The sequence below is a fragment of the Vanessa atalanta genome, chromosome 9, assembly GCF_905147765.1.
Source record: "Vanessa atalanta chromosome 9, ilVanAtal1.2, whole genome shotgun sequence".
Classification (NCBI taxonomy): Eukaryota; Metazoa; Arthropoda; class Insecta; order Lepidoptera; family Nymphalidae; genus Vanessa; species Vanessa atalanta.
In genome coordinates, this window is record NC_061879.1 from 9,383,411 (window position 1) to 9,455,499 (window position 72,089).

The 72,089-nt window shown below is 31.1% G+C and overlaps 2 protein-coding genes across 2 annotated transcripts; both read left to right on the forward strand.

The window, feature by feature from the left end:
* The first annotated feature begins 24,804 nt into the window (after window positions 1-24,804).
* LOC125066470 (phenoloxidase-activating enzyme 1-like) lies at window positions 24,805-30,323 on the forward strand. The gene is made up of 7 exons (XM_047674548.1): window positions 24,805-25,002; window positions 27,389-27,597; window positions 28,088-28,268; window positions 28,607-28,718; window positions 29,055-29,242; window positions 29,331-29,423; window positions 29,862-30,323. Exons 1-7 carry the CDS (start codon window positions 24,951-24,953, stop codon window positions 30,173-30,175), a joined length of 1,149 nt encoding a protein of 382 aa, XP_047530504.1. The 5' UTR covers window positions 24,805-24,950; the 3' UTR covers window positions 30,176-30,323.
* A 2,620-nt stretch (window positions 30,324-32,943) lies between these two features.
* LOC125066508 lies at window positions 32,944-35,381 on the forward strand. The gene is made up of 4 exons (XM_047674606.1): window positions 32,944-33,069; window positions 33,777-33,953; window positions 34,375-34,524; window positions 35,144-35,381. The coding sequence occupies exons 1-4, from the start codon at window positions 32,992-32,994 to the stop codon at window positions 35,312-35,314; spliced, it is 576 nt and encodes a 191-aa protein (XP_047530562.1). The 5' UTR covers window positions 32,944-32,991; the 3' UTR covers window positions 35,315-35,381.
* The last annotated feature ends 36,708 nt before the right edge of the window (window positions 35,382-72,089 follow it).

The following is a 72,089-nucleotide window of genomic DNA, read 5'->3' on the forward strand; positions in this document are numbered from 1 at the left end:
GGACAATCTGTAGGACAACCTTTTTGTAATTTCATTTGTTTTGCGTTTTTCTATAATTTTTATTAGAGGTTTGAATTGGTTTGTATTGTTCTTATTTCCATTCTTTAATCTTTATATATACTTAAAATGACAATATATATAATAAAGTTTCTTAACAAAAAAATTCAAGGACCAAATTTCAATCGAAATTATGGAACGACTCGTTAAAAATATAAATCGGTCTACGTACGCGAGTATGCGAGTGAACATATAATGTCGAAATGTCATTTCTAAAAATTTAACTTGCGGCGTATTATAAATATAGAATGAGCGTTCCCTCAAGTAACTCGATTCCCATTGACGAATATAATAAGATTTACTTATGTTGAACTTAGCTGAAGAATGCAGGTGGAGTAACAATGAGGTCCCTCGGGTGTTCCCAGTGGACTATTTTAATAAGAAAAATGGGACTTTTTTTCACATTGCCTTTCACTGAATTACTTTGAAACGAATAAATAAATGAGCAGGAGGATCAGAGGATTGAATTAGAAAAGTATTCGTTTAATAAAGAAATCTGTCCATTGACAAAAGTTATGAGGGCTCAGCACAATGAGGAAGTCGGAGGTTCGTCTACGCGACAAAGAAGGCAGGTATCAAACCGGAAAAGGGATCAGTTTTCCTTTTGATGTAGCTTCAAAATGACATTTACATGATATTTTATTTATTCGAATACTAGTTCGTAAAAGCAATTTCATTTTATGTACATATACCTGTTTGTAATATCGGAAGCAATACGTTTTAAAAAAAATATTCAATTAAAACTCTTCCAATATAATTTAAACAGATTTTTTGTAATCCTTATATGTCCTCATGTGTTTGTAAATAAAATTTAGTATAGAAGATTGACTTGAGTGTCACCGGCACCAAAAGTTTGTGAAAAATATTTTGTGCCATCAGGTGGAACTGGTTTAATTGCAAGATTTGATCCACACAAACTACAATGAGGATATATAAAATATTGTGTATTGAAATATGTAGGTATGTGTCATCTTCTTTCGTCCATATTGTGACTTTAGATATTGCATTGTTTTAATAAATTACAAAACTATATTCTACAAATATTTTAGTGTCTCAGTTGATTCTTTCCGTTTCGATTAAAATATTTATTTTGATTAATAATATGGTTTTTATTTTGACTCGAAATTGAACTTATAATAAAAGTCGGAAAACCAGCCATTCGCTTGCTAAATACTGTGCAAGAAAGGTGTACTGGCAAATGAATAATTATAACATAAAATTAGTACTTTAATTGTAATTAAAAATATAACGTCGTATCCAAAGTGAAGTGTAATATTGAAAAATAAACTGTTGTGCAGTTTGTGTGACTAAGATAATAAGATAAGGCCGTAACAATATGATTTTGTACACAAAGATATAGATAATAGGTTAGTAAATATTCAATAAAATATATTCATAGTTTACTTATGAAACGAATCACGTTTGAAGTAATAAAATTAATTGTTAAGGAAGATGATGGTATCAAGAAACCCTTTAGTAGGTTGATGTCCTCTTTATCGGTAAATACAAGGACAGTATTGTTAATGTTTGGAATACAAAGACAAAATAAAAAATACGAACCGTCTTTGTTTTATTTTTATATATTTACCTTCATATGATGAGTACTAATACAATTGTTTCTTGTCACAAATAAGCTAAGGAACAGAGTTTATTAAAATTTCATGTCAAGATAGCTTGAGGCATGAATAAATATATTTTTGAAGTTTTGATTTTGTACGGCTTTTAGTACGGAATGCAAAACAAGTTACGCAGATAATTTCGCCGATGTTGGATATATAATTAATTATGTAGAACGATAATTTACACTAAGGATATTTTGTGTGAATGTATATACGAAAAAAATTAGAGTAAAATAATAAATATAATTTAAATAATCAAAAGGTACAAATTGATGTTTTGGAAAACGTTTCGATGAATATTTTCGAATAAATATTATTTCTTTAAGCAATTAAAATAGATTAAAGCAAAGTCTTATAACCGGTCTATTTCACAATAAATTTCAAATTGGACTCGTATTGTCATATTTTATGCTAAATTAACAAGAAATTTATACTTATATTTATGAAATTTTTACTATTCTAATAAATTATATCGGCCATTGGTTTTACGTTGCAAAGGAAAGATTTGTTTGAAACTCGTTAAAATAATATCTATTATGATAATGAAGACGTGTGGCAAGTTTTTAAGGCTGCAAATTCATGGACACAGTGTTTTAATCCCGGTAACAGTACAGAGTAACTCAGAGTTAGTAAGTTAAAAATCGCCTGAGATAAGAAAACTATTTAGGGGTTGGTCTTGTGCCTGAGCTTTCTAAAAAAGTTTCGTATTACTAACATTAGACGGTATATGAGAGTGACGATAAAGATAGTAGGTATACCTAGTTGGTTCTAGCATAAACTTAAAGTATGTCTTCTGTGCAGTTAGTTAGAAAATTTTCTTCCTTGCGAAATTATTACCCGTTTCTAATATATTTATCGAATTACTAAGTCTATCATTACAAAATAAATAAATATTTGGATTTCTTTATAAAATATATCTTAACTAAAATTTTATATTATTTTAATATTATATTTGCTACGTATTTCGTAAGTGAGGGTTTTTGTTTATTTTCACCTCTCTCATGTTAAATACGAAGTTTAGCAGTTTCTCTTAAAACCGTGTCTTATTTTTAAATAACTTATTTCGTCGAACAGCGCCACAAAATTCATATTTTCGCCTCGGCTCCCTTGTTTTACGATTTTTTCATTGCAGCCACTTTACGAGCTTGGTTGGGCGGCACTCTTCTTTTATATCCAAGTAACAGTATTCTTAAAGCCGAAGATCGCGTGTTTGATACTAATTAAGCGTCTTCACGGTTACAATAGTCCAATCAACGATTTGAATATATCAATATTGCCACGGTATTTTGGTCTTTATACTTTAGGTAACAAATGTCATGTCGATAGTCTTATGCTTCCCCGCGTACCTACGTAGTATGTCTGATCGTGTCTGGGTGTGGAGAGTAATTCGCTTCTTATGGCGTTTTTATAGCGGTGTTTCGTATCTTCTCTGCATTTACATGTGCTGATTGGAGTAAAATTGTTAAAATATTGGCTGTTTATTGTAAACATCGCTTATATGACTGCTATGTTAATGTTTGTCTCTTAGTAAAATTTTTCTTGGCGTCTATTTTTATGAACGAAAGTTTTTCCACGCTGTGTTGATGAATTGTATACTTAGAATTTTTTTTATGATATATAGACTGATGGTCTGGGGGTTAGGACATGTGTATCTTAACATAGGGTTGCTGGTCAAACATGTGTAAGAATCACTGAGTTTTCTTGTTCTTTATTTGTCTTAATAACTCATCTCATGTTCGGAGGTAAATAAAAACATCGTAAGGAAACCTGCATTAGCTGGATGAAATTCCACCACTAACCCGCATTAGAGTATCGTGGTCGATTTATCTACGAACCTTCTCTTCTAAGGAAGAAGTCTTAGCCCAGCAGTGGGTTATATACAAGCTGTTATTTTCTTTATGATATAAAAATTCTGGATTAATTAAAAAAACAGACGCTTATTTAATTTTTATTAAATAAGCGTAATAATAATTAAAAATAATACAACGTCATGTTAAATAGTATATTTATCATTATCTAACGAAACAGGTTTTAAAAAATAACTGTTTAGGAATATGATCAAAGAACCATTTAATAGATTGTCGTTCGAGTTCTATATATATGTATTTGGTTAACGATGCCTATAAAATAATTAATAAATAAAATCTACGATATTTAACTCTTCATTTATCCGACTTTTTAAAGATAACCTTCATTTATAAAAAGACAAACTGTCAATTCGTTTTTAATAAACAAAGCGTGATAAATATACAATATGGAGTGATGAATGTTCCGTATCATACCAGGCTATCATAAATATCGCGGTACTGCCAGATACACTTGTGCACGATTCGAGTGAGATTTACAAATATAGCTCCTTATGTCACCGAGATCTTTTTAAATTAACGCCGACTGTAAATCTTGTCCCGCATTACAAATGTCGTTGGTAAATTGGAAACACCTCGGATTCAAGCTCGGTGTCTCACGTTCTCAAGTACAATTGTATTGCATCTTGTTACTTTATATGCTGCGAAGGAAAATATAAATCCAGACTTGAGTGAACTTCTACGTAATAAATATTTGAAGGTGTCTCGATTTTCAACTAATCACATGAAAAGAAAGACAGCATAAAATTAGTACGAGGAATTATCATGGTCAAAGAGAATTTACCTAAATTTATAAAATGCCCTTTTTTTTAAAATTAAGGAAGGCATTCGAGCTCGCTACTTCATAATAAGTGGTCACAGTCTATAGACAATAGAAGTTTGGAAAGTACAAAATACTGTTTACACCGTAAATTCTACACAAAATATGCGATCTAAGAATGTTATATTCCTTGTGCCTGTATTCATCCTTCGAGACATTGACGTTTGGTAACGAATAAACCAACCCAAACAGACATTAAGAATTACTAAAGTTTAGTTGTTAGTAAGACTGTTTACGAACACAACACATTAAACAATGCAATAAAAGTTTAATGTATCAAATAAATTACAATGGTATGTAATTGGTATACAACCCAAAATAACTTTGTCATGTAAGGCTAAATGAATAAGAATAACTTATTTACGATTTTTTTAGGTCGATTAGATTAAATTCGAAACCGAATACAAAAATAAATCATCCGATGCGCCGTCGCCATTCTATTCCTGTTTCTGACATCGCCTGGAGCGACTTTGCCGAAGACACCAGCTTGTAATTACTTCCACTTATACCTTCCCGTCATCGTCACAATTAGTTCTCAAGCCGCCCTTATATGTCAGCTGTCGAATGAAACGAAAATAAACTCGTAACAAAATGCAATGCTTAACCTTGTACAGTTCTTCAAAAGGAAAACGTTGATTTTTTTTTTTAAATATTACTTATATATTTTTAAACATAGTAACATATAAATTGTCTCGATTATTTTTGACTCGGATTTAATAAGCAACAGGATCGGTATGCATTGTAATGCCTCTTTAAAAGTCTTTGTAATCGATTATTAGATATTACCTTAGAAATTTTGGATGAAAATTGAGTTAACGCATAGAATACGAACAATAGCAACTGTTCACTTATATATCTTTTAATGTAATATAATATAATACATAAAAGGATATTTCTCTCGATTTTATACTAACATTAGGAATCGAAATGACCCTGAAGAACACAAATCTTAAGGGAAAATTGAAGATTCAAACCCGGAATCGAACTTCTGTTTTTTTATAAGCTTTATTAGTGTATATAGTTTATATCCTGCTTGGGAGTAAAGAAAAACATCGCGAAGAAACTTGATTCCGGATGATATTTTTTCCAAGAGGACAGGAGGCCTTTGCTCTCACCTGTGGGATATGAACTGGCTGTTGTTATTACTAAATTTAAAATTTTGTAATCAACTAAAGAAAGTAATGCAAAGCAAATAATGGAAAGAGGATTTACGCAATCGTTTTATACGATATTAGCAGTTGTTGTGATTTCCAGTATATTTTAAGTAAAAGGTTTTTTTTTTATTTAGATTAGTTCTTTAAGCTGAAATTTTGAAAACACTTTTGGTGCTAAATATAATGTTTTGTTAAAAGTTCCCGCCACATAAACCTTGTTTGTAAAAGATTTTTTGAACTGCCAGTAGACGAGATAAATTAAAAGGTGCAAATATTATCGGATTTTAGCTGACATTGTGAATGTATGCTTTTAATTAAATATATATTGAACGCACTGCTGATTTTCAGGCTCCGAGCAGCTACTGCGAATTTCTCGATGGAAAAACTCAATAACTTTTGGGCGATCCGATCTGCGCCCTTATAAGTTAAACAATTACAGTTTAATTGAGGCCTAAAACAAAATGGCCCCAATTGAATCATATGTTTTTTTATACGAAAAGTGTTAATTTAAATGAGTATTCTATTCTACGGTAAATTATTTTAAGTAACAAATTTGACCTGAATTTTAACAAACGTTCATTGATAACATAGTGTCCTTAGTTCATTTTTATTTTATCATTTCCAGAAATCACTTAACGTTACCAAAAAAATATAAAACGTACGCATTTGATTGACGTGTCTTCATTAATAAAAATATCACTATAAACAAGCCATCCATGTTTTTATACCTTTTAACCGTTGGATTCTCGAGGGGCACTCGGTATATTTATCTCGTCCCTGTACAAACAAATGCAGCCGTGAATCCATTTCATCATTTAGCACATAGTCATCGGTTCGAGATGAGCTCTGACGTAACTACCATAAGGAACGAAGAATTAATATTTTCTCGGCTCAGATTTATACGTTACGCCTGTCAAAAAGGAAGATTTACATCGTATCTGTCAAGTTAGACAAAGGGGCCTTGTCGAAGAGCCCGCGAACATGATGTCATGCGTTCCGAAGTTGAACACGTCTTTTAATTAATAGACTAGCTTTTATGGTCCGCTAGGGTAATATTTTGGGATCAGTTTCAAAGAAAAATAAGAAATATTCGTGTCAGTCAGCAAGTTTATTGCCCGTTGTTTATTGTGAACGTTCGACCGAGAAGCGTTATTGCTGAGAAGTATTTCTTTGTTTCTTTAGTGTATTTAGGTACAAAGAGAAGGCTAAGTTGGAGCATATAAACAGTCTTTCATGCCTTTCTACTCGAGTTATTTTAAGAAAAAAAAACTTTAAATTTTCTCTCGATTGAACAAAAGCAAAAGAATTCGTTTTCTAAGTCCAACGTATTTCAAGAGTAAAATTCATTGTTGAGATATTCGGAGTTTCTAAAGATTATTTCACATTATTTCTTTCTTCTGCTCGTAAATTTTATATTTTATTATTTCTGAATCAATCATCAAATTTAAAATATTTTATTGTTTTCGCGGTATTTATATCGAAAGAGCAAAATGCAAAATTAGACAGTTTTGTGCAGAAATATTCGAATACTCCGTGTATTGGTACAATACACAGAGTATTTGGCACAATTAAAAGCTATTGAGATATATAAGAGAAAATTATTTTTATAGACCCTGTTTATACATTTAAGTAACATACAATGTTGTACAACATACCAACCGTTGAGTATATTATTTTAAAGACATTTATTTAAGATTTTTATTGCATATCTTTGGTTTTATATCTTAATAACTTTTACTTGTGTTTCTGTGGGTTGGAACTTTTCTACACAGAAATTAATTTATATTTAATAATATTATTTCATGATATACTAAACGAAACAAAATATTTTTTCATATTTTAATCATCAGGTTTTATAATCAAAAAATAAATTTCTAAATATTTGAATATATTTAACAAATTTAATACAAATAAATATTTGTCAAAACTAAACGTTGGAACGTAGTGATTATACTCTCTAAATATAATTAAATTTATTTCTTTTGTAAAAAAATAAACTTACCAAGAAAGTTAATTTTAGCCTTAGTTGCTTTGATGAAATATTTTTATTAATAAAACTATACTAATTCATATTACCATAATATATTAAATCCAGATGGAATACATTGCCTATATTGGAAACATTACATTTTTTACAAGTCAGTTCTTCAGTATAAATAAAATAAATATTTATTTTACGAAATCTTATTATTATAAAAATACATGGTTAAGAATAATAAATAATGATTTTTATTATTGTTGATATTCATAGTAATATTTAAGATGTTTATTTAATAATTAAATAGTTTTTTTGCACACAGTTAAAATAATACGACCTATATATTGATGTACGTAACAAATTTTATCACGAATCTGTAAGATGATATCGAGCAGGGAAATCTATCATATACTGTTACATATCAAGATTGTCGAGCGACGAATTCGTGCTTTGAGTATTAAAATTATATATCTCATATAATACGTACTATATTGCGAGAGAAGATTTAAATACAAAGTATAAAATGTCAGATTTTATCTCAATACGATCTCTATGCTTCTCATTTATTGCGCGTGACGCTGAGAACTTGTTTTATTATCATTTAAATAGTATTATTTTTTTAAATTATTATTGTCCTAAATTATTATTGCATGAAATTCGGGATAAAAAATATATATAATACTAGCTGCTCTGCATGTTAAGCTTTTACTGCTCCGTCTATAGCCTATTCCAATGGAAGTAGGAAAAAAGATAAACATACCTTAGATTTACGTATACGTATGTACGTATATCATGCGATTTGCTAATAACTTAGCTATATTGTGCACTAACTCTAAAACTAACTAACTCTTAACTCATTAAATCGCGTCAGATTGCTGTCAAATGTTGTTTATTTAACTTTTCTGTTACGTGTATCGTCGGGTGATATTCTATAACCTTTCTCTAACTCTACTCTATCTATTTTTTTATATGAATCGCTACAACACAGCATTTTTATATATATAGATCGAGTTATAATGTCTATCTTTGTTGTATAAAACAAGTTAAAAAAATGTAAGGCTTCATAAAAACAACAATTAATTTAACTCAATGAAACACCGCGTGCCAATTAAAGTAATTAGATTTTTTATTATCATTGATCGGTTTCCTTATATATTTTGGTTTTATTTCATTTTAATCATATTAATGGAATAATAAAATAACGTGTATTGACTTAAATTAAAGTTCCTGTCTATTTGAGGTCAGTCTTAGGTCATTGATTTTATGTAAGAACCACGATAGTATAATGAATAGAATACGTGGATCTTAACTGAACATCGTGGGTTGAAATTCAGGCAAACACCAAGCTTTCGTGTGTTCATAATTCATCTCGTGGTCAGTGGTTACTGATGAAAAATCTTAAGGAAATTGCAAGTATCGGCTGAAATTCTGCCCCAAAGGCCATCCATTAATTGTGGTGGAATAAGCTTCCATCTTTATTTTAGTGACCTTTGGGACAGTTGTACATCGAGGGTTTGTTAATTTATATATGTGTTTTTTTTTTTTTTAATTTAATTATAAATTGATTATAATGAATAACATAATTTAATACGAAGTTGTTGGAATTTTAAATAAGAATCGTATATACGTTTATTTATTTAAAACAGCCGTGTCTGATGGGATGTATAAGCAGAAGCCTAAATATCGATTTACATTTTCTTACAGCGTAAATGATAAATTCCCATACAAACTTTCATGCACCATTTAATCCCCTTAGGATGAATTTTGAAAAATCCTTTCTTAGTTCCTTTATAAGAAATGCTTGTGCAAAATTTCATTCTGTTAGATCAATCGGTTTAGGCTGTGCGTGTCGGAGAGTATTTTTTAAATTGTATAAAGTTGATTGTTCTTTAAACATTAATCACCGAATTACAAAAGGTTTGTTGAAGTACTTTAATGAAACTAAAAACAATTTAGTTGATATTTGAGTTGAGTAAATCTGCGACAATGTCGGTTCGTCGAACTCTAAAAGTTGGAACAGTCGAGCAAAGATGTAAATTAAATCGAGTGGCTGAAGGCCCCGGTCGGGATTCGCCCGGGACTCTCTTAACATCTTCCCAACGAGTTCTTTTTAGTTTTCTAACAAGTTTCTCGGAGTCTCAAGCGTTTGTCACTTGAAGTGGACGGCGAAATCTCCAGTTACTTACAAACTCTTCGTTGTGTGTTCGCGACATGTACGCATTAGTTGCTCGTTTTTTGTTTTTTTTTTATCTCATGGGTTCCTTATAATCGATAAATGAATGAAAATCTCATTCTTTATTTGAGTTCAACAAATAACGGCCAGTTATATACAAGTTACAATTTTATGTTTAAATACTTAAGTATATTAAAAAATATAATGAATAAAACATAAAAATATGTCAAGCAAAGAAGAAGAAGTGATAAGGAATTTCATGTGTTATATGTATATAATATATGCATGCATATGTGTGTGTGTTTGTGTGTGTGTGTACCGTTCATATGTATGTGTTTGTCATATTTATATAATTTTCTGTTTCTTTACATTTATACATGTATTTATATAATCTTATACTTTTTTGATTATGTATATCAGTTAGCATTTGTATTAATCAGTTTGTTCGTGTTTTTGCCCAAAATACTCATAAAAAATATGATATAAATGGTCAAGGTACTTAACCTTAGGTTCGCTATAATAGTGAATCAAGCAACAGATAATAAATAAAAAAGAACATCTTGCAATATGTCGAATGTCGTAATATTACGTCACATGCAGGCGATGAAAATTTAAAAAATTACTTTCGCCCTACCGAAGTCAGATGTACGATAAGCAAATAAATCATCATACTCAGCACGAAAGCTCTTTCACAACGGTGATGAGATCAGGGTCAATATTTACATAAGAATCCATATATTCCTGAGGTAACCGTTTTAAAGCCGAGAACTGAATTTTCGACGCAAACAAAGCGTTTGCATTTTTAAACGTGATGGAAATCTATTAGAAAAATTACCGGTCAAATGTTTGGTTGAAAGTATTAACGAGATTAGATCCTATTTGCTTTTCGTCCTCTCTTTCCGTCGGCTTGTTCATATTCTGTCAGGAAATAATAAAATTTTCAGTCGAAAAATAATAATGTTACTCGCGATGTCAAATATAACAATGACAGAAATATGAAACCTTTCGCTTCGTAATTTATGAGTACCGAAAAAGTGCAAGTCTTGTGTTAGATAAATAAATACTTATTTATGTAGTTACATTTATATTATTATTATATATTTAATAAAGTTATATTTTGTTATTTTATTCGATTTCATAAAAGTGTAATCGATTTCAGAACGTCATTCGTATGGCTTTAAAAAATGATACAAGATGTTTTCCCGCGCAAAACGATTATTAAAAAAACAAAAGAGAATCGCGCATGGAATGCGATTAGGAGATTTTTGTTAATTGGATTCTTATCTTCAGGACTATAATATTTATAAAATAAAACTAGTAATAAATAAATATTCTGTGTACTGGTGTATTTATTACTAGTTTTGCTAGCAGTAGCAGCCCCCAATTGAATAAAGTGCGAAAGAGATACAACTAACTAAGGCGTTGTAGACAGTGTGTCGCAATTTATTTGGGATACATCGTTTTAAATCAAGTGAGTGAAATTATACTCTCTGTATGAAATGTGCGTGTTACCAAGTTTAATTATTCAAAACAAAAAAAAAATAGTTAAAGGTTATACGATGTTCAAATTACTTTAATGATACATTTAATATTATTTATTGAATCCAATTCGATCTGCGATTCTGTCTAATGCTTCGAGCTAGCTTATAAGGGTGTCGTTCCGGAGGTCATGGATTGAAATTCCGGGAATTTTATTAGGTTTTTTTTCTAAGAAGTAACAGTACGGATACAGTAAGTCGAAGTGCTCATTCTGCCGTGGCTTGGAATGCTCTTAAAGCAAGTAAAGCCACTGATTCTACTGTTGCTCCAAATCTATGTCTGGTCGGGATGAATTATTTTGTCGGTATTTAAAGATTGACAGTCGTAGCCGAAATTTTGTAAAGATGACTTCATTTACACATATTTTTTGGTACAGACAGTAATGATTGATTTGATTTTCAGGGAAGTAGAGTTAGTTCATATTAATGCAAATAAGATAAAATTGTATGAAAAAAATACAGTACAAAAAGTAAACGAAAGCACTTACGTAACAAAAGCAAACATGATGATAAATCATAATAATGCTGTAATTTCCAGTTTGACCCGCTAACTTACTTTCGCGGCAGGGGTAAGAGCGTATGACGTCACCCCTCAGCCCCTACAAGATGACATCATCCTTTCTCTGCGCTGCTACTTTGCTTTATATAATAAAACAGGCGCTTCATAAAATATAGTCCATAGCATACAGCTTAATATCTTCTTCTATCCAAGTACTAGCAATTTATATGTGTCAAAAATATTATTAAGTGTTGTTTTATTTGTTCTTAAATTATTGTTTATTTATTACATAAGAGTCTCTTATCAAAATAATTGTTGTCAATTGTAAATACGTTTAAACATTGTTGATTCTAAATATGAAATAGCTTTTACGACACAATGAATTACTAACATTATAATATAAATATAAAACACATTCATAGGACTTAGTTGTCCGGATTTTAAATAAAACAGCAATAACAACAAATGCTATATCGTTTATGTAAATGCAAATGTGTGTTAAGCGTAAACACTAATATCGTGTTTTGATCTTCATCTCGAACTCTAACCAGAATTAAATTATTATTGTGATTATAAATTGTTACGACATGCGATTAAAACTAACCAAGAAGCAGTTATATCACAGACAATGTTTGTGGCACAATGATATGACATAACTTTATAGCTAATATCGGCCGTGAAGAGACGTAAAGTCGACATTAGAATATAACCCTTACTTCTGGTCGTTATTGTAATAACACCTCAGATTTTAACGATGAAGGGAGCTATTTGAATGAGGGCCAAATAAACGCACCCCTTTCCAAATGGCCAATTCTCTTATGGATCTCGCTATGAAGGTATAAAATGTATATTTTTCAAATGGATTTTTGAGTGCTCCAAGCTTTGATAGCCAAATCTAAGTGTTGGAATTTACTGACGTATCGAATGTAGGGTGAGTTTACGTTCTTTTTACTTTTATAGTCAGTGACTATAAAAGTGAATACTTAAATATCCTTAAGCTTAAGATTTACACCTAAGCGCAAAATATAACGCCTAGTAATTTTCTTAAGGCAAGAAACATTTTTGTGTATAATGTATTTTATTTCTGTTCTTGATACATGCTGTATATCGTCTTAATACCGGTTTCAGGTTTTTACCTTATTTCATTAAGTATTATTAATCGTACAAATTAAATGGTGTTAATATTCGACTAGTATTCCGTATTTAGAATGAACACCACATTATAATAAACAAAAACATATTATCAAAATATTATTTGTGTATATCACAGGTGAATCACCACCTGTAACAGTTTAGATTCAAGCAATACATGAGTGAGTGAGAAAAGTTAAGCTTTACAGTAACCTCTAATGATAAAATGAGCAAGAGAGAAGTATCGAGCATTCCTGTGTAAAAACAACTGTTTCAACTGCCGGCGAATGCTCAAAATCGAATCATAGATCCTTACATTACAGGCGAGTGCTGCTCTTGAGCGAAATAAAGAAACTGTGACAAAGATTCGCACTGATGTTTTGATGGTACCCAGACTGGAACAAAACGTTACCACTAGTAAAAAAGTGAAGTACTATTCTCATATACTACCATCACTTATTAAATAAACTGTGTTTTATTGATACAGTACCCAGAATCGATTTCAATATCGTCGAGTCTTTTAACAGTATGCTCGACTATAAGATTGGCTATCAGTCTGCCAAATCGCTCGTCGAAATGGCCTTATTAATTCCATTTTATGTCTTGCAGCACACACGCCCGTATAAGCGATTTACGTTGACTTTAGAGCGTTAACTTTCTTTATGTTACTATAAAGTAAAGAGACGGTACCAAAATGTCCCTCAATGTAATATCCTGTTTTAATTGTCGACCTCGCACCTGATGTCTGAAGTAATTGGATAATGCCTTTGTTTTGCAGGATACATGTCTTTATAAGCTTTGAAAAATGTTTGGGTTGGGTTCATATCTCAAAGGGGCTTATCTAAAACACGGAGACGCATCTCAATAAATTATAGAATTTAATAATTACAATATCCTTTACAATTTATAATTTAAAATTATAATAATTTTTATTTTATTAGCTTTATTATATATACACATTAATTATCTGCCTGAGAAAGTACAGGCAAAAAGGACATAAGATCTTTTTTCTCATGGTTGTTGGCGCATTGGCGATGTAAAGGTTTGATTAACATTTCTTACTGTGCCTAAATTTTTTGGGCGATAGTGACCACTTCGGCCACTTCGGTCGGGTAGGGATGTCTACACGATGGTAAGCAGTCAACACCGCCTACTGGCAAATAGGCCAGTTGTAACTTCACTTGTAAAATTATGTACGAGTACATACGATTCAAGTTACAAATGTTAAATGTCAGTCTTCATTTATACTAATATTATAAATGCGAAAGTTACTCTGGCTGTATGTGTGTATGTTGCTCTTTAACGGCCAAACCTAATTTGATAAAATTTGGTATAAGGCAAGCTTCAACTTCAAGAGAGGACATAAGCATTAAGCATACTTTTTTGTGCCTAACACCCACCGACAAATCTCTAAAACGCGAGCGAAGCCGTGAGCGAGAACTAGTATTATATGAAATCGATTTTCCGATTCGCAGCGAACGTCGTTAACAACCAACAAACTTCAATATCTTTCTTGATGTGACTTTTGATATCCCAAACTCATATGATATTAAATAAACTCTTTTATACGACGGTCTTTATTTTTATTTTGTAAACTCTAAGCATGAATTGACTGATCTCGATAAAAGACGGAATGGTTTTTAAATTAAGTCCCCATTTCATTAAGGGTTCGGATATACATTTTTGTTACTTTAGAAATGCTTAAATAGATTGGTTTGTTGGGATATAAATGTAATCAAATGCTTTTTTTATATTTATAATATTGAATCAATTTTGTTTTACATCTTAATTGAATTTTGAAAGTACGTATTCATTATAATTACATTATTATTTAAGAAAACATTTTTGGATTTATTTTTGTAATTCTTTAATTGAACAATTTTATTGTTTACTAGCTGTGCCCGCTACTTCGTGCGCGCTGTTTGAATTTAAGTTATATGGATATTGTAGCGCGATTTTATTTTTATTCTATATCTAATTCTAAATTAAAAGTAGCCTAAGTGACTGCTTATTACATCCGCTATCTGCCAGTGAAAGTCCTGTCGAAATCGTTTCAGCCGTTCCAGAAATTAGCTGGAACAAACAGACAGGTAGACAGACAAAAATTGTATGAAATGTTATTTTGGTATATGTACCGTGTACACAAATGCATATGGCATTTAGTAAAAATGGGCTATTTTAATATTACAAACAGACACTTCAGTTTTATTATATGTATAGATAAAGATAAATGATAATTATACGGACGCAATTTTATAATAAAATCTTTAGGTTTTATTTTTGTGATATTAATATTTGATATTTCTTCATTTCAAATAAATAAATTTTCTCGTTTTGCTAAAAAGATTTAAAATTTAAAAAAGACGTCACGATATTTTTCCCTTAGCATAATTTTCTTATAAGACCTTTCAAGAAATAAAGTTTGTTTCAAATAAATTGGCTTGAATGAAGAAGTACAGTTAATTTGCTTTTCGATATTGGTCTGCGGGTCGAAGCGGAGGCGATCATTACCGGCCCATTTGCGGGACGAACCGGGAACGAACTTAGTTAAACATTGACATTAAATAATGATTTCTATTTCCGTCGCCCACCACTCAATACGCTTCGAATTGAAAATTTCTACGGCAAATATTTACTTGAAAACATACGCATTACATAGTGTAGTTTATTTTTCTACTTTGCTATCGGATTATGTGACGTCGTCTGAGAGGCAAGCGAATATATTTAATTTGCATTTTGTTGAACATTCCGCTTTCATAAATAATAAAACCGACTGACTGAAACCGAATTCCCCGAAAGCTCTTAAAATATGCATTAATAAAACATTTGAAATATATTGTTAACCTAACTTTTAAAAAAATCGATGAAACACGTGACTATTCGAAAAGATTCTCAAATGTTTTATGAAAATCGTCCAAGATGAACAATAGGTTATTTTGTTATTTAAGGAATTTCGTTATAAATATATATTATTTTATAGTTATCAGTCGAGTTAGTTATTGTTCGCTTTTAATCCAAAATTATTGTATGAGTTTAGAATTGAGGAACAAAAAATTATTGGTCTTACAAGGAATTCAAGCAAAACAATAATTGTTAATAGAAGGTGAAATAGAAATGGGTGGACACTGGTTATCTAGCTAGCGAGTATAATTATTATTTCCAGGTCCCGGAAATATAGAATACAATATTTGTGTGTGAAAAAAAGTTCAGTCTTTCAAAGAAGATATGGAAAAGAATTCATAAGTATTTAATAAGATGACTTGCATTACATATGAGTGAGGAGTTAATGCACAGAAATTTACCAAAAACATATATGGGAAAGTAGATAAATAATAAAATATGTATAAAGTGATCAAAATTATGCGAAAACCCAATTTCGGTAAATTAATATAATTAATATTTATATGTTAAAATTAATAAAAAAATGTATAAATCTCAAATATGAATTTATTTCGTTAATTTATATTTACTAGTATTGCGGTTGGTCGGAATTCGCTCTATGGTTTATGCTATTATGACACAGCAGCACATTCCTTTGATGATAAATAAACATTGTTCTCGTATTGTTATATTATACTTTCGGACACACACACTTGTGTGCTATAATATGTTTCGCGCAGTTTGCCAGTCTCTCTTGAGATTTGTAACCGTGGAAATGCGGCCACATTCGGTCAAGAGGTCATCAAAATCATGTTATACCATCGTCTCCTTACATTGTTTTAACATCAAATGTATTAAAATCAAAAATCCTATATTACAGTTTTGTATGTAAATAATATTATATTATATACGTTTTCTTAATTACTAATTAAATTATAGTAATGTCTTGTAAATAAGTACTTTATAAGTTGAATGTAAATTTTATTGACATAGAGATGAGACTGCTTTTAATGATAGCACGCTAATTGTAAATAGGTGAGTGAGATGAGTAATACAATTACTCATCTTATGTTAATATATTTAAATGAATATATATATATGTATATAAATTGGAATCTTATGTGATACCTCTTTATTACTCACACTAGATTCTTAACCAAAACAACTTGATTACAAAAATGATCTGGAATAGTAGTCGTTTGTTACAACGTACAAACAAGAGCGTATCTCTCGGCCTTTACCCTTGATTTATCGTACTGTTCGATCCACGAGTTCGGTCATTTGTATCAATATACGAGCTCTCTGAAAAAACCTTTTAGCGAGACTCATTCAAACCGCGCTCATTAAGGCTGTGCGGGTTTTCCAATTACAGATTTAGTCGTACTTCGTGAGGCGAATGTTTTTTTTTACGATTTAAATATATCTTAGACACATTTTTGGATTTCTTGCTGGTATTCAAGAAACGCAGTTATCTTTTGACATGGACCATTATAAGAAAAAAACCTATTCACATTTCATTTATTAACTTTTTTTATATATACACTTATGTAGTTTAATTAATGTATTTTTCATTAGTTATATGCAGGCAAGTAAAAAGATAAGTGGTAAATTTTACCGACAAACTCACGCATCCTTCAACAGGAAAACCGTACATACATATAACGTATGTGATGTGTGTCGGTTAAATAAATGGTGGTTTTGGACTAACCCAGTCCTGTCTGTAGCCCTTCCAGTGTTCTATTTGCTTTCGATTGGCTAGTGTTTTCATTGTTACCTTTATTGATTTTTTGGATCATTTATACTGTATGTAGTTTGTACATAGTGGAATGCATTGTTAACAAAAATAAAGTAAACGTTTTTGTTATCTTTAATTAACTCGACGCCTATTTCTGGTTGTCAGATAGTTTTTATGGTCCTTTTTCTTTCTATAAGGTTCATATCTCCAGGTTAGTTTAGTATTTTTTTTTTTGAAACTATTGATGCTGTGACGGCGCTGTTTAGAAGACCTACATATGTCTAGTTTTACGAGCTTATAAACTTTGTAAATTGTAGTAATTATATTAAAAATTATACACCAATTTTTTAACGGAATTATAAAAAAAAGTATTCCATAAAATTAAAATAATATTCCATAATATTCAATTACATTGAAATCCATGAATCTTTTAGATCTATAAAGTCGGAATAATATGTATGTAATAAATCTTTTTCTACATACTGTTTACAGAGAATAAGTCTTATCTTATAAATAAATAAACAAGTGATATTAATTATCTTTCAATAAACTATTTAAAAAACCACCTCATTGTGGATTCTGATATTACAATATTGTATTTATAAAGATTACGTTGGACATAGATATAGACAAAGTCTTTTAAATTAGTTGAGATTTAAATCCTGTGGATCTTATTGTAATTTATTTAAATGAAAATTAATTCAACTGTGAATTCAAATACATATATACATATAAAAATGTTTACCATATCCCGTGGAATGTTTCCAAGAATACTATTAGTATTCACGTTGAATCTCATTTCTGATTGTCTTGGACAAAAATGAAGCAGTCTTTCGCTCAGGATGCCTTTAAATCATTAGATATTTTAATGCATAGATCCTTTTTTTATCCTAAAAATTTTTATCAATTAATACTTTGGAAGTTGAGGAGTTTGTTTAATTTTATGCTTATATCAGGCAGTACCTACATGTTTGATTTTATTGATTGTTTAAAATGCATTGCATTAGACAGAAACTAATGAATTACATAAGATACGCACTACACAACACACTACGATCTAAGGGGTAGAGCAGTAACGATTAAGGCAGGAGAAGTCATTCAAATCATTTAGTATTACGATGAAATAAAAATTAATGAAATAATTGAGATGAAAATTGTTTTATCTGTAACCTATAAAAGTCTATATTATGAAATATTTTTTAAAAATGTTTGAGTTTGGGTTTCTAGATTTCTAGAAATCTGAGTAGAATGAAAAATATTGTTCAGTATAAATAAATATATACCTACCCATATGTAATTAAAACTATAAATAAATATATGTTATTAGTAATTATACTAGCTAGTTATACTGTATATCAGTATAACTAGCTAGTATAATTACATTGATATTAGAATTATTAACATAAAGGGCTTAACTATATAAAAATATGAATTAAAAAAACTTAGTGTACAAATCTTGACTTGTTGTTTATTCATGTCTTATTATATATATTAAAAATAAAATAATCTTTAATTTTTATCATATTATACAATACACATTCAAACTGTGGTAGTCTTTCTGTTTTATAATGTTAAAGATATAATTTTAAAATAATATAAGAAAAGTTGAAAAAGTATCATCGTTTCAGATTGTTCAACGATAAAATACAATGAGATGAGAACCAAGGAATGTTTATTAATTAATTATTGAAGTTAAGTAGTAATATTAATTAACCAAAAATGTATTACTTATTGTCACTACTGTTACTAGTCTTATGTAATGTACACAAACACACATAAGGACACGCGCGCACACACACAGTAGTGACTAATAACGGTACAGAAATAAAAAAAAAATGTTAAATTATTTTTTCAGTGTATTTGTAAATAAAAAAATATATATTATGCATATAAAAATATAATATGCGAGTAATAAATCAGCGATGTAACCCGGTGTAAATAGCGTTGGCTACTGAACTATCATAAATAATATTTAGGAGCCATCGATAACAGCCTGACACCTCGTAGGATGCTAAGCTTCAATACTTCGATATTTCAATATTATCCCTTATCCAAAGCTTTTTTTAAGTGTAATGTAAGCAAGAAAACTTCGCTTGTAAATATGTACAGTAGTTTTTATAACAAAATGAGTTATATTAAATCAATATTAAAAATGCAACGATATCTCCTGTACTATATATATTGGGCATTTAACCTAACTGTTTTATTATGCATCAAAATATATTTCAGAAACGCTTCAATCCTTTGTGTATATTATTCCAATATTATAGCAAATAAAATGTTATGTTTTGATTCCAATAATTTGTCGAATAACTTTAACAGGAAAATACGCACGATAATATTGTTAAAATAGTAATAACGACTTTTCCCTTTATAAATAGTATGCACACGTACATTTCATCATTTTCTGAAAGATACTTAATTGTAATACTGATATATATATAATATCTACATACAAACACAATGGAGATTTCAATTCTTCAATAGAGCCGGAAATGTATTAAAATATTAGATATTTCTGTGCGTTCAACTAAAATCTTGCGAAATGATTTGTAATGATGTTTTAGTAACTAACAAGTCACTAAAACATAATTACAAATAATTTCAACAGAATTTAGTTGTTATATACTACCATAAATAATGCAAGATAAGGTAAAATATTGTTTTGTCAGGTATTACTTGAATTATTTGAGTAAGCCTTCGAGACAGTCCGAGAGGCCACAACCTCTCAAGTGCCTCCAATCGCCAATTTATCATGACATCTCCCCAGTACAGATGATAGAGGTATATTCTTAAATACACGTATTCGAATTTCGTTATATTAACGTAACAGTGACAATATTTTTTTTCTTTCATTTTTTAAATATTAATTTTATATTAATAATATTTTTCAAATAATAAACGTTTATTATACATATATTCCCTTTCTAAACATAACGTAAAGTCGTGAATGTGACACGTGAAGTTTGTCATTCGTGATGAGACATTTAGAGGAATCACCGTTTCCTTTAATAGAAAAGTTACAATTATGATAAATAAAGATATTATACAGGTGAAAATGTATATACCCTTTTTACAACGAACGATTATTACAAATAAAAAAAACATGACGTAGTATAGTAATATAAATATTGTGACTACCTTATTGTTCTAGTGACTCAGGACAATTCAGATGTCGAGGCTTTGGGTTCAAATTGGTTGGCCCAATATAAAGTTATTTGGTGAAAACCCTTGCCGCTCGAAAAGCAGATGAGACCTTTGGTTTTGCGTCTGAATTGCGCCGATCATGCGGGATTGTCATCCCATTGGATTATGAGTGTGAGGGAATAGAGAGTGCACCTGAGTGTGTTTGCGCACTCGAGCATTATGACACCTGCCGTACTTTAGGCTATTGTTCATTGAGGATGGCAGCCGCGATTGAAAGGCGGAGGCTCGTCAGGAGTCATCATCACATATTTAATATGCTGTAATTTCAGTAGTTCAAGATGACAAAATAAAACTATTTTTTATAATAATGCTCCAATATCTATATTTTATAATCCCTCGCAATCATGTAATAATTTTTAGTGACATCTCATTCAAAAAAAAAAAAAGATAATCTGTATTTATGCCAGTCTTAAATATCATGCCACATAAAATAATATTAATAAAGTTAAACAAATAATTACAACAATAATTTTATAAGTACATAATAATGTAAAATAAATAGTTTCGATTATAATCATTATATGTAATAAAGTGATATAATTAATTATGACATCGTATGACGTAACACCGTATTGGATTGTTAGCGAGTAACCCTAGCCACTCGCTAACAATCCATAAAATAATTTCAAATAAAGTCCATATATTTTATATAATTTAATAATAAAGTTGTTGTCATTCGCTTGGGAAACATTCTAGAAGATTATTTAACTAGTAAATTTAAATATTCTCATATATAAAAGCAATTTACTAAAAAGCATGTAAAATATAGTCTTAAAAATTGCAATTGCAGTTCGCTCGATCGAAGTCGCCGGACAGATTCTAATCAAGGATTTTAGTTTTCAGGAAAGTGTGCAGGAAGTAACTTAGAATCTAACTTTCGTCTGGCCAAGCAAGGAATTGGCCCGAGAAATATAAATTCAAAATCGTTGACTTACTTACTTTTATTTTTAAAATTTGTCTATTAATAAATATAATTTAATGTTAAAAAAAAATAATTAATAGGGCTTATTACATACATACTTATTACATATATACAGTAAAATGTTATAAAGATTTTTTTGTGTGATAGTTGGCAAACGAGCAGGAGGCCCAGCCCAGCTTTATATCTAATTTAATAATGACTTATATTAAGAATAAATATAACAACCTGCTTAAAGAAATAGAAAAAATATATAATGTTTATCAATTTATATTTACCCCGCTTTTAATAAATCGACAAGGCGTGATTATTTAACGTACGAGTTCACAATAGCCCCATAGTGGCCCGACTCCGTCCGAGCATTCGATTGAATACGTGATTTAGTTACAATAGTACGATTTGCCAAGCCATTCTGATTATTGATTATTTAAAAGTACTTTATACATTAAAGTATGTAAGTAAAATAGAAATAATTCACTGAACAATAATATATGTATATGTTTGCTGTAAAGGCTCGAACTACGGAAAATCTTAAGATTTTCCAGTAAAACCTAAGATTAACCGATTATGAATGGGTAAATGTCCATAAAACTTTGGGATTCGAACTTTTACCATGGTAAATCTTAGGATTTACATGTTAGGTTAGGTTTGATTGGAATGGGGTACATGTCAGTCACTTCCTCGTGGTGTACCCTGGGCAACGGGCCGGCTTGGGCTTGCTCGTCGGCCACGGTTAAGACTGGCGGGAGGGATGTCGCAGGGCCGCTCCTGGTACGTCCCTGATCGGCGTCAGGGCGGACCATGTGAGTGGCCTCGTTGGCTAGGAGGGAGTAGGATGGCTCACTACTCGAGCCTCCCAGGTGTTTTATACCGGCGGTCAGCGGCGGAGCCTACCATCTTATCCGCCGCAGGGCGTCAGCTTCGTTGACGCCCTGCGGCGTCAAAAAGGTTAGGTTGGAATGGTAAAAGTCCGAAAAAGTCGTCCCTTTATAATAAATACTTACATTTACCAAGTCATATCGGTAAATCTTAGGTTTAACTGGAAAATCTTAAGATTTACCTTAGCTCGAGCTTTTACAGTAACATAATATATATATTACATTTTTAAGTTAGTGAATGTTTACGTTATGAAATATATTACAATTTACGATTTGATCATCATCAACTTTTTAAATAATGTGCCCGCTTTACAGATGTAAAACAATGAAACTTGTGAATAATTATAAAAAATAAATAGTATGAAGTTTCGTTAATTCAATGATTATATTTATTTTGCGTGTGCAAGTTAACTCTCACGCGGTAAAGCAACGACGTACTTACTTGGTGGTAGGGCTTTGCGTAGTCATTTCAACGCTTTTCAACGTTAAACAGCAGTACGTTTTATTTCTATCGGTTTGGCTGGGTCTGAGTTATTATAAACACAAAGTACATAGATTATTAGGTTGGTGGTCAATTGACCGTTCATCACCTCCACCACTCCCAACACTTACTGTTTATCAATTTAAATGTTTACATATGTTTTTACCAGTCCCCGATAGCCACTGCCGGCGTTATAATACCATTCGGATTTAAAAGTCGTACTTCTTATCAACAGTGTCCCTCATACGCTATCCGAATCACGCCCGGATTATGCGGGTACTATTTATCGCCAATACTATTTTCTCCCATAACGAGTGTATAATCAAATGACGTCAGGAATTGGGGAGCCGAACACAATTAGCAGACGAGACATGAAAGTTAATGAGGTTAATCCTTAAGCGAATTGCGAAGGAAATTGCGTCCTACTTTCAACCGAATTGCCTGATTGGGCACTGGGTCGATTAGCGAAATGGCGACAAGGTGCTGATTTACGATATTCGCACCAGAAAGGGTGACGTTATTGATAAAATGCATGCAATTTAAAAAAAGAAATAAGTGCCAAATTATAAAATGATCAGCTTTAAACGTTTAATGGGATCTTTATATTTTACACTGGATACGACTATTCCACAATAGGTTTAAAATTCATTTCGAGCTAAAACATTTACTTACTAAAATATATTTAGTAAAGATCGTTTCCTGATCAAGAATTATTCACGCTTAATTTACAAACGAAGGAGTTTCGTGTTTTTCCGGGTTCAAGCAAATGCAAATATAAAAAATATAGGTATATCATAAAATGTCACCTGCAGTATGATTTCTTACGAATCATGTAAAAAAGTCATAAATTTATCTTTTTACTATTTGTACAAAGTAAGCCAGCTAACTAACTTGTACAAAAAACCTGTATACTTCGGCTTAAATCTTTCCATCATATAAAGGAAATACCTATGAGTGAGAGGTTATGTTTTAATTAAATCGAAAAATATTATTCGTTAAAACTGATTAAATTTCTAATTAAAAAAAAATACAAATTGCGAAAGATAACACATTTGGTCCTTTCATTCGTGTCTTCTTTAATGTTGAGGATCAAACGACACAGTATTTAAAACATATAATTATAATAATGCAACGTTACCTGAGTCCAAATAAACGTGACGTAAGCTTATTCTGATAAAATGAGGAAAACATAAAAAAAAAAAACAAATTTTAAAGTTATACTTTATTGCTAAGACCATCAAGTTAATTGATGCTTTGATGCTGACATTATATTCTAATTAACGTGATTATATATTATCGATGCTTCAGGTAACCATATTGTTTGTTATTCTTAAAGAATTTTGTGTATTCCTAATTATTATTACACTATAACAGAAACTGGTAAATCCGAGGATGACGCACTGAGTCAGTAAAAGTACAGTCGTCAAGAAAAAAAATATATATTTTAAAACAACAGAATTAATATGAATGTTTATATGTGAATTTTTAATAAAAATAAAGCAATTATTCTAATATTTTTTTAAACGAAATTAAACTGACGTTATTGTACGAGTTGATGAATACAAGGAAAATATTTGACTTCTAAAAATATAGCTATAGTAGTACAAAATTAATTTTCGTTCTATTCCATATTTAACACAAAAATATTATTTATCATTCAATAAAAATCATTTAACTTAAACATTTAACTTAAAAATACTCGAAATACACCATATAATTGCGTTCTATATCTTTTTGATAGTAAGAAAATGAATTATGTGTGTAATAATAAAAAAAATCTTAACATATTCTTATAATAATTTTAAACGCTAACTGTACTCAGATACGTTGATATTATTACATATATATATAAACAGAGGTTGACCTTTAAGATCCAGTATAGTAAAGCGGACGCACAAGTGATCTCGTCAAGTTTAAGTCATTTATAATTTAGCGTTCATGACACTGGTTCTAGTGATGATCAAACTTCTGTGATTTTAAAATTGTTTAAGAGAATTGTGTGAATAAATAATCAAAATGAAGTGTCTAGTTGTAATATTTGGTTTAGCGATGCTTTTTACGAGTGCATGTAAGTTTAATTTAATAATATAAAAAATATCGTTTTTTTTATTTAAGTGTCTTTAAGACGTGTTTATAAAACAAGGATATGCGGATATTCGTTTAACATTGGTTACGTATTTTCAACTTGAAGTGTTCTTTATCTTAATTGTGAGGTTAAAGATCAACCATTAGATTATGAGAATCGTTTTATGTTATTATGGTTTTAATGCTTATTATAATATGTTTCGTTTCTGTGTCCGTTAAATACAGCAGGAACACTTTGCTTGTTGATTTTCCTTATACTTAATAATATATTTTATCCTGTAAAAGTTTTATACCAGTACTTTTTTGTTGTTTAGTAACTTTTTATTTTATAATTTAACGTTATGGAATATATAATTTTCATGCTGTATGTGTAGCAACCGAATCTCAATATATAAAGTTTTTAAGACAATATTATATCAACAAATACAATATTAAATATTTTTCCTTGTATTGACCAATTCAAGATTCGAATATACAACAAGATATGCATAAATGTTTATTTCAAAAGTACATCGTCATCCACACACACATAACCTATATAAACACACATTAATATTTCTATAGAATGGACGTATAACGCAGACAAATGTAAAAGTCTAATCCGAAGTATCATTTTCCTTATCTTTAAATGGTCTACTCAAACGAAGAACTTATATGTTTTTGTGCTATTTCGTGCATTGATTTATAAAGTTTTTATATAGTTTCACATATTAGTATGCTTGTATTAAGTCACGTTATTTTAAAACCAGTTCAATTTAAAATCACGAGCGTTTGAGCTGAAATTTTGAACACATTTTGTTAATGATAACAGAGCATAATGAATTTTTAATGTTTTAGTAAATTTCTTAAGTAGTAGCTTGTTTTTAAAAAAGTTATTTTAATTTGATAACCTTTTTGTTATAGCAACACTCAGATTACTGTTCAACCTCAAGAATCAGATTCTTATCACTCTTAGAATCACATTTCTATCGTTTTGTCATTAAGGTTATGTTTATTTTCACTGTTTAAAATATAATTCAATTAACAAATATGTTATAAAAGGTGTATGTTTATTCATAATCAAAATAATCTTGAATCAAACTAGTTTTTTTCGAAGATTAACATAGCTTTATAATTTACTATGATATTTTTTATAAAATACTATAATTACGCGTGATTTAATTAAATATGACAGAACAACAACAACGACCAAGTAATTAACTACATAGACAATTAAATAGTACTATTTTTTATTAATACAATACAGTGTTTTGAATTGTGAATATATTTTCAATGATTAAATTTGGGTTGTCTGATCATATATAAGATATTTGAGGAAAAACGTTCATATAACATTCTAATAACAAACGTGACGCAACGAACGGCCTTATAAAAAGCGTTGATTATAATAAAAAGTCGACTTAGGATTACAGAGTATTTTGTATTCTGATTTCTTTGTTATTGATTTTATTGTAAAATTATTATTATTATACCCTGTTCAAGTTAGCTTGATCTTTCTGACAGACGGGCTAGTGATGAGAAACAGAAAATATAACATATATAACAGTCGATGGAACGATGGAATGCGTATTTCAAATTAGAATTCATTTTTTTTAACTTATTTTTCTAAAAAGTTTTATACTAGCTAACCCAACCACTAGCCAAAGAGACCCCAACCAAAAGGAAGCCCGTTCGTAACAATAACTTAACAATGATCTTTATTAAGGATTTTTGTAATCGATATTTGTAGCAGTTACTGCCTGTTATTCGTGTCACTATCGTCCGACCGATGTAACATTGTACAAGCGTCTATTATTTAAATTTTGTTTCTATTTAAATTTTACTTTGAAGCAATAAGCAAGCTTCAAACCTTATTCTAAAGAGAAGAGAGCAGACCCTTGTCCAGCAGTTGAAAATTTACAGTCCTTAAAGTTATAGTTAATATACTTGTGGGTATATTATATATATTATATTGGGGGTGGTTTTAAGAATGACATATATCATTCACAGTTATAATCGTGTCAGTATGATAACGATCGGTTACATACATAGTAGACATAGACTTCAGTACAATTTTTTTTTAATTTCTTATGTCGCCAATTTCCCATCTACCTTGGGAACTAATCTGTTATTTCTCTCTTATTGCCAGATGTTATGTCCCTTGTACATTAGCTCACTAACCTTTCAAACCGGGTAACAACAATTCTAAGCTTACAGCTTGGCGGTGGAAAATGATGGTGGGCTGCCCAGTCGACCTTTCACAAAGCCCTCCCGGCAAATAAATTTCCTATATAGTTAGCTATTCTCAGTTGAGAATGACTGTCTAAATTCTGTTAGGATCATAGGATATAATTATGGGCAATAAACACATATTTTTTTTAAATTTTCAGTATCAGATAGTTGTGTTACGCCTCTCGGTGCAAGAAGCCAATGCGTATCGATATACGATTGCCCGCAGCTGCTTACAGCGTTTGAGCAAAGACCGCTTAAAAGTGAAATGGTTAATTTCCTAAGACAATCGCAATGTGGTTTCGAAGGATACGTCCCGAGAGTTTGCTGCGGACCCACACCCTCTCAATCTCAAAGCGCACCAACTACTGTGAGTACGAAGTTATAGGAGCCCACTTATTATATTTAATAAAAATAATTATAAAAAGATTGCTGTCCTTCAGGACTTCGTACCAGTAAAATAAAGATAAGTTTATGTTTCTTATTGGTGAACCTAAAAATAATGAATGGGAGATATGGATATCGGCAACAGATCTAACTACTGCCTGCCATTAAAGTTAAATATTACTAAGAACTACCTAGATTCTGGTCGTCTCTTCCTTCAAATGAGACAAGCCGCTTAGGAGTATTACGAACACGTGTTGTAATGCTTATTTGGATGACAAAACTCGCACTGCACGTGCGCTTTTTTGTTTGTTCATGTTCCTGTGTAACTTTGAAACTTTCAAGAGCCAACAACGAAAACAAATTTCAACTAAATTGGCTGAAACATAGACAGAGAGTCATTTGGCTATAAACTTGAATATAAAGATGTAAATTCCCAGTATATTCTTTATAAATAAAATAACATTAAATTTTAGCGACGACCTCCTTCAAGACCTGTTCGCCCGTCAAGTGGTGAAGATCCAGTGGAAGAAGAAGATTCCTATCCGATGCCAAGAGACAAGTGTGGAATAGATACGAACGGTGATCGTTTATACGGAGGACAGATCACTGACCTGGACGAGTTTCCATGGATGGCGTTATTGGGATACCAACCTCGTAAGTGATCTCGTATTTGTATTTTTATTTATTCAGTAATTTTTAATTTAAGGATATGAATAATTTGACTTTATTATTTGGCCCATGCTCAGAAGTAAAGAGCAAAAGTGTGATGATACAGAAATCTTTCTAGGATAGGATATAACTCCTAGATTTAACATCCGACAATTCTCAAATTATACTATGTAAGCTATGATGGGCATGCTCCTTCTTTAATAAAGAACAATTCTGAGGACTGTTTTTCTCTTGCTTGGGATCATATAAAATCATTTGGACTTGCTTTTATTTAAAGAGTGCTATTGTCAATTATAATATAACCATGTTTTTTTTTGTAATAGCCAAAAATGCCCCGTTAACATACCAATGTGGTGGAGTGTTGATCAACCATCGTTACATCCTCACGGCAGCACATTGTGTCGTTGGTGAAATCGAAACTGCTGTTGGAAGATTGTAAGTAGATTTTTAGAAGATAAATTATTAATTGACGAAGCAATAAAGCCATTGCATTTATCATCAACAAAATGACTACAATTTTTACACCTTTTTTATTTTATCTTTGAATTTTATTATGTTGGTAACATATGCTGGGAAACTAATTAAATTCCCATTTGGAAACTTCTAGTGGTAGATAATATGTACTGCTTCTGAGAAGAGACTGTATGTTTGCACTTAAGTTTGTTTTTAAATGAAAGTTTTGATTGTGATCCATAACGCGTAATATTATAATGAACATCTGATAAAGTGACAATACTCTTTTTATAAAAAAATATAATATTTTTATTTTAGAACCACGGCCCGACTTGGTGAATACGACTTACAATCGGATATAGACTGTCTATCTGATACCTGCGCTGACCCTGTGCAAGAGATATTAGTTCATTCAGCGTATCCAAACCCAGGATTTACAGATAGAAATAAAAACAGGAAAGACGACATAGCTCTTGTTCGACTCGCTAAAAGAGCATCATTTACATGTAAGATTTAAAAATTCTTATGATTTAAATTACATATTTAGTAATTGTTAATCATAATCACTTAAATGTATTTTTTATATTTTTACAGTTTATGTCCAGCCGATTTGTTTAGTTGAAAATAATCTTCGCTTAGATGTCGGAAATGACGTATTTGTGGCCGGTTGGGGAAAAACCGAAAACGGTAGGTTTCGCTGTTATTGATTTTGCGCATAACAAGTACGATTCTTAGAAAACTTATTATCGAATAATGGCCGACGGTGAGGGTCATGTGCGTTTACATAAAAACAATTCGATCAGAAATATAGCTCCACTTATAATTTAATAAGTATTCATTTATAACAAATTGATAATATATTTTATTTTAACAAATAACGTGACATATGAGATGTTTTTTGTATATTTTAGTACGTAATTTATGCCAATTATTTAAAATCAACCACCTACTCTGATCTCAATTTTAAAATGTCCTAATTGAAAGGTTGTCTGAAAAAAATCGCTAGTAAAACGACGCCTGCATATCTTTTTTGTTCCTTAGTTTTGAAATGCCAGTTAAATAAATAATATGATGTTAAAACGTCATAAGGACCAAAATTAATATGAACTATTATGTTTTTTACAGGAAAGAGTAGTCCAGTCAAACTAAAGTTGGGTTTGCCGATATTCAGCAAATCTGAGTGCGTTTCGAAGTATAGATCACTTGGTGCCGATTTGACTAATGGACAGCTATGTGCCGGGGGAGTCTTCGCCCAGGATGCTTGTAGAGGAGATTCAGGCGGTCCACTTATGAGGAAATCTGCTACAGGAGTTTGGGAAAGCGTTGCCGTTGTATCATTCGGATATGGATGCGGAAGGGAGGGCTGGCCAGGCGTATATACATCAGTCTCTAACTATGTTGATTGGATTAAAAATACAATGCGCTCAAGTAACATATAGTTATGTTTAAGGCTAATATGTAATTAGTGTCAATTTATATGCCATACACGTGAGTGAGAGAGAGGTCCGACAGGTAATGCGATGATAATGAATTGATTACATATGAATAAAAAAATCGATACGTTTTCTAATAAATGTTTTGTTTCAATTTACGTTTTTTATTTGTGTAGATTTATAATATATTTAAAATATGGGAAAAAACAATAATCACCTTACAATATTTTTTCGTCGCACTGATATTGTTTTTAATGATAAACCTAGGTGGATGAGCAAATTGGCCGTCTAAGAGTAAGTAGTTACTATAGCCCATAGACAATGGCGATGTAAGGAATATTAACCATTCCTTACATCACCCATACGTCATTAATCTTGGGAACTAAAAAGTTACGTCCCTCGTCCCTGTGGATACACTCACTCTTCAAACTGGAACACAGCAAACTGCTGTTTGCCGGTATTTTTCTGAGTGGGTAGTATCAACCCAGGCGAGCTTGCACAAAATCCTACCACCAAGTAGTAGGTAATTTAGTTAACAAAATACATAAAGCGTTTGTTTTGAACATACCCTACAAATAATGAATTATTAAAAATATTTCTGTTACATATTATTTCTTACGAATCTAATAACAAACTATTTTAAGTAAAGCTACCAATTATTATTAACATTCTTGTTTTGATAATAAAGCAAAAATCATAACATCTTGTAGCTTTGTTTGGATTACTCTGGATCTAGAAATTAGTATTGGAGGTATGTTGTCGTCGCGGCAGCAAACTATGACATAGGTATCTATATATTGATTATAAGGCGCTATAACTTGGGTTCTAAAGTCATTTATAGTCCCCACAGTACAGAGATATTCAATTAGTCGTAACGTATCATTTGCATAGGTGTCAGTCGCAATCAAATTAAGTGGAGCGCTGACAATTCTATGCGCATAATTAAATCATTTGCCCTTTAAAGTTATACGGGCATGGAAACCTTAAATTTTATTTACCATCAGTCCCTTTAGGTTTTATTAATCCTTGATAGAATGGAATTTCCGTGTTCCATTTTTGGTGGAGGTACCCACCTCATATTATTGAGTCATGAATTATGTATTTCTTCACAAAATTGATATTAAAACGTACTAACAGTCTGTCAAAATGTTTGATATTTTTTGAGGTTATAAAGGTAGTAAAAGTCACACACCATTATTGTGTATAAGCCTTCTCTCTTCTTAAGAAGATTTGAGTTTTTTCCACCACGCTGTCCCAGATTATTATCAATACACATGCGTAAGGTATACATACATATTTACATTCGTCTCACACAGGTTTCCGCACAATGTTTTCCTTCACCGCTGACGATAATATAATAACATTAATAAACGCATCAAAATTTGGATGTGCTTGCTCCCGAGCTCCCGATGTTCGATAAGATTTAGGTACGTGTGCTTACAAACACACTCCACAGCTATTATGTATAAAAACGATTAAATTATCATTTATTTCACATTGCTCATACATAAATGTTAAATATATAATCGAATTTATACAACGGTAATAATTTCGACAAAAATTTCAATGTAACAAAGTACGACAAGCCGGCACTAAATCAAAACTGCGAATACATTCATTCATTTCGTACAGATAACAAATACGGAAAGGGGAGGTTTTGGAGTTCCAATCGGAATCTAAAAATTACGGCAGTTTAAAAGTAGGCGGCATTTACATAAAACTACTATATCGGAAATGATATACTCTCTACGCGCGCCCCATTTGTTTACTTCATGAGAAGAATATCGCGCACTCACAGCGAAATACTAATTTGAAAAGTAATATTATGTTTTGTTTACTTTATCCCTAACAAAGGATGTTTCTATGCCTTGTAACTATTAATCCAATTGACCCGAAGCCGAAACAGGTAGTGGTAGATTTAAATATTTATATTATGTTAGAATTTAAACAAAATTTTTATACTAAGTGTATTTGTGTGTCATATTACCCTTCTGGTATTAACAGAATCGTTGGTCCATCTTTTATGTCTATAGATGCTAAAGATTATTCTTTTCATCTTTCTGATTTTTTAAAAAATCTTTTCATTTTTCTGTCGATAAATTCAGTAGCCCAGCGTAACGGTGCTCAGGAATCAAAAATACTCCTGGGCCTCGGAATGCAAATTAGGCTGTTGGTTCTGCTATCTTTTTAAAGGTCGTCTTGGATTGACATTCCATCGTACTACGATAGAATTGGGAGTGCACCTGTGCTTGTATACATTATTGGGGACTATAACATATCCACAGTAGTTGGCTAGACTTTGTTGAGAACGTGGGCCACCGTGGGCAAAAGAGGTTGAGCACCATCATCATCGTCATACCATACCTGTGATTTATATTATTTGAACAAATGTATCTCGTACAAATCTCTCCGTTAATCCCCTGACTAACTAATCCATTATGTAGAAATACCACAACATTTATAAATATGATTATGATATGTTTGGTATATTACAAATACCCTGGATTTTTTTCGCAAGCAGAACACATGTTTATCAGAAACTGTTACAAAGTATCAACTAAACTGTTTTTATATCTAACTATATCATGGGGTCTTGATAATAACATTGATAAATATTTTACATGACAAAATATCATGTTCGTTGCTTATTTACGTTTAATATGAGGATGGACACGCAAAGTTTTATTATCCGATATTAATAATGATATTATCATTAAAGTTTATTATTTTCGTAATTATATTGATTTTTATCGTTTAACATATAAAATCATCTACACAGTGTTCAGTTCTATTTGGATACGATACGGTTTTAACAAGGGACGATGAATAATATACAGTTGATTATTGAATCGTTATTATTTATTTTATTTGTACAAAACAATATAGCTCAGTCGGATGATGTGAGTATTTAAAAATATATACTTAATTTAGAAGGACCTGCAAGTTTAATTTCAGTTTCTTAATTTTACATACTAAGCGAGATAATGCAATACATTTAAATGACAACATTAAATTAAAACAAATAACTGTCATTTGTTTTTTATAGCTAATTAAAATTATCAGCTATGTCTCCAGTACTGCATACAAGAGACTAATTAAAATATTAAACTTAAATCGAAACTCAATACAATACTTTGCTTCATTAATAAGAATTATTGCTTTCACTTTGCATTATAATTTTAATCTTTGTGAGTTATTTTTATTGTAAGTACCTTATAGGCTATCGAACAGCAGATATCGAACGCAGAACCAATTAATACCCAATATCTATATGTGGGTTTTTCTGTCGTGCAATTCTTGGTAACAATACGGAGTCTAGAAGTCGGCAGTGTCTAAATCGATGTGTTCAAAAGGAAGTGAAACTATAGGTATTCTGCCAGAACTCTTGCCGCACATATCAATTTTACTTTACCATTATGGGACTTAAGGAATAGAGAACACTTGCACAGACTCGTGTACTATAATGTGTTCTGCGCGTTTGACTAGTATACTGATACACAAGTTTTTGTGTAAGACAGGTGTGGTCAAAATCGGCATAGGTCCTCCTCATCGATTTTATCCAAATTTTACTTAATCATTAATTTACTAATCAAATGTTAAATTATAGGTTTACTACGTTGCGAATTTCAATGACGAAGTAAAGGACTGTGATGGCTTCCAAAATGATTTTTTCAAATGTAATTCCTTAACAGTTGGTATTATAAATGGGGAGTCAGATGGAGAAGACAGTCTAGGTCTCTCTGGAAGGCTAGACCTGTTAGCCGATATAACTGATGAGTATTCGGTATGTGATGAGAATTATTGAAATTTAATAATACAATTTCTTTAGCGAAAACGTAAACATATTTTAACTTATACTACTTACAATTAGATGAGACATTAAAAATATCAAATAGGACTTGGCAGAAAAACAAGAAAGATTTTATTTTTGTACGTAAGATTTACAAAAATTTAAAAAAGACATAACTGAAAATTAAAAAATAATGTGGTATTCTGAAACAGTGCACTCTACTGGTTACTACATCTAATACATCTGGTCTACTACATCTAAGTTATACCTAGGTGACCACAAGTACAAAATAATATTTCGTTAAAATTGGTCGAACTGAGGCGGAAGAAGTATCACGTACTCGTACACGCTGGAATTTTATACGAGTATAAAGATGAGAATTTGTAAATAATGTAATCTTTTGTTTTATTTATAGATCGATTTAAAAGTGTGGAAGGAAACGGATTTGGCTAAAGAATTTATGTATACAGTAGCAGGGAATCTTTGTGGGAGTTTAAAAAAAAAGGACACGCCTTGGTGGCCATTAGTACAAGGTCTTAAGGCTACGGAATGTCCTATAAAAACGGTAACTATGATAAAGCATAAAATACGTAAATACTTGGTGGGCTATATATAAATTACTTTCTTGTATGGAAGGGTAACAATGTGAATCATCTTTTATTAAATGTTAGATCTATTGCACAATAAATATCAATAAAAGGTTTGTAGACAAAAGTTCCCTAAAATTTAATGAAATATTTGTAATAAAAAAATAGCTGTTTCGTAATTAATAAAATTTATTTGGGTTTTTTGATCACTTCGTTTAATTTTTGTTAAAGTATTATTTTTAATTAAACTTGAATATTATTTAAATCTTAAATTATAAATTTAAAAAAGTCCCACCCATCACTGGTACAATATAGACGTCTTCTCAAGTACAATATAGACACGCTACCACTGCTGTAAGTTTCTGAGGAATTGAGTATCCCGCAGATTCTAGATGATGCTGCAGTATCAGATCTGGATCAGGGAAGAATCAATAATCAATCACGGTAGGGAAGATAATGAAAAACTTCATCAATATCGGTTTATCCGTTTAGAAGCTACGATGCCACAGACACATTAAACTTACAACACCTCTCGTCTTGTATCTTTATATATATATATTTTTTACATTTTTATTTTATATATAAATTACTTTTCAGGCCGAGTATCCCATTGAGAATATGGCTATGTCACTTGATTTTGCGAAGGACGTCCTACGTCATGAGTTCGTTGGTGACTATGAGATACAATTATCTATCTTAGACTTAACAGAAACCCAACTGTCTTGCCATATCATATCCGTGGGCATAACAGAGAAAACGAAAGGATAATATTCGTATGCCACAAGTTTTCATTATGTTAAGAGTGTGTTCTGTAATAAATTACATTTGGATTATATTTTTTATTTTTTATTTTTAAATCAGTAATAAATGCAGCTTTAATAATACCGTTACAAATTTAAATATAGAACTAATAATATTATAAATGCCATAGTAACTTGTCTGTTGACTCTTCACGCTTAAACCGCTGAACCGATTTAGATGAAATTTTAGATGTTGATAGTTTGAGTTCCGGGAATAGACATAGGCTACATATTTTTATTTCACCTATTATTATATGTAAAATTAAAATAAATAAATGGAAATGAAAAAACAAAACATGTCGAAAATAACTCAGTTTAAAATACATGTTTATTCCTTGAAGATTTGTTCCAGTACACCCAAAAAGGAGGAATATTATATTTATTATTATACACGTTGTGACGTACAATATAAGAAAATCGAAATAACAATAATTCTACAATTAAAGTAAAATTTATACTCAGTTGTATAATATATTAGACGTAAATACACAAATACTTCACCTAAATATATATCATACACAGATACATACAAACATTCATTTATAAACTAAGATAGGGAAAGAAATTGCTATAACAGCTTATTTCTTTCCAGAAAAAGAGATTCCTAATGCGTGTAGTGTGATCATCCTTCCACGGTTATAGTTCTTAAAATGTACAGAATAGTAATGAGTAGTGGGGTGGGGTACGTAATATAAGTCGGAACGACAAAGGGAATTGGGTGGTTCAACAAAGTAACATATGATTTTTAATTGATAAATTTAATCTTTCCGTTAATTCCATAATATATTCAATTATCAGAAATACAGTACATACATATATAACGTATTTAGAATGTAGACTCAATAAAGTTTTGTTTTAAATGTTTTTCGATCATACCTTTCAAAGACGAAAAAAAAAATACAAATAATTGTAAACATTTCAATCTAACTTAATCATAGCCTTCATGTCTCATTATGTTGCTGCGTAGTGTTTGACAAGTAAATTAGTGAAACAAAACCGGTTATAACTAGTTTTCTCGTCTCGTAAACGAATAACTTGTTGCAACGTACGGCGAACGAAAATATTTTTTATACGTGTGTTACTGACAGTTTTACGCTGCAATTGCGTTAAATAATAATATGTTGCTATCATTTAAATAGTAATTGGTACGATCTCGCAGCGTATTTTCAAATATATAATGAAGAGTTTTTGTTAGAGATAATTTATGCAACTGTTAATTCAAGTAAATTTTAATAATATGTATCTATATTCTTGTCGGGTACTTTTGTCAAAGTCATGTGACGTTAAGATATAAAAAGTATGCTTTTTACAGAGTATACTAAGTATATAGTATTTTAAATTATGAAAATATTTATTGATCCGGTAAACGGTACATAAGGCAAACTTTAATTCGGATACCGAAATAAATGTGGTTTTTCTATTTTACTTTAATTTTCCCAAAGAGATGTGTTACATTTGTTTCGAATTAATAATTACATTTTACTCCAAGCTTAATATTTACAAAACTAAATAGCAATTATAACATACTTATTATATATATTAACTAACTAACTTAACCTAACTAATACAGTGAATTATATAATCATATAGTCTATATAACTATGTTTTATATTAAATAGTAAAGTACTATAACAACCTATTTAAATATTATAGTAATATTCCTTAGGTGTATCCTATAAAACCCAATAGAATATACTTTAGAATTTATTATTTTAATAAAGTATCAAATTTATTCTAATAAAAAGATTAAACTTGAAATTTTCGCAATAAATATGACATTAACTTTCACAAAGTTTGAAAAAGCATACGTGAAAACTCTTAGTTTCTGAGGTCACAATCAGTTTTATGCAAATGAAGTGACGCCCGACGTTTTCAAATTACAATATTATTCAAATAACCGTTTATATTTCGAGGACGATTTATGTGAATTTGTATTGAAAAAATAATTAGTCACGTTTTAAGTTTAGATTGACTTCTCAAAATTCTCTTTTATTACGAAAAAAATTCTTTTTAACGTCAAATATAAAGCTTTATTACAGCGTAAAATATATTAAAACTACATTATTTATCGTGTTCACTGAATAATAGAAGTTAACAAAAGAGTATTTATATGTCTGTCTTTGTTTTGAATGATTTACGTCAAAAATAAATATTATTTACCTGTGGTAGGGCTTTTGTGCAGACAACTGGTGGTAAGATTTATTGTGCTGACAAATTGTAGTACATTCTATTGTCGTGTTCTGATTTGAAGGGTGACTCAGTATAATTACAGACATGACAGTATAATATTTTAGATAACCTGATTGGTGTATTGACACTGCAAGTCGTTTGTACTTATTTAAATGTCTACTTTTCAGTTTAATATATTATATAAATTCAAAGTATATTATCAAAAGAACCGACAAGAAACTCAATAGTTATAATCTTCATGAATCATCTTCATGTGTATAAATCTTCTGTATTTTTTACATTAGAAAATTGTTTACATTGGACTAGGTGGCGATCAGAAGTAAAAAAAAATATTTTTTTATCCTTAAAAAGTCGGGACCGACCGCTAGTATATATGCAATAAAAATCCTGTATGTAAAACAAAAAAAATTCGAATTCCAAGCTTTTTTAATCTTTGTTATAACCTTGTTCAGATAAAATGCCTTATCTTTATTCTATGTTGTATGGCTTAAGTATTATCAATATATTCAAAATTCGAACACTTTTAACGTTTTTTAGTGTCAATAGATAAAATATATATTTATATTATGAAACAAATCATAAGGGAGAATTTATATCGTTGTTGAAATGTGAACAATTTGAAGTTAGTCATTGTGAGGACAAGGAAACAATGCCGCTGACGTCTGTCGAGTCGTCAACATAAAGGATATGCTTTAATTTACGAAGAAGGGTTATTGGAGCCGAGAAAATTATTTCGGCTTTGCTTGGCTTTTGTTCATTTCATACGGAATATCTATTTGTAAGGTAAGTTGACAAGTTTGAATAAATTATAAACATTTTTATATATTACTTTGGACTCAATAAAATATTTATCTCGAAACGAAAAAAAATATTTTCATTAAAATTTACGCCATCAAATTATTTAATAAAAGTGTGAATACCCTTAATTTTTTGTAGTTTAGGTGTTAATTTCTTCGTCCTGTTCGATGATACTCCAATATTCCATTTAATATTCCGTCTGTAGTATGTCACCCAAACACGAATTAGTGAACACTATTTTCCAAATTGAAAAACCATGTCGTGGACAGCTCTCGAAAAAGGCGAAAGGAAATCTAAGCGGACACTCGAAAAGGTTGTCCTTTGACAAATTGGGGAAGGTAACGCAGCTAAAGGTTGACGAGGGACTATTCGAATATATCGATTTCTAAAATTTTATCTACTCATTAAAAACGGATTAATAAGATTACTTAATCACGTAAATATGAATAAATATGCGAACAAGATCTCGTTCTTTGTCTCATATTATATTTCAAGTACTGAATATTTACCAATAAAGGTAACCTTTCCTTTCCTGGTCCTCATGTCCGAAACGACTCACGCGTCTTGATAGCACCATCAAATATCATTCACCATCAAAAATCTTTACTAATACATAAAAAATACAATCATACAAAATAAAATCTTAACTTAATCGAACGAATACTTTTTAAATAAAAATACAAACAGAATATTTTCTTATGTTATTGTCAAATAATGAGATAAGAAAAGAGAGATTTATAGATAACATTTCGTTTTCTCGAAGATGAAAAGAGAAAATGCTTATGATCAATAGAAAACGAAAAAGACGTACTGTGAGCGGACAAAAAAGCCGCACGCATCAAAAATATGTGATAACTAGTATAAGGGAAGTGCGAAGAGCTCTCGAGGAGTTCCAATAATACGCCGTCAGATCGTAATAAAATTGTCAAGTAGAGATCTGCTAACGACGCACTTTGAAATCCGAGGCTGAGTTTCGGAGTTAAACATTGTGATTAAATAAATATTTACTGCGGGCGGTATTCAATTAATAACTCTATACCTATTTTATTATACATATTTTTATTTCTTTCTCCATAGATTGCTGTTTTGAGTTTCCTTGTTAGTTTATGGTTATATTGTTATTTTATTTCTCTTTCGCAATAATATTTATACTATATCTGTTATAAATTTAAGTAATTGTCGTACTATGGAGATTTTAATTCTGTTTTCACGAATACAAGTACGGTTTTATGCTTATGTTTGTCGATTTATTCGGAAAAATTTGGATTCGTGGTTGCACTTTTGGTTTATATTGAGAAAGAATAGAATTATAGAAGAGCAGTGTCATTATAACTATGAATATAATGACACTGCTCTTCTATAATTCTATTTAATTGTAGCAGTAATAATGAGAAGACGGTTCGGGTGACAAATATTGATGTTTGTGTATGAATTTTGATGATATGTGTGTATTAGAACATATGTTTGTGAAAAATCTAAGTATTTATGTGTTGAATTAAGTATGAATTATCTAATGTGCGAAACAAAAGACTTACCCAATTGCAGCAATTAATAAATCAAGAAAATTTGGTATTTAATTTCAAGAATTTTATTTCAATTCCAAACAATAAAATAATGTAAATACGATTAGAAAAGTAAATGTTATTTAAATGAAATTATCATGATCTTTATTGAATCAATAACGAGCGCAAGTAAAATTCACAGATTAAATAAACAATATATGAGCAATTAATTATCCTGTGCAGTATGTGAAGCTCTCATAATATACTTCTGTTTATCTTATTTTAATTTAAGAGTGTGCCATTATTTCTTAGTAAAAATTTTAAGTAACGTTATTTTTTCGCTTCGTTTTTTGTGCGAAGTAGTCAGAAGCCACACAAAGGATATTGCAGGAACCTTGACAGTCTCGCAGTCTAGATATTTGATTAAAATCTTATGCTGTCTATTCAGTAAGCATACGTATGTTAGTATCACGAGTATGTATGTGTGCCTGTTGTATATATGTCAGAAAGTATAATCTATTAGAGAATTATTGTACACATTTTGTACTTCATTACATAGTATAAAACATAGTCACTTACCGATGACTGTCCCCATGTAAGCTTAGATCTTTAAAATTACACAACGGATTTTGATGCGGTCTTTTTAATAGATATATTGATTCTAGAGGAAGTATAAGTATAATACATGCACAATTTACGATACGATGCGATTTTAAGCAATACAGCATTAATCCTTATCCTTAAATACATTGTGCATTTAATATGGCCTTTTACAGCATGTTATTTAATTGAATATTTTCGAAGATATTACAGATTTAAAAAGCAGGGAAATAGCAGTTTGTATTGTCTGATGACTGAAAAACTGTAAACGTTCTATGACATAAGTATCAGCACTGGACCCGTGCGAACCCGGGGTGGGTCGCTAGTTGATAATAATAAGAATATATTATTATAAGTTTTCATGCACTAACAATAAGTTATTCTATGAAAACAATAATTGTAAAAATGACATTTTAAAAAAAATATCCCACTTAGTTTCTTTCGCCGGTTCTTCTCACGTCCAAGGTGTTAATTTCCGAACCGTTGGTAGATTTTTGACTAGCAAGTGTAACTTCTGATATCTCGTGGTTGGTCAGAGAATGGTATAAAATGTCGTATAAAAAGTTTATTAATATATTTTGTAAATACATCTATGTACATATAGAAAACAGTGTGTTTCATATATTAAAATTTTTTGTATGCTTAAAAATTGCGTATAAATGTTAAAAATGTAATTCTATTTTATTCAAACAACAAATAAAAATAAACTAATTATGCAAATACGGTTTATCTCTTTTCACCAATCCAAAGTAATTTGGCTACGGATAATAAAATGTTTTCATGTTGGAAAAGTATGTACGGAACCCATACAACGTAGACATTTAGGAGGAAAGTTAATGATGCTTAAAGCTTGGACGCTGCCCTGTAATTACAAATTAAAAAGTTTGCTCGCCGGACCCCAGTTTTTTCTCATCTATTCGAATGAGAAGATAATATTACTCCCTAAATTAGATAAACCAATCTTGGATTTAAATCTTTATACATATTGAAATAAAGACTGTTTTGAACTGGCATTTTATCCAATTACATTTAAAGTTATTTTTATCATATACAACATGTTTCTACCCCGTCTACTTACCAACGGGATGATATAAACTTTTATGAGATCTCTCGTGACTATAGATTTAAAATCACGACATTATATGTTATTAGAGCATATAGTTATTATTGTATATACTTAGGGGTATTTATGGTTGAAGTAAATAGCAAAATATTCCATTAATTAATTATAGCGAATAATGTTTGACTTTCATTAAATTTTGGATTCGTTCATATCTTTAAGTTCAAATGATCATTCATTTTGTTAATTGAAAATTTAAGTCTCTGGCTTAACATTACTAACTTACTTTTAAAATATACAGTATCCTGCATAGACGCCTCATTGGTATAGGAGCCGCATTATGAGGTTGCAGATCCAGAGTACGATGGTACAAGGCGCGAGTCAGATTAATAAAAGTTGTGTCTGTCAAAAATTCTTGGTAGCTGAAGTCAGGAAGAATACAGTGTTTATATTAGTGTGAAAGTGCACCTGTATTTACGCGCACACTTACGTGTTGGTACTCGCACACGTGTATGCATTTCAATATAAGAGATATACAGTTGGCAGTTGGCTTCCGAAATTGATCATATGCTTTTTTAATTTCAGTATAATGTAGGTATTTAAGAATAATAATGTTATATGCCAAATATGAATTTTATCGTCATACCTACGTATGTATTATCTTAATTTAGACTTATTTTTTTTATAAACATTGGACATATATTAGATAAAAAAAGGAAAATAAAAATCATTTATTATTTTAGAAATTTAATTGTCAAGAAAAGTATATTTTCAAGACAATATTTGCTGTCACTGTAAAAATAAAAAATGTATGGCCCAGTGGTTAGAACGCGTACATATTAACCGATGATTTCGGGTTTAAACCCAGGCAGGCACCACTGAATTTTCATGTGCTTAATTTGTGTTTATAATTCATCTTGTGCTCGGCGGTGAAGGAAAACATCGTGAGGAAACCTGCATGTGTCTAATTTCAACGAAATTCTGCCACATGTGTATTCCGCTAACCCGCATTGGAGCAGCGTGATGGAATATGCTCCAAACCTTTTCCTCGAAGGAAGTGGAGGCCTTTAGCCCAGCAGTGGGCAAATTTACAGGCTGCTAATAAAAAAAAATAATGCAGCCTATACTAGTCCCTCAGATTAGCGACGTCCTTTTGAGGAGAAGGCTTGGATCTTATTCCATCACGCTGCTCTAATTTGTTTGGTGGATACACATCTAGTAGATAATAATCCAATTCGATGTTCTTCTTCACCGTTGAACACAAAATAGGTAATTGAAATTTCAGTGACGTTTTGCACATATTGGAACTTGCAATCTTCCGAGTTCAAAGCGCGTATCCTGTTTACTATATTCCTGTTTATTATATATATATATATATATATATATATATATATATATATATATATATTTCTATATATATATATATATATATATACATTCATTCGTGAACGATGGTTTAAATTTACACGGTAAAATATTTATATTGCATAATCTCTTGCCATTTTTGAACATCGTGGAATAGTCAACAAAGTACAAGAGTTACTCTCTCTGGATTAGTCAAAACATCATTTTACCGTCGTCTCGTTTTCATTTGACAATAAAATAACCTCATGTGGTATAAAAGCTGAATTACAATCCGTAATAAAATGTTTTATTTTGAGAATACGTCGCGCTGAGATTAGAGGGGCGCAGATGATTGTTGCAATATTATTTTGTTGTTTTACGACAGGAAAATAATAAGCGCGATGGCGTTTATTGCTCGACAATAAAAGTGATATTAACAAGGGCTCCGATTGTATGTGGCTGGTATTCATTGCAGAAGAAAGTAATTAATATTTCTTTGCGATGCAATGAATGACCATTGTTGTCTGGATGTTAAGCAGATAATTGTACATTGGACGTTACGAGTCTTCTAATAGAAAATTTTTATATGTATCAAAATAATTTACTCGATACTAAACTGTTCATTCGGTAAGTTATTAAAATATATATTTAATGATCTATTCATGGAACTATACACTAAAAATTTGACTGCAGGTTTTAATTTGATGCCTTACTTTAAAAAGGTTTGTTCGTTGAAAACATCGTTAAATATTAATATCCGTTTCTTTCTGTCTGAACTGCAGAACCAGTTTTATAAGCGGCATTTTAGAATTATATATTTTGCATAAACATTTGATATTAGGAAAATAATTTTAATTGTGTATAACCTTTTTTATATTTTAATGAGAAAATAATAATATATAGAAAGTAGATCAAGATTGCGAGTGTGCTGTCTCCGTCCGTGGCGAGCCACGGCGTTTTATTTCTAACCGGTATAATTCACATGGCCATACGAAATTACTACGAGGGTAAAAAATAATCGTATTTGAAAAATGTCGTTTTAAAATAAATATTCGAAAGAAGGGAAATAAAGAAACGGGACGTGAATGTTCGCAAAGCGTGGTAGACTTATGAGAATATACCTGTTCATTTAAATGACCTTAATCAGCAGAGTCAACACGAACAAACGATAATCAAAGCGATTTAGGTTTAAGCATTATTATGAATCCAGGCACAGGCAGTGCAGGCTCGCCCTAGGCATACGCGATATCGCTGAATTTACAGCGCAGTAAGCCGTAAATACTCGCTGAGCCGTCGGCCACCATTGATCTTCCCAATCGCTCCCCTTTGTTTTGCAGGAATTACGATTGAAGTGGAATGATGATAAAGAGTTTTTGAATTTTATGCAGATATTAAGGACTTTTGTTTAACTATTCGCTTGTATTGTTCGAATTCGATCGTCGGAATCCATTGCGTTGATAAATATAGTTCGAATATAACGTAGTTAACTTTAAATAATGGTATTTGTTCGTGTTGATTTGTTCGTTTTAATATTGTTGTGAGAACTTTAATGAGGGATTCAATTTTAGTCAGTTCAATACAGTTATTATTATTGATTATTTTTCCATACATACATGATATATGTGCCTGTAAATGTTTGACTGCAAGGCTGAGGCTTGTTTTCCTTTCAAGGAGAAGACGTCACTGATCCAATACAAACAGATGAATACACGTGGATTTGTTTCATCTAACACATGCAGGTTTCCTCTCCATGTTTTTCTTCATCGCCGAGCTAGAAATGAACTATAAAATTCCGTGTGTTTTCTAAGGTTTGAACCTGAAATCTTCAGTTAAGACTGTCGTGTCCCAATCACTGTGCCATTGAAATCTTATCCCACCACAAAATAAAGCCACAAAATATTTGAAATCAAAGCTTAAATTGTTGTACAGTAGAGAATCCAGTAAGAATTTAATTAACAAATAAAGACATAAAAGTAATGTTAATGTTCGCGAATGCTTGCTTCGGGAACAACGCACTGCCTTCAGTTGGCTGAGATTGAGTTACGTCTTACTAATTGTGAGGTGGGACTTTTCATATCGACTCTAAATGAATTTAGTATTTATTTTAAAATATTACAAAATTTACAAAGCTTTGTGTAACCTGTCTGGTATAATAAGAGGTATCACAGACCATATATTCGATCGTCAAGTGAAGCATGAGTGAGAAAGTATAACAGGCATATTGGACATAATATTTTAATTTCCAAGTTTGGTGGAGAATTGTTGATATTAGGAATTATTAATATTTCTTTCAGTTCTAAAAAGGGCGTTTAGTATATATAATAATCACTATTAATCGCTTTTAAATGTATATTTATGTAAATGGTTTGATGCTATTCGCTAATGATGTTCGTTACAAAAAACTGAGAACCAATTTGAATAGAACATTTTTTGATTCATTCATTGAAATATTTCATAATACAAGTAATTATTTTAGCTGTTAATTAGACGTGTGCAACCCATACGACGGAGCTAGTTCTGTAACCACAGAGATACAGTCAATGTGAAAATTCGCTAAGTAGTTTCGAAAGCGTTTCTCTTTGTTAACTAAATTAAATTAATTGCAAGGAAATATTTAAATAGAGAAGAAATTGTGGAAGATTCTCGGGTGTGCAATTGGCGGCAAACCTTTCTCGCTTTGTCTAGACTCGAACTATTCAAGATTGTTAATTACTATAACTAACTACAATAATTAGAAATATTGTATTCCTTATAAAATTGAAACCTTAGTAAAAGCTATTAAATGTCTTTTAAATTGTTATTATTAGACCAGACGACTGTTCGTACAATAGAACTTTACTTGTACAATGTATTCAACATGTAAGTATGTCTTATACCAGTATGCTGTCTCGTTTACAAAGTTGTGACGGCTTCGTTCTCAGTGTAAAATACTTTTTACAAATTGGAACTTTATGAATATTCTTGTACTTGATCATGATAATCTGCACATTATATAATGGCCTCATTTCGCAATTCTTCAAGGAATACACAAAGCAGGACCATGCTGGCATCAGACTGGCGCTCTTGGCTTTATCCTAGTACATTGCGCTAGTTGTTCCCACTGGCTTATCAACGATATTTTGGATAATCAATTTGGTTTTTAAAATAATAATTATTTTTTACATAAATATTAAACTATATATATGTCATGTCATATATGATCATGTCGTCCGGATCGATTCCGGCACAGGCGGCCAATATCAAGAAAGACAAGCTAGCTATGCAGGAGAACACAGTGCACAAGTGTGTTGGCGCAAATACAGGTGCAATAATATATTCTCTCAATCTCATAATCGGATGTGACGGCAAATCTGATATGACCGGAATGGGTTCAGGCGCAGGAACAACGGCTTTTCACGCTTCCATTTCCAGATTCCGGGCTGTTACTCACTATTTGTTTAGAAAAATAACAAATTTTATTATAGTGCATTGCCAGTTGACAAGCCTATGGGAATAGCCGATTTATCTTAAATCTGTCAGAAGAAGAACATCATCACTAACGGTGTTCTATTTTTAAATTATTTTTGGGAGACAAACGATTAAATAATCCACATGTTGTCCTCTGACGTCACCTATAGACTTGGTACGAATAAACTGTCAACCAAGGGATTTATAAAGTTATGTCCCATGTGATTATAATTAACCTTGGTTTATTCACCCTCCAAGCTAAGTTTTACTAGTAGATTAAACGGCGACACATGGGTTTGTTCAAGATTGTACCATCGGTATTCATACAATCAAAAATTAAGAAACATTTCTTACTTGAAATTATTATTTCATATTTGGCACTTGTCCTGAGTCTCATCATAGGAGATCCAAAGCCACGTAGTCGGCGACGCATTGACGGTGTAATGACACTCTTATAAATTCTACAGTGCGAATTTTAAAGAATGGAAGCAATCAGGTACAATTACATGCCCCGATGGCGTTTCCGCCTTCCTAATATAAATATATACAAAAATGTTGACAAGTAGGAGTTTACTTCAATGCAAAAGCATAGCAGAATTCCACCGAAAAAATGCTACAACAATGTTAATGTTTTGGTTATTTTATTCGACACTTAGTCAGGAATATTTTTTTAAAGTTTATTAATAATTAATTATTAACAAAACACCTTCGTTTGTTTGAATCCGTTGTTTATGTTCGCATATTAATTATTTAATTTAATTTATAATATTATTAATCTCGTCGTTTTGCCAATTCAAAATTGTACCTTAATGACAAAAGTACATTTTACTTGGAAAATTGTTTTTTATATTATTATATTAATTATAAATTATATGAATTAATAAAAATAATACGAATATCTAAGAGAATCCTAAATAGCACATTTAATTAACAAATACTAAACGAAGCTTTAAACGTTTTATTTAGAACAGGATTGGAGGTGACATTGATATAAATAATATAGATAAGGAAAAATAAAGATCTGAATCAATTTATCTTTTTTCTTTAGACAGGCACAACATAAGACCTGAAACATCAAGTGTATGACAAAAAAAAAATCTTGAAAGACTTCTAGACAATAAATCCTTAGATAGAACAGTTTAAAACTAGAGACAGCCAAGGAGAAAGTTTCAATTTGCGAGGCAGTTTCTTTATCGTGAAGTGTACGAAGGCGCCGTCCATTTGCTATAATGTCTGTTTTTATTTTTGTTATTTTCGTTATTGTGAACCTTCACCTCATTTCAAACACCTTTGTTACTTTTTTGTCGTCGGTAATATTTCGGTTCATTTTTCAAATAATCAGAAGACAAGAAAAAAAATCGTTCCATTTATCGTCAGAAATATCACTGCTTATAAAAAAATACGATTTATATTAGATGTAAATGATATTCAAGACTTTATTTTAGACGGCCTCGTTGGATCGACTAGCTTATAATGCCGTAGATCCTGAGGTTCTGGTTTCAAATCCAGGGTCGGACTTTTAAAAATTTTCAATATAGCAGACGTAGGTATGTCAAGGACAAATTATGTTTCTAGTCAAACTTGATGCTGTTGGAGTCGCGAGGATCGGAACTGTAATATGAAAAAACAAAAGCATAGCTGTCACCTGATTAAGAATTTCTAGCTGCTTAGTAACTGATTGCACCTGGACATGCAGACGGTCTGACTGTCTTCCACACTCAAGTTTTACAACCACTACAGGAGTCGAATACAAATTGTTTTACTCGAATCGTAAAATCCAAACATGTACACATACGTTTGGAAGCCGTAAATAGAACATAACTTGTCAACTTTATGTCTATATCTAAAAATGTTTGGACTGACTTGATACGAGACGTATAAAGTTTTGCTTGAGTGGCGATAGTTATAAAATTACTCGCATCTTGAGTATATCATTTACTTATTGTGCCTGACTAATAATAATAATTATTATTAATGCAGGAATCAATAAATTAATAGTACAAATAATTTCAAAAAAGCTTTTATATACTAACTGTCACCTGCAGATTCAATCCCGTTTCAGAGGTTGGCTGTCAGGTGTTTGGCGCAAAAAGTTCTATATCCTTCCATGGAGTTCGAGCTGGCTTCATACCAAATTTCATCAAATAGTTAACCCGTGAAAGAGCAACATAAAGACCGACAGAGTTACTTCAGCATTTATAATATTAGATATTTCGTGTCTATGCTGTTCCTTCGTCTGGAGCCAATAGAAAAAGAATAAGAAAAGCTATATATAATGTATTATAATATGGATTATATATTTATAATCCACATTAAAGCCTTACCGTGGGCTGAACTGTGTCGAATAATTGTTGTATTTTAATAAAAGCCTTTTTTTAAATTAGCACCTTCTTCAGCATTTATATATATGACATTTTAGAGTTTAAGCTATTGTATTCATCTTATATATCCATATAAAGATAAAAGTTTGAAAATATGTGACATTTCATTGAAGGGGATTTATGAACTATGGAAGATTCAATACGCATCCTATTTCACCTAATCTTACACGGTGCAAAGAATGGACCTTTCATAGCCTCTAAAATGCTGAAAGGCTTCTGATTGGCAAATACCTCGCATGTGAACTTAATCCGCTCGCGAGTGAATCGGACAAAAACCTCCTAGTACTATTACTCTTTTGAAAGCCTTCCTGTGTATTTTCGTTGAGCTAAAAACTTTCGCAATACCAGAACCCGGCTCAAGTTTAAATTCCCGAGGAAAGGGGGATCCAACGATCATCTAGCTGTGTTTAATAAAAGGCTCGGCGTTTGTGAAATATCTTGTCACTGCATAAACTTTATGACTTTAGTTTCGTTCGCTGTCTAGAAATGTGAGAAGTTCGCTGAACATGATGAAGTCGCTTGAGCACCTTATTATCATATGCCAGCGACAGTCTCATAAAAAATAATAAATAGTTCTCGTTTAGATAATAAAATTGGATTAACTTGTAATGCAAAAAAAAAAAAAAATCTTTATGTATTTGGATGTGACATTAAATAAGCAATTAGGAGAATTTATTTCCAAGTATCGTTACGCAAATTTTATCGAAGCCAATTTCGATAGTGCTCTATGATTTCTTGAACGAGATAAAATACAAACGAGGGGTGTAATTTTTCGAATCATCGATTGGATTTCCATAATACGAGTAGCGTTTGCTTTGTCGTTTATCAATATATAGAACCAATAGATATTTCTTCGTATCGAATTATTTTCGCAATCTCGATAAGTGAAACTAATGGTGACAATAAAGAGGTTTCGCTTTGCTATTGAAGTCATAAATTTTATACGAATAAAAGAAATTGGAATGTTCTTTAAAACAATAATGTATTAAATATTAAATTATGTATTAATAGGATTTGTTTAATCGTATTTGCATGGTAATAAAAAAATATTAATAATTTTACTTGCTTACAGCAAGATCATGGCACCGTTATGTGTTTGATTATATTTTGTCGAGTTTATATATATTATCAGCTCATACTCGAGTAGCGTGGCGGAATAAACTCTAAGTATTCTTATTAAGAATCGAGAAATCGTTTGCTTTTAAATCAAAGAAGATTCGATAATTTTCGAGTAAATACCACAGAGCTAATATTGTCAAATTCTCTATTTTTAGCCATTAGTTGGTCACCAATGCCAATAGACTTAGCGTCGTAAGAATTTTATTAACCATTCCTTTCATCGCCAATGCACTGCACTTGAGATCTGGAATTTTATGTTACTTGTGCCTACACTAGCTTACTCTTCAAACCGGAACAGAAAAATAGTAATTATTGCGTTTTCAGGGTAGAATATATGATGAATGGGTGATACATAACCAATTGGGTTTGCACAAAGCTCTACCATTGTATATATAATAAGCTACTATTACCTGTAAAAAATACTGAATCATTTAGTACTTTTAAAATGAAGCTAGCTCTATATAGCACAAAGTGATGAGTAAATGTCTCATCTTATAGTTAGTTCCAATAGTAATTGATTACAGTTTTGTTCTCAAATGAGTGACTATGTATTGTCTTGTTGAGAATAAGATCTTTAAGCTTGTATATAATGCTAATTAAATTTGTCAACTACAAAGTTTATATATAAATGTAAGTCAATAACTGTCTCTAGATTTCTTGTTTGAATGTGCCTTGTTATTTGTAGTCCATTATGGTGATCTGGAAGAAATGAAAAATTAGCCCTAACACCGGCTCCAATATTACACAATTCATTGAATAGTTCTGAGCTCTTTGCTCTCGTAATTGTGTGTGATTGAAGAAATTACTGAAAATATAATGGATCAAAATGAAAAATAAAAACTTTACGATGTTTTTTTAAATTGAAAATATGATTTAAAACTATCTCGATCTCTTTTCAAATCAGAACCCAAACTAATTGACGATTGTATATAATTTTGGTGAATTTACTCAGACGTAGCAAATAAAAGGGCTTGCACAAAGCTCTCCCACAACGTAAATTATGTTATTTTAATTTGCCTAAGAAATAATTACGTGTCAACCTTATAATATAATATATACGAGAATATTCAGGCCACGTTTTTTTAGAATTTTCCCCAATTTTCAGGACAAATAATTCCTTACCCCAACTGTAATTTCCAATTTCGCATCAATAGCTGTGATTTAAGTATTTCCCGTATCATTTGTTTCTTTCTCCCGACTCTGATATAGAATTTTTTATTTTGTTAAATTGCTTTCCTTTGTAGCGTTATCCCCTTCATAAAAACATGCGTGTTCCGATTTTGAACACTGATTTGTTTTTAAGGATCGACGTTTATTTGTTCTTAGCTCACGGCGGAATTGCTCGTCTTAGCACGAACAAGGGGCTTGATTATGTTGCTGCTATGAATATTACAGATGAAATGTAAATACTTATAAAATGCTTGAAGCCTGCTAAATTTCTCGACATTTATCGCTATTATAAAGTGTAATTAGCAAGATAAGTAATTAAGTTCAATGATAATATATATCGATTTCTAAATACATGTACATACAAAGTACATTATACATACATATTATTAATACATGATAAAGCACAATGTACACAGCATGTTAAAAGCGTGCAAAGGCGACGCTATAACGGCTTCCAACCTTTGCTATTAACACCTAACAATAAATAATTATAACCGTTAGTAGTAATTATTTGTCATCTTTACGTGTGTGATATTGTAAATTTTAAATACTCCTTTTATTAGTAATATAATTATGATTCAATATAACTTGTATCAAAATATTAAAAAATTTAAATAACCGCAGATTTAATAGCCACGATTAAAATATTCGCAACCGTAAGTGCCTGTCGAAGCGTTCAAAAAACGATTGAAATGTTTGAAAGAAAAATATAAGTGAAAATATATTTCAATACAAATTTAATTTCGATTCCTATTCCGCGTATTTTTCATATCCGGAACGACTTTTTAACAAGCAGAAACACTCGTTTCGTCAACGACGTAGCATTCATTATACGCCCGCTGACAATAAATAGATTAAACGTCATGAAATGAATAGCGCAGACATCAGACGAGACAATTCAAATACTTGCACAAGAAATAATCGTTTATTTTTAATGTCTATTTTGTATATTTTAAATATAATAAGTATCTTGCTCTTCAGATTTCAGATTTTATTTTATAACTGACAATATAATGATGGTTTAAAATTGCTTTTAATTTGAAATACCTACATTCCAGCCTCATACAGTTTGTCATTTTATTTGACGTTTATTTGACGTGCCTTAGAATTATAGCGTAGCGTTATAAAACCTTCATAAAAATACAAGTGACTAATGAAAATAATATTAATTAACGATTCAAATCGGATAAAGTATTGAGTTTAATAATTTAATAGTTTAAGAAGATAACTACAAACTGTCATGTCATTTTCTGATACTAGAATATTTATATTTGCCAGTGAATTAACAGAAAATATGTATGTAACAAATCCTATTGATTTAATTATATAATAATTTATGTATTTATGTTAAATGTTTATTAAAGTATACTTCTTATGCGATATATAAAAAAAATATTAACATTGTCTGATATCTACGTCACAACGAATATAGATTATACGTCATGTTTCAAAAAAGTGCACAGTACACATTTCATCGTGCCCTCGTTTCCTAATACAATAATCAAAGGAATATGAGGGGTTCCGCAGAATCACACATATGCGTACAGCGATAAAAGATGGATAAAAGAAAGAAATCTCTCGAGAAATCGGGGTCATATTAAGGGTGTGATATAAAGACTAATAATTATTATAAGGAATATTTAAAATGTTTTTTTTTTTTTTAATGTAATAGGTAGGCGGACGGGTAAATGGATCTGACGGTAAGTGTTCATCCCCTTTAGACATTGGCGCTGTATGAAATAATAACCATTCCGTACACCGATAGACCATCAACCTTGGGAGCTACTGTGTTATGACATTGTCCCTGTAGTTACACTCGCTCACTCATCTTTCAAACCGGAACGCAACAATACCAAGTATCGCCTTTTGGCGGTAGAATTTTTTTGACTAGTATCCAGATGGGCTTGCACAAAACCCTGCCACCGAGTATAGTGTTAGTAAATATTTTTTGCCAATTTTAATTAAAATTCACTTACTATGTTTTTTGGAACTAAGACATTATTTACAAAAAAAAAAAAAATAGTAAGTGTAAGTAAGTAACTAATGTCTTAGTTACAAAAAAAATAGTAAGTGAATTTTAATAAACTAATATATCATCACTTATAAAATCTTTTATACTGAATACGTATAAAATATTTTTTTAAGTTTTCTCTTAGATTTATTTTTAGTCTAGAACAACTTCTAAAATACTGTTTTTCTTTAGGAATTAAAATGAATAGTCTAAACTTCATGAATGAATGATGAATTACTAATACTATTAATGTAGGAGTACATCTTTGAACTCTGAAAATATGTCTATTATACCTATTCTACATAAAATAAACTTTGTACATTGATAATACTAAGCAATGAAACATCATAATATCCGTGCTTAAGTACCAGGGCGGCAGAGTTCAGAGCAACTGTCACGCATGAGATAATCTTGCAAAAGCGGAAAGCGCGCCCTCAGCGACTTGTGACTTAGAACCAATCCCTCTACAGCATCCGGGCTCACATGATAATGCGAAAAGTAATTTTTTTATATTAAATCTTTGCCAAAACATAAAAGAAAGATTTCGAAGCGCGTCTTATTTTCGTTCAGTGAATGCGCCGCATAAATTAGTTTTTCCGGGAATTGTTTGTCTAGTGGATGCCTTTTTATTTATTTTACGTTAACATTTATGAGTTTTTCGACGTGCGGTCGTGTTGGTCTAGTAAAAATGTTTGTTGGGTTATTCAACAGCGTTGTACAGCGGCGGCGATATGAAAAATCTAATTTATTTTCGACTAAACAACGTTTTAGGAGAGTCCTTTGACGATCTATGGGTATTTATAACATAAAATCAATATACGCAGTATGCTGTTCTAAAACATGATTCGGTTATATAATGCGAGATATATTTGCTTATATTTAGAAAATAAAAGTTTCATATGAATATCATAAGATGGAATCGAACCCGTGAACATTATGGCTCTAGTGGTATTTACTCGTATAACAATGATAGGAGAAATTAATTTAAACATGTACCTTATCACGGAGACAGGTCAATTACGAAGATTATATTAAAAATATGAAAATTCCGTTCGCATATCGTCAGCTGGTAATTAATTAAAAGCTTAGGATGTGCCATTATGGGTTTTATGCTAATAGCTAGGTAATATGGAAGCCTTCAAAGGGTTGTGGGGGTAACATTAAATTTCATCGGAGCGTGCACCACAAAGCAACGTGGGGTGCAGAGCATGTTATTTGCCTGGATTAGATTAGCTGTAACATTTTGTTTTTCCAACAAATATGAATAGTAAACGTGAATTTTTGATACTTTGTAATATTGTAACAATCTCACAAGTCCAAGTCCAAGTGGTTAAAATGAAACTATCAAGAAGCCGGGATAAGTCGAACTAATAACATTTTAATGTAAATAATTTTAAATATCGATATTCATCTATTTTAAATTGAGATATTTGATGTTTTTCTAAGAATTTTTAATAGAGCTGAGTTTGTATTTTAATTAAATATGATATTGCTTATCTCAAAGCAATGAAGAGATTGATAAAAAAATTATATCTTACTGCAAATATTAAATCTTAATATATATATAAAGTCGAATTAATAGGATATCATAATCATGTCATTTCAATATATCTGTTCTATGTTCTCTGGAAGCTAAACTCAGTCTTTATAGGGTGTGTCATTTTTGAGTTAGTCAGTTTTGAGTTTAGGTTTACATTCCACTATAGCTCACAATTCGATTTTAGGAAAAAACGGGTGAATATTGACTGACCTGTTGTTTTGTAGCAATATTTAATAAGGCCACACACCAAAAGGTTTTGGGTTCAAAGCCAGGTCGCGCCAATAGAAGTTATTGGGTTTTTCTGTTAAAAGATTTTCAAACAGTCCGGAGTCTGGATGTTGGAAGTGTGTATGTCCTGCGTGGTTGGCTGGTCTCCCATAAGTTTGACTGCGATGACTGAAGTCGGCCGGATGATATCATCATAATCAACATTATTGCATTCTCTGATGACAGGAGATCTAGTTATTTTTTTTGCAGAGAGGATCGAAATAGCGATTCAACGGGGAAATGCTATTGGCATTCTTGCAACCATTCCACGTGATCATAATTTGTACAATAACTATTTTTACTTTTTTCTTTTTATATAATTAGGGTGTTAATGTTAATATATCTTATATAATTAAATATTTAACGGTTCGTAAGAGTTATATATATATATTAATATAAACTGATGGTATGGCAAAACATCAAGACATGAGATGATTCGAACCAAGTACCTCGGAATCAGCAACTTTATAAGCTAACCAATATACTGAAGAGGCTGAGGATATGCAGGAATATATTTTTTTAAAATAATTGATCATACAATTTGTACAGATTATATTAAAATTAAATTAGTCCTGCCTTTAGAAATTCAGGGGTATTCAAATTAAAGCCCGAGTATCTTTAGTGGTTATTGAGTACATAGTCATAACCCCACGAAAGCCGATTGCAAACGAATAGCAATCATTTAATATTTAATTATATTTTATTTTATACATACATGTATGTTAATAATATTATATAAAACATCTATTCATGTAGATTTTTTAATTTAACTTATACTATAAACATTAATTTGATTTTTTTCTGGTTTTCTAGATTAATGCATAAAATATTAATCTAGTTGGTACACAAGTTTCATATATTAATATATTATAGTTTCAGTTGTCAGTTTTCACAGATAATGTTAAATATATGTTGTATATTTTTTACGATATAGTTTACTATGTCATTGTAGTAAAATAAATAAATGGTCGCCTTCTAAACGAGCGCTGCCGAGGCACACTTTACATATATGATTTACAGATTCAAAATGTCTACAAAAAGTACGGAAGACATTTATAGATAAGTAAACTACAATGATTTTTGTTATATTTATGTTAAATATTATTTAATTATACTTTTTACAACAAATAATATTAATTCAAGTAATTACTAAACGAGTACGTCTGCATAAGGTACACTAGTGTCTTTAAAGATTTTCAAAGATATTTAAAACGCATTATTGTAGAGGTCGATAATCCACTTAGTATTAATCGTTTAAATTATTTTATTTAAATAGACAACGATTCTAATTTGACTCGAACGAAATTGGCGACTAGTAGTGTAATATAAATATTAAAAAATATTACCAAGACTGTTAAGATATTTCAAACGTAAACTATTATGATTTTTAAGAGAAATCTGGCAGAATACAGTGACGTATAGAATTTAAATTTTTAGCATTATATTTAATTGCGATTATCAAAAATGTAAATACGCTTCATTTAATTATACACAAAAAAATGTACGTCTGCTGATTGTATAGTGAAAAATGGATTAAAACTCATTCAGCGCTTTTCGATATTAGCCCGTACAGACAGACAGATGCGCTCGGCGTATTGATACGGATTAAATAATAATTAGTGACGTTTGTAGGTACCCTATCGACTGCGGGAGGGCGCGTGCGAGTTAAATTGAGCACCGCCCAGACTCAGACTCTCATTTCCTCCATCCACCATTGTATGCTACTCACAATACAAAACATTTTTTTACGAATTTCTACAAAAAGTGCTTTGAATTTTTTCCAATCTTCGCCTCTATTCAGCCTGAAAAACTTGATGTCTCGCCCGCAAAAGAGGGCGTGGTTTTCGAATATTACTCTCTATAATTTGTCCAGCTTAATTAGCTATGCATTGAAAGTTAAATTAATATTAGAATGTTATGTTGATACGTTATCTATTCAAATTCTTTGAAAATATTTCAGATAATGTTATGATATGGATTTTAATGAAATACTTTTAAAGCACTAATGGAACCCTCACCCTTTACTAGAGCACTTATATAATATACGAGTATCTTAACGCAAACGTATTAGCTTTTTACGTTGAAGTACTAATTCCGTAACTAATATTAGAAGTTATAAAGTTAAAAAATATATATAAATGGTTTTTTTCTTCCAATTTATTCGAGGACGGCGCAGAATGGTCATTCAATCATCACCTCCACACTCACACCTAATTTATGGACGTCACCTTTCAAATTATCTAATATTGGGTCTTATTTTCCATTTCCAGTATTCATATTAAATAATTTTGTCACTTTTCATTACCTTTTAATAAATTTTAAGTTAAAGCTTGTATACCCTTCACTGTTGGTTTTAGATTTCTTCTTTTGAGCAGATCATTGGGAGATTATTCCGCCGAGCTGTTGCAATGAGGATTAGCTGTTACATATTTGGTGCATTTTCATCTGATATACAGGGGTTACCTAACAATCCTTTCCTTCGTCGCCAATTACAATGAATATTCCGTTTTTATTGGGCGTATCAGAAACTGCAATCTTTGGTTAAGTTTATGTCAAAAAAACATTCATAAATAAGGCATGACGATTCAAAGTGCTTTTATGAGCATACGTGTGAAAAGAATATTTTGATTTATATAAAAATTTTAGCTGCATTTTTAAGAGGCAGGATATATTGTAGATTCATTAACGTAACAAAAAGAATAAAAAATGACAATTTAATCTATGCGAGCATTGCTCCAATAGTAACGCAATCGGTCGGGATCAATTAGGAATGCGCAGAATGATTAACTTCATTAAGGGTATTACAAAGGGTAACCATAAATTGATTCATAAACTACATGAGCTACACGAGATTCTTCTATGATAAGCATAGAAGATGACGTTGATGTTAACTTATTCTTTTTTCTCAAATTATTAAAGATCTTTAATTTAACACATGGCATCTCAACTTAAAAAGAGAGTATTAAAAGTGTTTACTCAACTTAGTAATTCTTAAGTGCTGCTAAGGACAGCGTCACGAAGCGACTTTCTTAATTTTATCGTCGTGATAATAAGACGGTAACTCTTTAAGAACAAACATTATTCATTTAAGTTTAGGAGATTTGTGTTTGAAATTGCAGTATTATACTAATTAATTGCCTTAAGTACGACTTTAATGGTAGATATATTTGAAGATTTGCTATATTTATTTACTTAAGGCGCTACAAGTACAACGTTATAATAGTATTTATTATATCTCAAATAATGAGTTTTTTATTCTAATTAACAAAATTTATTCCCGTTATAGTAATAATAAAGGAACTTATAACTTACCACTTCTAATGGTAGGTAGGTAATATTTTAGGTTATTTTCTGATGAACTTACTGTTGTATTGCATCATATTTTAATTATAAAACAACGACATAGTTTTGAACATATTTAAAGAGTACTGGGAAAAATAAGTACTACTAGGTACTACTTAGTACCTCAAAACTTATTTTTAATATAAATATCATAGCTATATTTGGTTTCTCTTTGTTGATACTTCGTAATATTTAAGTAACTCCTATAGTTAAGTTGTAATAACTCGATTTAACTTTACTTATCAAATATATTTTAATTTTCAAAATTCCAAATCTTTTTCATTATTAAATCTGTACGTTAAAGACGTTGTGACAACATTACAATATTAACAGCCTGTAAATTTCCCACTGCTGGGCTAATGCTTCCACTCCTTTTGAGGAGTAGGTTTTGGGGCATATTCCACAATGCTGCTCCAATGCGGGTTGATGGATACATATGAGGCAGAATATCGTTGAATTTAGGCAACTGCATTTGCCTAAATTCCCCACGATGTTTTCCTTAACCACCTAGCACGAGATGAATTATAAACACAAATTAAGCACATGAAAATTCAGTGGTGCTTGCCTGGGTTTGAACCCGCAACCATCGGTTAAGATGCACGCGTTCTAACCACTGGGCCATCTCGGCTCTTTTGCGATGTGAGATTTCAAATTAATTATGCACTATAAAATATTTGGTAAGCTGCTATGTCTCTATTATTATTTTTGGAAGGAATCATGTTTTACGACTCTCAGACGCTCCACTAATCGATTTCGTTATGAAAAAAAAAGAGATGATGTTGTATAAAAATATTAATTAAATTAATAAATTATCCTTCGATTTGTTACATTTTATTTAGTATCAGGGCTTTGTGTATGCCAACCATGTACCATACATTGTACCGCAAAGCAGCTATACTTAGTATGGTTGTGTTCCAGTTTGAAGGGGGAGTGAGCGAGCGTAACTATCGGTGCAAGGGATAAGGCATAACTTAGTTCTCAAGGTTGGCAGCGCATTGGGGAAGTAAGAAATGGTTAATATCTGCACAGATGTTTATATGGATGGTAGTTATATGAGGAGAGATTAACATTTCTTCACTGCTCAGGTCGCCTATTTGTTAATCCGTCTTTCACGTTGAAATGATAAATAAGATTGAAGAACAAGAGAATGTGTTGCAAGTTACATTTAAAAAAAAATGCACTTTCGAGTGGTTTATTTAAAAGATTGATTGTAAAGCTACAATCATTACGAAGTCTTCAAGAGTAGGTACATTTTTTGATAAACGATCTCTAACACGGTAAGATTAATTAGAGGACCGATAGCCTGACGATAAATCAATTGTCTATTTGATCTTGTTGTGTTCTTAAGGATCGAACACACTAGAGATTAACCTACAGTTTCTAAACGCTTGTCTAAGTAAGATTTATACTTTGAATAAATACTGAACGCTCATTGCGTTGCGTTTTTATCATTGGATGCCATCGATTAATTACAATTGAGATTAGTAAAAGTGGTGAATTTGACTGGCAACGGCTAATAATTACAGATTACTTTTAGCTACTACCGTATCTAAACGCCCGAGTTAAATATTTCATTATTACTATTAAAAAAGCTTATTGTTCTGTATCGCTTGCAATATTAACAAGTCGTGCGTCTCAAATGCCTCCCACAGCTGGTCAAAGGAATTGAAATTTCTTATAGGGAATATTGAATTAACTAGTGTCATATTCTAACACTTTTTATTAAGGTATTAGAGATGATTACTTGCTGATTACATTCCTTCTTACTAAGGTTATTTAAGATGTATGTAATGTCTTCTGTTCCTACCTAAATATATATAAAAATAAACTAATTAAAACTTTAAACATTGGAATAATATTAAAAAAAAAACTAACATAAAAATAAATATTTGTGTAAGCCACACTGAAAAACTGACAGACAAAGACAGTGAGCGTGTCTGAATGAGGTTGAAGCATAAGATATAACGATGGGGATACTTGCAATGGAACCCATATGGTGGAATGGTATGGTGGAAAGCTAATGAGCCCGATCGATAATTAAATAACTTTTATCTGAGAGTACCGTTTGCCGACGTTGTCGACAGAGGACCAGCCACGAACAAATCCAAAATAAGTATATAACATTAGTCCTTACAAACATGACTTAAATAAGTAAATTTAAAACTGTACACCACTCGACTTTCACCACCACCTTTCAACTAGTACAATAACTCTTATTTTGTAAATAATATCCAAACAATAAATCGTCTTTATTTTTATATATCAGATCATGTTAGTCAGACAGCGTTGTCTAACTAAATTGGAGATCGTATAACTTTTGATAGGAGAAGCACGTTCCTAGACTACGCTGAATGGAAATGCAGGTACGATCTAATAAATCAAACTTGATCAGGTTATCGACTTGCAAACATGGGCACGGGCTTATACCTGAGTCGTCTTTTTTCTTACGAACACCTGAGACGAAAGATGTTTGACTTTAAGTCGACTTTGTTATTATCAAAAATCGTTTTTTTTTTGTGTGGAAAAAGACGTGGAACCTGAAAATTGGCGTACCTGAAATGTATGCCGTATGTCGTTCAGGCAAACGACGACAGGATGACGCACTTATGACGTCACACTCCTCTTTCGCTTCTGCTCCCTTCTCTCTTATAAGGGGCCAACACATATACTTATGGACATACTTTTTGTTATATTTTATTGTGATAATAAGGATTTTTTTATTACGTCGTTTATTTATTGAGCTTAATCCATTGTTATTTATTAAAAAAATCCTGAAATAATCATAATTGTCGAAGTTCACAACTCTGCCTGGCGTCCAGTAAAGTCCACATAATCGTTTAATATATAAGCATTAAATTACATAGTTATTCGTTAAAAATAAATAAAAAATGAACAAAAAATACAAGTGGTAGTAAAATATAAAGATAAAACGATTTGCGCAGCTTGAATGTTAATAAATCCATTCGAATTACGGATCGGTCACGTCGTGTGACTGGCATTTAAGAATCTCACCTATTGGTAATATTTTATTTGTAGAAGTAGAATGCTTTACGATCTCTCCAAGACGAAAACTCAAATTTTATCGGTCATTTCGTAAAATTGAGGGACCAAATCTAAAGAAGTTTTTTACGATTTACGTGAGCGCTCTGTACAGTTCTAGATAGCCTTATTTTGAATATATCGTTAATTTCGGTTCAATTATCGTTATTTCCTTTCAAGTTTTAATAAAACCTATTCCGCCGCACGCAAACGTATGATGTTCTCTTGTATCTTATATAATCCTCATTGATAATACATATTAAAAAAAAAGAATGTATCTATATTATCACAAAAGTTATATTTCAAGGATATAGTTTAAGCGTCATTTATTTATAAATATTGATATTTCGGTGCAATGTAAAGTATTTAATGACCGATTGAATACTATAATAATAATGATAAAATCAAGGAAAATTCAAAGTAGTTATAACTTTGAGCAGTTTTTTTTTACTAGATTATTCGTTGATTTCCATGCGGGATAATTAATAATTCAACTGTTGTATCTAGAAATATATGTAACTGGTTATAGGAAAAGAATAACTACTGAGTTTCTTGCATATTTTTTTCGGAAATCTGTACTAAAGAATCACCTTAGTTCCCGAGGTTGGTGGCGCATTGGTGATGTAAGGAATGGTTAATAATTCTTACAACAATGTCTATGTACGGTGGTCACTTAATTTTAGGATAGTTTTTCATCTGATATATGTATGTTATAATTTCAACGAAATTCTGCCACATGTGTCACACAACCCGCATTGGAGCAGCGTGGTGGAATATGCTCCATACGTTCTCCTCGAAGGGAGAGGAGGTCTTAGCCCAGCAGTGGGAAATTTACAGGCTGTTAATGCAATATGTATATTTATTTACAATAGTTTTTCATCAGCCTCACGCGCGATAAGAACCCAATAAATACAAATCAACCACATGAAAATACAGTAAGATTTGTCTAGATTTGAACACCCAATCTTGAGTCAAGTTTTACGGCTGATAAATCTCGGCTTCGAAGCGTATATACTTAATGGTTATAAATACACAGATTACCACCCTATGAATTAAGAAAAAAATATAAGTAAAAGTTTAATTACGTCTCTTATCTGAAATATGGAGGTAATTTCGTTAATTACTAAGTCGATAGCTATTTCAACTCTTTACGAGCGCTATGGCCGCGATAACGTTTCTAATTGTCAAATAAAAAAGGATTAAGTCTAATCCTTGTTTAATAAAAATGTTAATCATGACACTTCCCATCCCAGTATGCTAATGTTATTGCACCCTTTGCGATCGACGACAGCTTACGTCAGTAATATGCATTTTGTCGCAGCGAGATATCTAATTACGTTTGTAAAGAAGTATTTTAGCAATAGTATGGTAATTATTTATAGGAGCACTTTCGGGCTTTAAAGAGGTTTTATATAATTTAATGAAAAGGCAACATGTTAAAGGTTTAGTTTTAAATACGCTATAGTTTAGGTCACTCATGAACATCTTATTCAGTTCTATCTTGATAGATAAACTGCAACTTATATAGATAGATATCTGAATTTTCAATAATGATGGCTATAATGCGAGTTTTCCTAATGGATGATTTCAGATACAGTTTGTATTCTGCCTATACTATGGTACACTTCTTCGAGGAGTATTTGAGAGCTGGGTTCCCTTTACTAGTGAGACCAGTATGGTTTGCGTGGCAGATTGAAGGACCGAATTTTCAATAGACTTAGATAATTTTTGCGTTTTTGTTGTTTCCACAACCAAATCTAATATCAAAGTGCGGTAGGATATCTGAGCCACACAGTCCAAGCCGTTGTATGAATAGTTTTCGGGAGAACGGGATCCAGTCAGAACTTCCTCATAAATGTGAACTGTGTCTTTCAATTCAGAATTTTCAAATTTGAGGTGAATCTTTCATCACCCCAAAGGAGTTATATTAAAACGAAAAATAAAAACTTAATTAAAATTTTAATTAATTACTATTCCAAGATATCTCTTACGTAATAATAAGGTTTCAATTTTATGTTAATAAGGTTTAATTTTTAGTTTCACTTACAGAGGTATAATTTAATTAATATTATTTTAATTTCAGTATTTCTCACTAATAAAGTCATATTATCGTATATGTCAAGATTAAAACCTTTTTGTTTATTTAAATACTAAAGTACCTCGATTTAAACGAAAATTGACCCTTAGAAAGGCAATACAAATATCCTTAATGTAAACGGACGTATCATTAAGGTGAATATTCTTAGGGATTACGAAAAGGATCGTTTGGTTTGAACGAACACGTAATTTTAAAAACGCGGCTAACGATCTGTTTTCACAACTAGACAGTGATGTCTAATGAACCATAAAGTGTATCGACAAACCTTTTAAAAGTTATCGTTTCATCGAAATCTTAATAAAGTATAATGTTATTAATTTTTTAAAGCAAACATAAATGTCTATACTAATATTACAAAGGGGTAAAATTTGTTTGTTTGTATTTAGGGTTGTATCTCCGGAACTCATGATCCAATTCTATATTTTTTTCTGGCGGTGTCACTAAAGCTACACTATTCCTGAATACTATAAACTATTTATATCATTTAATTTTCTTTATTAATAACTTACACCCGTGCGAAGTCAAGGCAGATCGCTGATACGCTATATAATTAAAAAAATTTAAAAGTCTTAACTATAAAAAGACATACACTACATACAAGAAAATTTTATAAGATTAGAAACCAATCAAATATTGCATTGTCAGTAAGCAAAAGGTTTATTTAGTGACTCTGTCTGGAAATAAAAACATGCTGGCATATCAAAAATAATGCGTATTAAAACAATTGAACTGCGCTGAATACATTAATAATACGTCTGTTAGAATTGACAATATAAGAAAATAAATTGAGAAATTTACATAACACATTATGAATTTATGGTGAATTTTAATTATAAAATCAATCTCGAAATATAGCGACATTTATCTCGCTCATTCACACTCACTCTCATTATTAAACAAAGTAAGATAATTACGCAATAAATGAGAAATTTTAAATATATTCCTATGTCGATAGAAACACACTGAACAAATCCCTAGAAAACGAATGTCTGAAAGCGAAATTTATTCTAACAATTCATGCGCTCTCCCACAAGTCAGATTATTGTAAATAAGTATTACGCCCGACACCCGAATTAATCCCGCCGCTTTTTAACGAATTGCGAAAAAGTTATTTAACAAACTTTCTGTTAGCCCGTCTTGACTGTACAAAACCCTGGGTGAAATATCGTTTTTACCCGCTTGCAAAATTATTTGTATCAATAGAATGTTTGGCAAAAATTTGCTCGTTCAAATACGAGTGGCAAAATATTCGAAAGTTTAAAAAGGTGTGTTTGACTTAACTAATAAGTATGCGGGCTTCGAACAGAGTAACTAAACGAAAATAAACTTTTACGTATCAAAAGAGATGTTGATTGCAATTGACAATGGATCAGTGTGTGCGAGCGTTTGCAAAAAAATAATACTTACATTTACACGTTATTATTAATAATAATAACTTTCATTTTAATTAATCAAACACATTAAAAATATACAGAAATCAAAAAGTTCAATTATAGTATTAAATTTTAAAGAATGAAAATTAAATTTAAATAAATATATATTAATGTGTGGTAGGGCTTTGTATAGTAGTAGGCCAAGTATCGCATACTTACCATATATTCTCGTCGGTTTGAATGGTAAGCCAGTGTAACTACAAGCGAAAGGTCAAAAAAAAATCCAAGTTAATGATCATGATATTTATATAAATAATTTAAAAGAAAAACAATAAAAATAATCAATAAAAAAAAATGTTTTATTTGAACCCAGAACCTGGAGTTTTTCAGCTTTATAAGCTAGCCACTAAACAACATTAGTTACATTGTTTATATGAATGTTTTAATTGTAATTGAAAGGGTATTCGAAATGATCTTTATTATAGTTTAATTTGTAATATTGAAATAACCGCCCATTCGTTTACGGCGATTTATCGTGTCTTATTCGTACATCGCACTGAAAGCCATCTTGTTAATTGACCGTTTGAATAATTTAAATATATTGCAGCCGCAAGCTATATTTCACCGGAATATTATAAATCAAAGGATTAGAAAATGGTTAAATGGATATTGGCAATATAGCTTCGAGTATCGCAAAAATATAATGATTTCTATACCACTCAACATAAGGCTTATAATTAAATAGCCGTACATGTATGTAGAGTAAAGCCCACCGTTCGTTCAGTCGCTTATCCTGCATACGTTATAGGGCGATAACGACAAAATAATCGCGGGAGTGCAGGGGGTGTCCGGCACAGCGGGGCGCGCCGGGCAAAAAGTACTAAGTGCGAGTTAAATACCCTTTGTGTTGTCATACTCTCCTGTTACAATTCATCGAAGGGTCTTCTCATTATTCAGTCGAAATTCGATTATATTCCCATTTCACAAAATATCCATATCGTCCCCGGCTTTTATTCTAATTGAAAATGGAGCACCGTTTTTGTAGGTATATCACAATGTACAAGTTTAATAAATTTATTTAAATATTATATTTATCTTCAAATGAAAATTACAGCTTCGTAGGTCTTCGCATCAAAACATTTAGATAGACATGAAAGCAATTTCAGCTTGTAATAAATAACTCACGCAATATTTCATACCGAAAATGAATGAGAAGTTTTATAGCGAGGTTTATTAAAAGCAATTTTCATATTACCATTCACGTTTATTAGTAGCAATCATTTACCTTGAATCCTTTTAATAAGAGGTTGCGCAATAGACGGAAGTAAATATCCTGTCCGAAAATGATTACTGCACGCGCAGTTAACCGGCGTTATGACCGGCTTATATCCATTCCGGGGGTATTAGTCTCCTAGCCACCAATTACTGTAATTTATTAAGAGCCTTGCTTACATTGACCGCTCTTTGGTGGCTTCTTTTTCTCGCTCGGAGGCACCGCAAAGAAAAATTACAAGCTGGGCGCAGACATAAGACAAGACAGTATTGCTCATGTATAACCAACTTTATTTGTGACAAAAATGTTATTTTAATATGAAACGTTCTTCAATTCAAAAATTTATGTAAGCACTTATGCTATTATTAATTTATATTATACTGATATTTATGACTGTTCTATTTGGTTTTTTTCATCTACATTCATAATTGTTTACAGAAAATCTTTTATTTTTTAAACATAAATTATTTACTGAAACATAAATTTATACGTGACTATTTACAGACGACCGATTACATTTTTAATTAAATTATGTTGAAAAATGTATTTCATTTTGTGAAAACATCAAATGGTTTATCTCTTAAATCTCTCTTAAATTTGTATATAAATGTGGAATATACAATAAATATTTGTGTTAGAACGATCTTGTCCAGTGACTACACACGCCATAAGTTAGCCACCATCAAAGACCGTCCCCGGCTGACTGATCCCTAATATTTCACTCATAATTGGTTTATTCTAAGCTTGCAGCGTTTCCGTATGTGGGTCCTTTGATCCGTCACTGTATTAAGTTGTAGCGGAGATGTATTGCGGCCGTTATTCGTTCAGATCTAAGGCTTTAAGTATATATCATTTAGAAAAAAATTGGATTAAAAAGTCAATATTTTGAAGATATTAAATTATATTCTCCCGCAAAACAGCAGTATTCACTATTGTTTTATTCCGGTTTGAAAGGTGAGTGAGCCAGTGTAACTACAGGCACAAGGGACATAACATCTTAGTTCCCACAGTTGGTGGCGCGTTGCCGATGTAAGGAATGGTTAATATTTCTTACAGCGCCTTTGCCTATGGGCGATGGTGACCACTGACGATCTGGTGGCCCATTTGCTCGTCCGCCCACCAATGTCATAAAAAATGTAACCATTAGTACCCTATAGTACTCAGTAGTAAAGTATCCTTCTAGCAATGAAAAAAAAATTCAATTGGATTAACAGTTCCGAAGATTGCCGTATACAAACTAATAAATTTTGCTTCTTTTTAATATTAGTATGGATTAATTTGTCGATCATAAAGAGTCATTTAAGTAATAATAATATTGTAAATTATTAGTTATGATTACAAATCTGGGAGGAAATACAGTAAATAATGAAATGAAAGATTAATTAAAAGAAAATTGACTAAAATGTTTGTCTTAAGATGATTTACGTTATTTAATTTCCTGGGGATTGTCGGATTGTTTTTGCCTACGTTTGCTCTGTCCCTCCGGAAGCAGTCTGCCCGTGCCATGTCAACTCCCGTCCATTTCCGGACATTGGTCAGCCTTAGAAAGTTTGTGATGTTGCCGACTCTATTGTTATTTTATATAAAGCAAAAATATGATTATTCTGTCAATACTAATAACGATGTTCTCTTAATATTATATGTTATAATTAGTTTAAAAGGCGTGGAGTTAGCATAGCAATTGTATTTAATTTACTACCAAACTTAATTGTGGAAAAGAATATTTACTGAGTTTCTTGCCGGTTTTTGGTGGCAGAATTTAAAAATGACTTAAAGAGCTTACTTAAATCTTAATAATATTTTATAATATAATATTCACTCACGCTAGTTTGGTTGAGAGGATCTTGATGGAATTTCGCTCAAAAATAGATTATAATCTGAAAAAAGACATCATTTACTTTTCGAAATATAACTGAATATAATTGGAGATCGCTGATTACAATCCACGCAGACAAGAAATAGATACTATTATAATAGAATAGGCCTTTGCGTTACAATTGAGACGTTGTTTAAAGATATTTTTTTTAGCAAAATCTCATAAAGTGTGAAAAAGAATTGTTAAAAACTTCGCTGAGAAATTATTATTCGGAAAGCCTAAAAAACGTAACATTTAAAAAATATATGTCTCACAGAATACAGATAAAACCAAAAAATTTAACAATCAAGTAAAAACTTTTGCGTATACATTTAAATCTTGACTCGTCTCAACTTTCAAAGTACCAATATAAATTAAAAAAGTATATTTTGAAGTTCGTTTGTTCGAACCTTGTTTGAATGAGTATTTGTGTGATGACAATGAACTCGCAAGTCTCGCGATAAATTTGACGTTAACGTTTTAGACGCGATCAGGTATGTATAAATTATTTTCTTACATTAATATTGTCATATATTCTTGCTTATTCAAAATTTTAATAGAATATTTTAAGACATAGAATTCCGTGATAATTAGACTGTTTTATTCAATTAGACGTCATAAAATATTATATAAAGCATAGCAAGCCTATATTAAGCAAAAATACACAATTTTACAGCTGGCCGTCTGATGGCAACGTTCTTTAGAAATGCATTTTGGTGATTGGTATTCGTCACCACCATATGGGTGGTTGAGCTTCTTTCGTATGTAATGTTTCGGTTTGTTTAACAGAACAAATAGATTATGTTTCACACTAATTTTAGGGCTTCGTGCAAGTTAATTTTAAAACTATCATTTTATAATTAAGAAACAAAATGTCATAGCAAGAAAAGGCACCGCGCTTAAAACAAATTTCTTATTATTATTATCGTCAAGATACACTACTTAAAAAATATTACAAACAAACGCAACGCCTTCTAAAGATTTCCAATTCTTCTAATCAAGGAAAATCCATTTAACCAGTACGTGGTATTTGCTTAATGGCGACGTCCGAACGTAACGTCCCTTACTCGAGTAATCTTTATCACCACTGGCATCTGCAGACGACTTTATGATAATAGATTAATATCGGGGTAGTTACCCGATAGTTTTCATTAAGGATCTTATTTCGCATTTTATCCGAGCCGCATTGTTAGAAATGAACACGCTCTGATTGGGCGCATTTGTGAAAGGCACGAGTTTTCCGCTCTTTCTGACGTAGCTGATTAATGTTTAAGGGACGTGGAGCAACGAATTCGGTCTTCAAATTAGTATTGAAACTTTTCAGACTGTAATGGCTTAATGATTAGTGTGAAACTTTTTCGTAAAATTTTACGTTGCACTGATTTGTCTTTTTTTTCTTTCTTGGTTATTTACTGAGAGAATTTAAAAAAAATACGTACATTTTGCTTTTAATATTTTAGTATTTGACCATTAAAGTTTGTCAGATTTTTCGTCTGAAATTTTTGGTATCAGCTATGAATTTTACGATTCACAAAATCCAAGTCAACCCTTGGTGCAAGCCTGTTTAGATAGGAACTACCCACTCAACATATATTCTAACGCAAAACAGTAGTACTCAGTATTATTGTGTTCCAGTTTGCAGGATGCCAGCCAGTATAACCATAGACACAAGGGATATAGCATCTTAGTTTTTAAGGTTGATGGCGCATTGGTGATGTAAGGAATGGTTAATATTTCTTACAGCGCCATTGTCTATGGGCGGTGGTGACTACAGGCGGACCATTTAAACGTCCGCCTGCCTATATCATAAAAAAGCCGTTGGTCCTGAGCTTGTTACTTCTCTAATCACATTACACAGATTATAAGACTGAAACAATAATAGTATCCTAATTGCCAGTACGCAATGGTCAAAGCAAAAAGTCCTTGCATAATTTTTGCTCTGTTCTCATTAAATCTCATTAAATATCAAGCTTTGGGATTGATTATGATGACGATATACGACATTTCAACAGTAATTATACTCAATTATAAAGACAAGAGTGTAGAGCATTTAATAACATTTTTGTTTAGTTTAAAAATGTGACAAATAAAATGTCACCTCCATGTAATTTCATACATCATTTTACGGGCATTTGATGTCAGCGGAAATAATTATTAACCACGCCATAATTGGGACAAAAACCCTTGTTTAAAATAGAGCAAGATCTGCAGGGGACACTATTGTGACACCCCTGGTCGGAACTAACTGACCGAGAAAATTATAAATTGTTCGTGATAACTCGCTGTAGTTAGTCGAACCCTAACGTATGTAGCGATTGTCATACAATTCGATGCAAGGTTGCTTCTGACGAAAACACTTTATGGGTTTCGTGACGATAACAAATCTGTCTTCAAATTAGATTTCATGTATTTTTATAAATTAACAATATAGCCTTATGAGAAAAGATATAATTTAAAAATAATTCAATAACACAAATTTGCCACTTCTTTCTCACTTTCAAATTTAAAATTTTAATTCTTTTCTACCTAAGTTTAATTTGATGTTGGCAACTTTTGCATATTAGATTTATCAAAAACACTATTAATTATAATCCTGTTTTCATCAAAGGAATTTAAGATTTATTATTAATGAGTTTTTCTACTAATATAAATTTACTTTTGTAATATTATAAATATAAATTATAGTTTTGTCTTAGATTTTCGCGATTATTACACATTGAAATAAAACTAGTTTTTTCACGTTTTGGTCACGTGGCCGTGACCACGAACACCGCAAAGTGCTCGAAACGTCGGCATGTTAAAAATAATTAATATACGCGATTAAATCCGTTAAAAAACTAGTTTTATTTCAATAAATTATAGTTTTTATTCTCATAAGCAAGCATAATACACATAATCAACAACAAAAATAAATGTTTTTTCACTTTGAAAAATCTAAACATAAACTCATCTTTATTTAGTCTATCATTAGATATCTATTCATACGTAAGTAATGATCAATTTCACTTATCGGTGATTCATTGGTTCGCTTCGTCGAGGAGAGAGGTCTACGTACGGCCCTTCAGTTTCTAATTCAGTTAATTTGGCCTTTAAATCTCATATTGCAAAATGGACGCGGACAATAATTGCGTTTGGTAAACACCGTGCCGGTCTAAAACGACACGGGCTATCCATTAAGAGCTGGAGATTATTAGGCGAGTTGCATACACGATGTCATATTTTGCGTATAATATAAAATGACTTGGTTTGTCTTTTAAGAAATGTAATCTTAACAAAGTACTTGTATTATATGATGTAACCATTATCAAAAAATCGACATATTCTTAAATTTAAATACCTAATTGGTGGCTGCAAATGATCTAACGCAAAGGTCTGGTAAGTGATGAAATATTTTTGGAAGTGATAACTTCTTATATAAGAATAAACCACTTCGTTACGTAACGCGTTACAGCGCCAGTCTGGCTTCCCTTTCTCTTACGCTTACGGCAACGGTAGACAGGCTCATCCTCTCTCACTCTAACCCATAGCTCTAGTCATATTTCCTTTTTTTTATTTAGTCTATCTGGACTTTATGTAATGAACAATTGTTACACGTTATTAACATAACAATTAAAAAAACATCACCGATTAAAATTTATCATGGAAAATGAATTTCAAAAGCGCTTCGTGTGCACAACGTCTTATACCGAGCCAGCTTATTGGAGTAATCACATTGTTTTGATGAGAACAAAGGTGACTCTGTGAGCTATTCATTTGGTTTCATGGTGACGCCTAAATACGTTACGATGATAAAATCGATTTATGTATTGGATAGATAGAATAGAGTGCTCTTCCTATGTTAAATATTATTAGCCTCAATTAGAATTATGAATACAGTAATTGTTATTGTTGATTGGTCGGTTTCGAACAATAACACAACGTATTGGTTGCTTATTTAGTTCTCTATGTTGCGTATTATTATATATAATCGTGTAAATGATTATTTTGATATACTACCTTTTTCTTCGCGTCTATTCTTATGCATTTAAAAAAGCCGCAATTGTTTAAATTATTATTATTAGATGTCCCGGTTTTACTTCATTTCTTATAGTAATAATAAAAACAAGTAATCGTTGAAGTAACATTTTCTTAATAATGAAAGAAATACGTAGTAATTTGAACGCAATTTTGTAACGATACTAATCTTATTTAATAAACTGATATCGTTTTTTTATTACAATGAACAAGTAGTTCCCAACTCAAATGTATTACAAACATTAAATTTTTCATTTATAGTCACTGCCATAAATGATTCTTAAGAAAAACAAACGCAACGTACACACGTAAAAACAGAC

Excerpts from the sequence above, each read along its gene's own strand:
- LOC125066470 (XM_047674548.1), top strand. The coding sequence starts at position 24,951 with ATGAAGTGTCTAGTTGTAATATTTGGTTTAGCGATGCTTTTTACGAGT. Across the intron at positions 25,003-27,388 it reads GATGCTTTTTACGAGTGCAT|TATCAGATAGTTGTGTTACG; the intron begins GTAAGTTTAATT and ends TTAAATTTTCAG. Across the intron at positions 28,719-29,054 it reads GAAACTGCTGTTGGAAGATT|AACCACGGCCCGACTTGGTG; the intron begins GTAAGTAGATTT and ends TTTTTATTTTAG.
- LOC125066508 (XM_047674606.1), top strand. The coding sequence starts at position 32,992 with ATGAATAATATACAGTTGATTATTGAATCGTTATTATTTATTTTATTT. Across the intron at positions 33,070-33,776 it reads ATATAGCTCAGTCGGATGAT|GTTTACTACGTTGCGAATTT; the intron begins GTGAGTATTTAA and ends GTTAAATTATAG. Across the intron at positions 33,954-34,374 it reads ATATAACTGATGAGTATTCG|ATCGATTTAAAAGTGTGGAA; the intron begins GTATGTGATGAG and ends TTTTATTTATAG.